Source organism: Pseudopodoces humilis, chromosome 14, assembly GCF_049639895.1.
Source record: "Pseudopodoces humilis isolate 2021_Gansu_Grassland_sample_001 chromosome 14, ASM4963989v1, whole genome shotgun sequence".
In the NCBI taxonomy this organism is placed as follows: Eukaryota; Metazoa; Chordata; class Aves; order Passeriformes; family Paridae; genus Pseudopodoces; species Pseudopodoces humilis.
Genome location: NC_142213.1, coordinates 2,381,211 through 2,449,962, shown reverse-complemented (window position 1 = coordinate 2,449,962; position 68,752 = coordinate 2,381,211). Strand labels below are relative to the sequence as shown.

The window sequence follows — 68,752 nt, the reverse complement described above, 5'->3', positions numbered from 1 at the left end:
CAGTCCCTCGAGCTCACCCTGTAGACACAAAGAGGGTAAAAACCTAAATCCAAAGCCAGCACAGAGCCTGGAGGACCATCTCTCCTGGCTGGTCCCATGAGGATCTCATTAGGGATGAACCAGGATAGCGGGATCTGATTTTCATCCATCCATTAAACCCCACTCAGACCGGGTACCAAAGCTGGACACCACAAATTCCTCTCACCTTCCCAAGCCCTGTCTGTCCAAACCCGGCTGCTGGACATTCCCAAGGGATGCTCCTGGAGGAGAATCAAGCTTGTGGCCCAAACCCTCTGCTGATGATGCTCCAAGGACAATGGGAAGGGATGGGCTGGAGAATGGGATGTGGAAAGAGCAAAAAACATCGTCTGAGAGGAGCCTGGGAGTTTTGTTTTCACACTTCACATTCTCTCCTTTCTTCCCCTTGGAACAAGAATGCTTAAGTAGATGTATTTGGAATGTTTTCTTTCAGGGCAATTGAAGTATTATTCTGATATTAAAGAATTATGGAATTACATGAACATCAATATGAAAGGAGAAAGCTCAGCTTGGTTTCTTTTGCATTCTCCCCTTGATGTAATTTATATAATATAATTTATATAATATAATTTATAATTAAAATAAATATACAGATATATAATATTATAATATAATTATATACTATATAAATACATAAATAAATATAATTCTGTTGGGAAAAGGGCACTTCCTGAGAAGGATTCAATTGCAGCAAAGCCATTTCCTATGGAAAGCTGTTCTGGCTAACTCCAGTGACAGGGATCATGGAATTACATGGATAATGGTCAGTATTATGGCTGGTGGTGAAAACTGGAACACCCGAGGTGTTCATTACTGACTGCCCTCCACGAACTAAAAATCAAACATTTATCCTCATGAAGGTGATGCAATTCTGAGCTGTGTCTCCTTTTATTGTTTTTTGGGAGGTTTTAGTTGGGTTTTTTTTGTCAATGCTCTCCAACCAATGACTCTCTACCCCAAAAAGCCAACATCTTTCTCCACCTTGACCATGTTTTGGATGCCCCTGTGAGGTGACTCCACCGTACCAGAAGTCATTTGGACACTTTATAAACACTGCCAGAATCGCTTGGTTAGCGGCAAAATCCTAAAAAAAAAACAAAAAAAAAACCCAAAAAACCAAGAAAAACTAAAAAAAAAAAAAAAATCCATGCCTTTTAGCCATGGATGTGTGGAAAAACACATTAATCTTGCAGAACACGGCCAGCAGACAGGAGCCAAAAGGTTGCCACAGGGGTGTGGCGAAGGGGAGACATTTCCATGCTATTGCTCAGCAGGTCACAGCAACAGGATGCTGATAACATCCTGCAAACTTCCTCCCTCAGCTGGCCTGGAAAAAAAAATCCCGAAAATGAAGGCCCCGAGGCACATCATGAGCAGCCAACCATTCACAAATCCACCTTCTGCGAATGTCGCGTTCCAGGGCAGGCCGGGGATGCGCGATTTTCTCTGCTTGTGAAGGAGACAACCGGAAAGGAAGGAAAAGAGGGAAAAGAGGGAAAAGAAGGCAGAGATCCGTGGGCAGCAGGACTTTGGGGTGATGGCTCAGGGATCACAGTGCTGGCACAGCCGTTCCTTTTATTGTTCCAGGTGGATTTTAAATGGAGCAGCGCTGGAAAAGAGGTTTTTTAATAGCTGGGTTCCCATTTTTTCCTTGTCCTTTAGAGAGGTTCAGAGTAATGCTCTCAACCACACAGAGACAAACCCAGAGGAAGGCAAAGCAACAGGAGAGGATTTCCTCAAAAGGCAGGGAGAGCAGCAGATTCCCACCCCATCCAACACCCTTAAAACCCATAAAATTAATTCAATTCAAGCTTTGTCAAGGGACGAGCAGGATTTCTGCAGTGCAGTCAGGCTCGTGGCAGGGGGCAGCAAGAAGAAAATTGCTTGCACAGAGCACTGAGGAATATTTTCTTTTTCTCCTCTTTTTGCAAAGGAAAACACAAAGAGAGGCTCAGAAAGAGAAGCGAAACCTGCCTGCAAAGGAAAACGGCTGAGAATAAAAATCTAAAAAAAAAAAGGAAAATCTAAATATATCTCGGTTTGAGCAAAATAATTTCCTCCAACAAGGTCACTAAATTCCAATTCACTCCAGCCTTGACACTGGCTTGGTTCTCAGGGAAGATGGGACAAGGAGCTCTGTGAGATGCCAGGGGCATTCCCAGAGCCCAGGGATGGGGATTTTCCTTCTGAACGAGATCCTCACCCCCCAAATCCTGCACAAGCCATTTCCAATCATTTCTTCTCTGTTTTTAACCCCACAGAAAGGGAGAGGTTCCTGACACAACCTGGTGTGGGGGGAGGAAGAGGATGTGGGACAGCGCTGGTGAGGGGATTTCTGCTCAGAGCAGTGTCACCAGTGCTGAGCCACTGGTTAAACCACAAACCTGAGCTGTGGGGACACCAAACATGCCACAAACACAAGGAAAATGCACTCCCAGCCCTTCATTTCCTCATCCACTTGAAGTGGATGAAAATTGTGGCATTACAGAAGGGTTTGGATTGGAGGGGACCTTCAAACTCATCCCCTGCCATGGCAGGGACACCTTCCACTGTCCCAGGTTGCTCCAAACCCCACCCAGCCTGGCCTTGGACATTTTCAGGGATCCAGGGGCAGCCACAGCTGCTCTGGACAACATTCTCTGGCCTTCCCCGCCCTCCCAGGGAGGAATTCCCACCCAGTATCCCATCTAAACTCAGTTTGAAGCCATTCCCACTCTCTCACACGGGAGCGCAGGGCCCCATCCTCCCCTAAATCCCCAACTTTGGGTCTCTGCCGCTGAACTTCAAACCGCAGGAACGTGATTGCTCCCAAAAAAGGGGAACAGCTGGGGACAGTGTCCCAGTCGTTATCTGCCACCCTAATTAACACCTTTGAGCGGCAGCCAGCCGCAGGCTGGGAAGTCAGATTTGCTCTGAAGTCCGTTCTGTTCCTCGCGGCAGAGCGAGCTTGGCAGCCCCTGCCTCCCACCCCTGCTGCCCTTATCTCCCCCCGGAGCTTTCCTGTTTACATTTCCCATTGGATTCCTGCAATTAATGCTCTGATGGGGCAGGCTGGTTGGGAGCGGTGCTGGCTGTCCCTCTGCACAGCAGCGGTCCCCACACCTGGAGATGCCACCAGAAATTTGGGGTGACACCCCTCCTGATGAGGCTGACGGTGGATTTGCCTAATTTTGCTTCCAGTGGGAAGGAAGGAGCAGCCCAAAACGCAGCCAGAGGGATCTGCCTTAGGATGGATGTGAGTATTTCCTGTGCGTCCCAAAACTCCAGCTCCAGGCAGCCTTGGCACAAGGCAGTGGGCACTGTAAAACCTGGCACAGGGAGACTCCCTGATCCTTTAACCCCTCAGGAGCTGAGGTTAATGCCCAGCATGCAAGTATTTGTACCCCTACATGGCACAAAACTGCTGCTTTTCCCAGAAAATGCTCAAATTCTCCCTCGTTTCCCTCATTTCCCCCCATTTTACCCCGCAGTGAATAGAAATGCTCAAGCACTCGGGCACAACTGCTGGTTTCTGCCCAGTCCCAGGGCGGGGAAGGGAGGATGGAGAAGCATTAAAAACTCAAATACTGTTTTTACACATTTTCTTCCATTCCTATTTCCCAAATATCCCTAATTTCCAACAAAACATCCATTCTCAGCTCTTGATCTAGGAGCAGACCAGGCTCAAAGACCACCAGTCGTCTCCTTGGAGAGAAGAAGAAAAATAAACCTTCCCAGATTTCCCTGTAGCCATCAGGAGAAGACCCCATCGCTCCATCCCGGATTTTAGATCCCAAAAACATCCAATGCCATTCCTTCTGACGCCAGCGGGGGGGGGGAAGCAGAGCCATAAACCCCATCCCTCCCCCTAAATTGGAGCCCTGTGCAGATCCCTATCTGAATCAAAGCCCCCAGCTGCTGGGCAGGGACCCTTTGGTGGAAACAGCCCCCTCGCTGTTATATGGCATCCAGGGGAGCTGTGGCTGTCGCCTTTCCAGAGCCTGGGAATCCCGGGGGATTCAGGGAGCTGCAGCACAGCTGTGCCTGCCCTCATCACACCTAGGGAGAGGGGTGAGAGGTGCCACATAAAAGAGAGGGGTGGGGGCAGATATGGATCTTCAAGGAGGGAAATTTGGCAGGAGAAGTAAAACAAGGAGAAAAAGAGAGGGAGGAGGGGAAAAAAGGGAAAAGGAAGCTTTGAAATCGAAGCCCTGGTTGATGCCACCTCGAGGCTGGGGAGATGAGAAGGGAGGGGTGGGTTGGGAAGGGAAAGCTGCCCCTGGGATGAGGGTGTGGGGTGTTATTAACACCTTTTTGAGGTGCACACACAGAAATCATCACATCAGGCCCAGCAGAGACGGAGGTGCCAGTGCTGGTGACTTCCAGGCAGGTGTCCTTAAGGAAAATCGATTTGGCTCCAGTGCCTGGGAGCTCTTCTGCTGAGCTGATGACCCCAAAGCATCAATATTCATCCTTTATCAACATGTGGCAGGAGCACAACAGAAATAAGCCCAGATCTGGAGGGAGGGGTAGAACGTTTTTATGCTTCAAAATTCAGAAAACAGCAAAACTACACTCTGGGTTCTGCCCACAATATTGACTTTTTTACTACCTGAAATTACAGATATTCCTGCCCTGTACTTTTCTCCAGTCCCCGTTTTTCTAGCAGGTTCAGCTCATTTCTTTTTTTGCCTTCCACACAATAAATCCTGCTCATTCTCTGAGTGCCACCACATTTCTTGCCCGTGGCTGATCCCTCTCCCGGGGCTCCTTTCCAGCTGCCAGGCTCATCCCTGCCATAAACCTGAAAAGAACCTTTTCCTTTGGAAACCCCTCCAGCTGCCAGGGCAGAAGGGCTTGGAAATGACCCCTCTCCCTGCTTCTGCTGCCATGTGTTCCCCAGCTGGAAGTTCTGCCGCCAGCAGCACTGACCCCGACCCGGATCCACGGCACCCAGGGCTGCCCGGGGTCGCTGGTGGTGTGGGAAGGGAATTAACCTTTTTAAGGATGAGTGAGGGAATTGCTGGGTTTGTTTTGCCCTTTCCCTCCAACAAACCTCGCTGAGAGCTCTGCAGCAGCCTGAGCTCCTCTGGCTGGAGAAATCCTGCTCCTTGCTGCTGGGATAATAAATATTTTTCCCTCCACCCACCCGGGTCAAGAACCTCCAGGTCAGGTTGGAGGAGCTGAGGATGCTCCCGGCCCCGGCATTCTTCCCGCACATCCCCCTCGGGAGCTGCTGCCGATTTAGGATGGCATCCAAATCCTTTGGATCCTGGCAGTGCCAGGAGCAGAGGTTGGGCTGTGACAGAGGGCAGAGAGCAGGAGCGGGACATGCTCGGGTGCTGCCCGTGCCCTGCCCGCCGCTCCAGAGGGTGGAGAGCATCCTTTGGTGTGGGAGCTCTGATTTTCCTGCGCTGGTTGCTAAGGGCAGCCCGGAGGAGCTGAGCTGCCGGCGAGCCCCTGAGGATGTGGGGAAATTATCCAGCTCGTTTGATGAAATCCTACCCTGGCTGCCAAAGGAAAAATCCGGCAGCACAACAAATCCTGCCCGGGGGCTCTGGGATTGGATTAAAAACGCAGCAGCCGCTTGACGCAAAGCGCCAGCTCGGGATGAATTCAGGCTGCTGGTTCACAGCTGCCCGCTCATCTGCGTGCTGGCAGATCCCGTGCTGGATCGGGAATTGTTTGTGTCATTCCAACCTCCTGCCTCGGACATCACCGCCTGTCCCCAGGCAGCACCGCAAGGCGAGAAATCGCTTTATTTAACCAGGCACTGTGCGGGGTGAGGGGTGGAACGAGAAGATCCACAAGGACCCTTCCAACCCCAAACCATTCCAGGATTCTGCAGGCGCAGCGCTCCAAGCCTGTGCAGGATCCAGGACTCGCACCTGAGGCTCGCTCCCAGCAGCTGGATATGGGCAGCGCAGCACCGCAGACATCCACAGCGCCCAAAAATGCGCACAGCACCCTTGGGACGTGCTGGAGAGCACCCAGAATGTGCACAGCACCCTTGGGACGTGCTGGAGAGCACCCAGAATGTGCACAGCACCCTTGGGACGTGCTGGAGAGCACCCAGAATGTGCACAATACCCTTGGGGCTCACTGGAGAGCATCCAAAATGTGCACAATACCCTTGGGGCTCACTGGAGAGCACCCAGGGCACTCCCAGCTCCACGCAGCATCCTCCAAAGCTCCGGGGCAGCGCTGGCCCGGCGTGCGGGTGGCTCCGGCTCTCACTAGAGGGAGGCAGTCTCCAAGAGAAGCCACCTGAGGAGCTCTCCGGAGCTTTCCCAGCCGCCTCAAGAGGGACCCGAGGCAGCTTTTGAGGGAGGGCTGCGCTCCTGCTCCTGCCCGAGGCATTTCCCAGAGCTGAACCTCCCCCCCGGGATTGGAGCTGTGCGGTCTCATGGACTTGTCTCATACTCCGGGTTGCCCCTGAATCCCTAAATCTCCCTCAAATCCCTGATCCCTCACATCCTCAAAGGCTGGGATGCACCAGCACCACTCGCCCAGGAAGGTTTCTCTGGGTTTGAATGAACCCAGGCTTGGCAGATGTAGGAAACCCAAGCACAGAAAGTTCTCAAGATCTTGTGAATGCAAGCTCAGGCAGGGCTCAACCTGAGACCTTGGAAAAGGCTTCAGGATCTAAAACCAAAAGCAAGAAATAGAATAGAAAATAAACAGAAAGACATTAAATAGAAAGTCATTAAGCTAGGTTGTAGGAAAGTTTTAAGGTTTTAAAAATATAGAAGTAATTATGAAAGTAATAAGTTTAAACAAGTAGTTTTGTGTGTCGTCAAGGATGCCCGCACTGCGGTGAAGACATATAAAACAAAATAATAATTTATTGGTGTGAAAGCAGAAACATTTCTTTTGTGGCAAAAGTTTATTGGCTAAATAACCATTTAATTTTAATATACTGACCACTGACCAAGAAGATCTGGTGAATGAGGTGAAGGCACACTCACTCCTTTACGAGACTGTGGAAGAAGAATAATAAATCATGCTTTAAATCTCATCTTTGAGATGAGAGTCCCATCTCTCTCACAAAATCCCGATAGGCAGAGTCCTGTCTCCACCTCATTTCCTTCCATTCCTTATTGTGCAGAGAAAAATCCCTGGGAATCAGTCCTGTGTGGATTAAAGCAGGAATTAAAGTGCTTTGGGACCCAGGTCAGGCCAAGCATTGCTCACAGCCGGTTTACACCAGCACAGAAAAGAGCAGTTCCCCTAAATTCATTATAAAATGATAAATCTGTTGCACACAGGTAGTGAATTTGTTAATTGCCAGCCAGAGCAAGCAGGAATGGGGGAATAGGGCTGATAAATCCATCTTCCCACTGCACCAGGACTTCCTGAAGGAAAAAGAGCTACAGAGCTGCTGGGAAGTGGCCTTTTAAAGAAAGCAGGATGGGTAGAAAAGCAGAAAATTGAGGGGTTTGCCTCAATTCCTTCTCCAGATGGGTTTGATTTGGGATGGGTTTTAGCTGGGACATTAAAGTTTGAAAGGTTTTATAAAGAGTTTCATTCATAGACAAACAGGTGTTGTGTTGAGGCATAAAATATACATATGGATGGATATACAAAATCCAAAAATAAAATACAAATGTGACCATTCTCCCCAGGTTTTCAGCAACAAGGAGCAACTTTAAAAACACAATATAATTTCTATGTTAAGATAATCAGAAAATTATTTGCCACGCTGGGCAACTTGTTACACATTTAATGATTTGATGATACTCAGAGGGATGAAGAATAAAAAGTTAGAGACTTGATGCAAAAGCCCTTTTTTTTTTTTTAAGCACTGAGCTTTGCAGCTAAATCCTGAGTGTTTCTGAAGAAAACCAGATATTTAAAAATCAATAGGGGTAAATGGTTCCACTTCCCCTCTTGCCTTAGGGAAAGGAAGAGCCCAGAGAAGGAATAAGTTAAATTTTTAAGGAAGTCTGACAAAAGGTTCGATTTTGAAACTCCAGAGTGCCTTTTCTGGGGTGATTTAGGAGAAAAAGCAGAGTTTCTGCTTTCTCATTAGCACTCAGGGGGACATTTTTGCTGCTCAGCTGCCTCCTCCAGCAGAGACTTGTGCAAAATCCCTCCCAAAGCAGCTTCCCTAAGGAAAGGGCTTCTGGATTTCATCTAATCCAACATCCCTGCAATTATCAGGGACATTTTCAACCTGTTCAGGCTGCTCAAAGCCCTGTAAAACCTGGCCTTGAATGTTTTTAGGGATGGGGCAGCCACCACCACTCTGGGCAATACACACCGGAGTTTTTCCACCCTCTTGGAATAATCTTCCTCCTTTTATCCAATTATTGTTTGCAAAAAGTGCCTGGTCCCACCGATATTCCAGAGGAGCCTGGGGCAGGTATTTCCAGTGGTGCAGCCAGCACAGCTTTTTACCTTCCCCAATTCTGCTCTGCCTTTCTACACACAGAATTTACAGCAGCACAGGCTGTTATATCACTGAAAAAAATCTGATTTTACCCCCACTAAGCCCAGCCCAAAGGGGGTTCATGGGCAGAGTTTGTCAAACCCACACAGGCTGTGTTTGTCCCCAGCTCAGCAGCGCATCCCACAGAAAGAGGAAATGGTTTGGAGGCTGCAAATATTTTTTTTTTTTTTGCAGATGAAGCGAGTGTGAATGAAATGCTGAGCAATAGGGAAGGAGAGTTTTGCACTGGGAGAAAGTTTAGCACTGGTCAAGAGGTTCCCACGGGGGATTTTGTGCAAGAGGGGGATCAGCTGTGCTGCAGGACACGAGGTTTTGTGGAGGAAATGATGCTGCAGTGGTGCCTTGGGGTGCCCAAACAGCTTCAGAGTCAGCAGCTGGAATAACCAGCACTGGGATTTTAACCTCGGAAAGCACCAGGTGATTCCTGCAAGAGGGCAGCTGAGCAGAGGTTTTAGGTTAAGCCCTGTGCCTTGAGAGCAGGATTGAGAAAATTAATTCTTCTTAACGCAGAGCCTTGCCAGAATTGCACCTCAGATGAGGGGATTGGAGCAGAACTGAGTTTTCTGGCTCTGGGCACCCAGCAGCAGCCCCCACGGAGCAGCTGGGTCCTCCCAGGTTTCCAGCCCTGCTCGTTTGGCCGAGTTTGCTTTGGCAGAGGAGGAGGACCCTGAGAAGCAGCAGCCCAAGGGTGGCCCCAGGAAGATGTCCCAGGGCTCTTCCCATCACCTGTGGGATGGGGAAGGGAGCTCATCCCAACTCTCCCCACCACCAACAATTCATCTATCAGCTCACACACGCTTCTCTCCTTGCAGGATTCTGCTTTTCCAGGCAGAAATCTCCCCCAGGGAAGGGAAGAGAGCAGAGCAGGGGGAACACCCCCACCCCCGTGATGGGGGCACCATCAGGGCAAGGGGAGCAGCAATCCCCTCTCCAGCTCCCAGGAGCAGCCACCACTCCACCAGAAGCATTTCTGCACTCCCAGTTACCTCCCTGGAGCTCCAGGGTCAGGGAATTTATGCTCCATTGCGAGTCTTAACAGAAAATCTGCCAGCAGCCATTAACTCTCCTAAGGCTCCCCCAGGCTCAGGCAGAGCAGGAACTGCCTCCTCCAAGCATTTCCAAGGGATGCAGAGCACATTTCCAATGAAATCCAGGGAATTTGCTGCCCTACCAGCTCCAGCAGCTGCTGGAAGCAAAAAGGAACAAGCAGCTGGCTCAGCAAACACCTCCAACCCGCGTAGGTTACAACCTTACAAGGTACACGAGCTGCTCCAACCACTGAGGCGTCAGGAAAAATATAAATAATAATGCTGCAGCAAGAGCATTTCATTTCCTCTGCTCCTAATTAGCTTCATTAACCACAGCAAGGTGCACAGTGCTGAATTTGAAGGGTTTGTGGTTAAATAGGTGTGTGGAGGGAGGTGTCTGCGTAAAGGTGAGCATTGTTCGCTGAGTAAGTCATGGAAATGGGATTTTAAAAGCTGTTTTAGGAGCAGGGCTGTTGCTGTTGTACACAGAATAATTCTGTTAATTGACTGTGATTTCTATAGGTAACAATACAGAAATATAAAATTTTAAAAAAACATCCCTAGGACAGCCACAGCAGAGATTTGTGTTTGCTGAGGGGACTTTGCTGCTTCTATCCCAGGCAGAAAATTCGTGAGGGCCAAAAACGAACCCCAGTTTTGGAGGGACCAGCTGGAAAACCATCAAAGGCCAGGTCCCTGCTGGCTGGGATATCTCTGACCATGTTCTCTGTAGACAAAAACTTACAGCAGACACAGATTGAGAAATTTAAATTTCAAATTTTAGAGATTTAGATTTAGATTTATTGTTTGGTATCACGTCCCAGGCTGAGGAATAAGCCCAGGGGGAAAAAGGAGGTTGGACTTTTCGTCTCCAGAGGTTCTTTAAACCCTAAAATTCTGCAGTTTTACGAAAAGGGGGCCTTGGAGATGTGAGTATAATCCCTGAGGATGGGGTCTGCCAGCCCCTGTCAGGCCATGCCCAAGGTGTATCAGCAAGGTTTCCTCAGAGCTGCTGAGTTTCCCTGCAGCAGCAGCAGCCACTTGCACTTAAAATTAAAAAAAAAATCAATTTTGTGTCCCTCCTGTGCAGCCACATCTCCGTGGCTGGGGAAGAAGTGCCGGCGGGTTTGAGGGTCCCTGATAGAGGGAAAAGCCACGGCTTTTCTGCACTTGGAGGAGGGATTTTGGGGGAGTTTGCGAGGCAGAGGCAACTCGGTGCGAGCAGCCACTGGGTGGCAATCGCCATCCGGCTGCAGCGCCGGGACCCACCGAGCATCCCTCCCCACCGAGCATCCCTCCCCTCCGAGCATCCCTCCCCTCCGAGCATCCCTCCCCTCCGAGCATCCCTCCCCACCGAGCATCCCTCCCCTCCGAGCATCCCTCCCCTCCGAGCATCCCTCCCCTCCGAGCATCCCTCCCCACCGAGCATCCCTCCCCACCGAGCATCCCTCCCCTCCGAGCATCCCTCCCCTCCGCCCCACATGCAAATATGGGAACATCTGGCAGCTAAGATTGGTAAAGATAGCCCTCAGCTAAGCAAATACAGGAACAGGGGTTCAACCAAGCTGCCATGTAGTTAAAGCGTTTTTTTTTTTATAATTATGCTTTTTTTTTTTTTTTTTAATCTCATTTGCCTGTTGTTGTTCACCCTGCTGCGTCTTGCTGGGTTTTATGGGCTGTCAGCCCGTGTGGGGTGGCATGGTGGCGGTGTCACAGAGCCGTGGAATTGGGTTGGAAGGGACTTTAAATCAAATTCCAGTCCTAACTCTGTGCCACAGGCAGGGACATCTCCCCCTAGACCGTGTTGCTCTGAGCCCCTTCCATACTTATCTTCATTCATCCAGGGAAAAAAGTGATCCCTGTCATTTGAATTATCCTTAAAGCTGCTGCTTTGCTCTGCTGGGCTGTTTTGGGCAGGGTTGGTGCCCCTTGCTCCAGGCTGTGCCCAGGACTGGCCTTGCCAACCCCTTGGGGCACTCAGGCAATGCTCAGGAGGCTGCTCTGAAACGCAGCCAAGGCATTTGTGCAATTCCTCCTCGCTCTCTGCAGGCTGCTTTGGGGTTAGGGCTGGAGGACTGGGGAGGGAACCTGTGGTCTGGGAGTCTGGAGCCTGCTTAGGGTGGGAGCTGGAGTGAATTCACTGAGCCCAGGCGTGCAGCCCTGTGTATCCCCTGGCCTCTGCTCACAGCCAGTGCACTGGGACATCAGCACAATTCCCGCCCAGGGAGGAATCCTCAGGACAAGGGGATATCTGAAACACCCAGAGAGCTTCAGCTGTACTTCCAGCAAGTTATGTCACTTACCCTGCAGAACAGCCCGGTTTAAACCCAAGCCCTGGTGATTCAAGCCTAACTCAGCGAGAGGCTAACCACCACACAGACCATTCCTTGGGCTGGCTCTGCCCAGGTCTCCACTGCACCTTCCAGAGCTTCTCCACCAGCAGTGTTCCCCTGAACCACATCTACAGAAAACCTTCAACCACTGACTTCACCCCTGAACCACATTGACAACATCCCTCAACCACCGCCTTCGTCTATCCCTGCCTCACAGAGATGCCTCAACCAGCCCTGGGGCGGTGCAGCCAAGGCTGGGTTTGGAGACCACCAAGACGTTGGGTTGGTGGCCATGGAGGACAGCCCAGGGCAGCCACTCACAGCCACCTCTTCCCCCTGTCCCCAAACCACTGCCCAGCGGGAAGGAGGCGATGGGGCAGCATCACTCAGGTGCCAATGAGTAAGAGGCTGTGGTTCCCCTCCGGTTTTGTGGGGCCAAGCACCAGGCTTGCGATGCTGCGATAGGTCCTGGGAGCCACCGCTGAGGCCAGAGCTGAAGAAATCAGGCAGCGGAGCAGGCAGAGAAATTGCAGCGGGTGGTGGACTGAGGAGAACCAGAGAACTGCTGCTACAGGAGTGCTCAAGGTACGTGGGACTGGGGCAGGAGCAGAGGAATGGGCATGATGGGAGAGGGAGAGGTGGGGTGCTGGTGCTGGACCACTCCAGGGTTGCTGGTGCTTAATCGAAATGGGGAACAGGGGAGACTGGAAGGAAGGGTGGATAGGAGGAGGAATGGGGAGGAAAGTTGAAGAAAGGGATGAACAGAGCAAGACGAGACATCTGTGCAGTCTCCTGCCAGGTGCATCTCTGCGGGCTTGGATGGACTCGCCAAAGGAGCCGACAATGGACTCGATGCTGCCTGGAACATCCAGTGAGGGGGCACCAACTGGAGTTTAGGGAAGGAACCACAGGCTGCCAGCCTCACTTCCTCTGGGACACAGTTAAAACAAACCTCCCCCAGCATGGCAGCCAGGCTGCCTCGTTCCTCAGGTGGTTGGGTTCACCTCTCCTGCTCACTGGTGGCCCCACTGCCACCCTGAGCGCACAAGCAAAGCTCGTGTTTGTCATCGCCTCAGTGACAAGAGCTTGTTTCCAACTCCAAGAACAACATTAACCATAAAACCATCTTGTTCTTATTGGATGAAGGCACCGAGTGAAGGATTTGCATGGGTGTGGCATTCCCAGAAGGGGTGAGGCAAACACCTCTGCCCTCCGTGCTCCTGGACACAAATGCCCTAAATTAGCCGTCACATTTCTCATGCTAAGTGTTAAATAGAAAAATATCTCTATGGCTTACAAGAACTTTGCTGGTCACCAACATCTGCTGGCAAAGTACGGCTGCCAAAATTTCCAGGAAATCTTCTGAGCCTTTTTTGTTGTATTTGCTCAGAGCTGTAAATCAGTGCTAGTGGCACATTTTAGGAGAGTGTCTCAAGAGATTACAGCCCTGGTTTTAAAACCGTGTGAATAATCTAACAAGGGTTGGGTGGAAGGCATGTTCAGGCACGGAGGGACTTTGTTCTGCTGGATTTTCAGACATGGATCTGCAGATGCTTAACCACAACACAATGTTTCTTGGGCTCTCCCAACCCAGAAGATGACAAAGGTCGATTGCAGGTCTGGTTTCTGGCCAACTGGTCCTCCAGTTCCATCTCCAGATGTTACCTCAGGTATCATCAGCTGGTCATGGCTGCAGAGATTGCCTCACAGGAGGTGGGTACAATTCTTTTTCTCAACCAACCTGACCACCAGGTCCTTCCCGTTAACCTCCAGGAGATGTTATCTTAGCTGGTTGTGTCTGCAGAGAGGTTTTATGGGAACCAGGAGCTCTGTGCGGCTGTGCCCATGTGGAAGTGAGGGCCCTCCTGCAGTTTCATGCAGGTGGAACCAAGAACAACGGGAGGCACCAGCACCGAAAGTCCTGTCTTGGTTTCAATGGTGAACCACATGGTTTTGTTGTATTGTTTTTATTCTCAGGCCCAAAAATGACTCCCATCTGGTTATTTCCCCCGAAACCATTGCGAATCGGCACTCAGCCAATCGGAACAGGGCTCCTCGCCTAAAATTCCGTTCTTCCCTTTTATGGTCATAATCTGGTCTCTCCAAAGATAAAAAAAGGTAGGTACGGACCACGCCAAGATGCGGGCGGTTGGTGCCACATGACAGGTTGTCCCGTGACCTGCTCCCATCAGGCCACCGCAGGGCCAGAAAAGAGGAAAAAAACCCAGCGGGCAGAAGGTGATGACGCTTTTGGGCTCAAAAAACAGAGTCCCCCACAGACATCTGAGGTGGTGAGACACAGAGAGCTCTGGGGGCGTGGTGTCAGCCCCCCTGGCCACCCCTGCTAATGAATCCCCACTAACTGGGGCCTAGAAAACAGCACTGGGCACCATGGACGTGGTTCTGGGGAGACTTTCAAGGCTTGGCCCAGAGTTGAGTCCTCGTTGCTCTTGTTGTCCAACTGATATGGGAGGAGAAATCTAACAGAGAGAGCTTGATCCAATGAGGAAAGGGTTCCCCTCCTCCCAGCCATGATGATGGGAACTGACAGACATTGATTTCTGTGCGTGTGTTCACACTTTGATGGCATTTCCAGCCCTCAGCCTCAAAGGTCTTGGCACGCAACACCTCAGGCCCACCTGGATCGATTCGTGATCAAACCCTGATCTGAGATTTGTCTGCAAATTCAGAGTCCTAGCTGAAGACAGCAGAGGTCAAACCACCAAGTGCCAACCCAAACCTTCCCACAATCAGAGGTGTTTGGATCTTCAGGTGTTTTTTGAGCTCTTCCTGGTTCCCAACCGAGTGACTGCACATCAGTCTCTGCCCATCTCATCCTGCACTCGAGAGGAGGCCGATAACCAATGAGCCAGAAAGGAAGCCACTTTCACGCTCTGACCCTGAGCAGCCTCCCTGGGGGCCTTTAGGAGCGCTGGATTCTGACAAGATTTGCAATTATTTGCTCTTTTTGAGCAGATGAGCTACCAGAAGGAGTCATGGAGGATCAGGGACCCCAAACCTCGTCTCTGGCCAGAGAACCCCACCAGATCCTCATCCACCCACCAGTACTCACCACGCAGCTGCCTCCTCCTGCCCTTCAAAAAATGCAGAACATTTCACAAGCACAACCCCTCATCATAATTTGTGACTCTCTTAATTCCATTCTCAGACAGAAAAAGAAACAAATTACTGGAAGAGGCAAAGCACCCTCAGAGCAACTTTTGACTCCTTTCTGAGCCAGTCCTTAATCTGGGGCAGCCCTGTAAGATAAACAGATAAACGCCCTGGAACGTGTTTATTCCCAGCACCCCAATGTATTTCCTCATACTGATCATATTTAAATCCCTTCTTCTGGCATGAGTGCATTTGAGTATTTGGTTACAAGGCGGATTCATCTGCCAAGCAGGAAAAAAAAGATGTGGCATTGCTTAAAGAGGATTTAATAGAAGTCGTGCTGGGCCCAGGCTGAATTTTTGTCACTTAAAAGCTTTGCAACCAAGGCAGGAAATTTGTTATTAATGAGCAGGGGGAGCAGCTCTGAGTTTCACCAGCCCTTCTAGGGCAGCACAGGCACCCCAAAGCCAAAGGAGGAGATCTCGTTTCTCTCATGTGCTGCTTCTGACAGTCCCGTCATGTAAAATTAGAACATGGGAAGTTTCAGGAGCAAATTCTCAAATGTGCTTCAGTTGCAAGAAGTAGAAGAAATTAATACCATGGGGAAAATTTCCTCCCAGGCTGAAACTCTTGCCTTGGTGAATGAAGAGAGAAATGCTCTGCCGAGTCACGGGCACAGAGAGTGGGGAAAGCTGGAGGAGGCCGAATATTTTAATCTACATTTAATCTCCAGAATTCTTGACTCAGACTTCCATGGCTCTTCATACCAAGAGTGCAATTCCTGCTTTGCCAATTCCTGCTCGTTAAAGGGATGCGGTGACAGGAGAGGCAGGAACAGAAGGAGCATTTCTGGGCAGCCAAATCAGCCCCGGGACTCGTCTGCAAAGCCTGGCTAATGTCACTGTATAAATTCATGAGCCCATTCCTCTGGGGAGCCGGGCTTTAGTGCCAAAAGATACTGCAGAATTACAGCAATCAGAAAACAATAAAGAGCTTGGGAAAACGCTGATGAGGGAAACCAGAGAAATTAGGGTAGTTAGAAAGACAAATGAGGAGGAATAAAACCCAGGTATTAAATAATTGGTGGGAGGCGGGAGGTAGATTAAGAGCTGTTTTCATGGCTTGGACCCCGAGCACAAGGAGCCATTAGATGAAAGGAATAGATGGGAAATCAAACCCCCCCAAAGGGCAGCACTTGCACTTGGCAGAGGTAATTAGAGAGGGGAGTTCAGGCTGAAGCCACCATCTGAAGAGGTTCACGTGAGCAGCGACAATTCCGACAATTCCGTGTGCTCTGCCATGAGCAGCAACAAAAGCAGCTCTGAAAGGGCTTTCAGAAACCCAGCCTGGCCCCCTCCCCTCTCGCTCTTTTCCTTTCAACATCTGCAGGGAAGCAGCTGCTGGACCACAAGACTGAAGCAAGAGCCTGATGAAGTCTTGACATTGGCCAAGAGAGACCTCAGCCACACCAGGGACTGCTGACACCCACGGGAGTCTTCCCCCACAGCCTTCAGCCACTCAGCCCAGGAGATATTTCAGATCAAGCCCAATATTCATCCCCATAGATGACTTGAACACGGCAGATTTCTGGGAATCCAGCACTGGGACAGCTCGTTAATGTTTAACTCCAGATTAGGGGCTTGCTGGGGAGGCAATATTCCCCTGAGCCCTGATAAGAGATAGCACATCCTACTCCAGGAGTTAAATAATCAGGGGTTAAATAATCAGGGGTTAAATAACACACCAGAACTGATGGAGTTTATGGCCTGACTTGCTCACACTTTGCCCCATATTGATATAATCCTATAAACCAAAGCATATCCAAGAAGAAGAGTGAGAGTCCCTTATTGCAGCAGTGGTTAACAGGACCAGAGGGAAGCACAGGTGATTATTCACCCTTCTAGGGTGAGTTGTACAATACTTTGTAATATTTTTTTTTCCCTGTAAATCTCCAGCTCCCAGAGTCCTGTCATTACATGAGAATATCACTCTTCCTTTTTTTGAGAAACAAGAACTGCCAAGGCTCCCTCAATGGAGGGACAAGACACAAACGGGTATTTTTTGCAAAGATTGTGCCTTTTAACCCAAATTTTCTGGGTTCTCTCGAGGCTGACTTGTGGCACTATGGAACATCTTGATTTTTTTTTTGCGTAATTCCAGACCTTGGCAAAAGCACAGTGAATGGTGGCCAGCAAGATAAAATAACAGGGGTGATTAATGCTGCCCCTTTAATTCTGCCAAACTTTATAAACAGCTTGACCTCAGCAGGCACGAGTTCAAAAGTGAAAATAAAAGCCAGGACAAAGGTCACTTGTTCCATGCTGGAAGGGGCAGAATTTGCTTGGCTTTCACAAATACTCTCCCAGAAGTTTTATGAATGACTTGTCCGATCTCTTGGTGACTCTCACATCCCCGAGCAGCCTCCAGCAGCTGGGACCAATCCAGATCCAGCACTCAGGGCTCCCAAAGTGGGACACACAGGTCAGGGGCTCCCCCATCCCTGCACCAAGGGTTGAAAATGTGGTTTCCTCTCCATTTCACTGCAAAACTTCCAGGTGAACCGGGATTTCTAAGGGAAGAATGGAACGGCAGCAATCTCTGCATTTCCAGCCTCTCTACCTCTCCAAACATCAGGAGGTGACATTTGAAGGAGAACAGCTCAAACACTGAGGACCTTGACATTCAAAGCTGCATTGCAGATGTCCTTCTCTAAATAGTATTTTTAGTTCAGGACCAGCAGCTCCGTCTGTTTCTTCCTCCTTCCTTATAAGTTAAATAAAACCAAAATTCCTGGAATCTCAGCTCCTCATTCATTTAAGTGAGCTACGGTTTTAAAATCCCATCACGTTTGGAGTTTTCTCCTTCTGGTCCCATCAGTTTGCATTAATACTAAAGGCCAATTTTCCAGCAACCACAAGTACCTGGAATTTAGGATCTCATTTTCTCCTCTGTTATTCCCCCTCTCTCCAATCAGCAAAACACTTTCCTTTAGATGAGAAGAAAATGTCACACCGTGCAGGGCTTTTATCACATCCTGGGGGCCAAAGGACAGCTGAAACGTTTTTTTTTTTTTTTTACATGGGGTGATGCTTTTTTAAGTTCATAACCCATGGTAAAAATCACAAACATCTGTGGGTGTGCCTGATGATATCCCAGCATCTGCCCAATCTCCTGGAAGTGCCACCAGGTCTGCCTTGGAGGCTGGCATTTTGTGGCATGTGCCAGGTCTGGAGTGGGGCCACCTCACAAGTTTTTACCTTCATCTTCTGTTTTTTCTGGGTATTTTTCTGTTCTCTGGAAGGTTTCAGGCAGAAATAATGTTTCCCCAAGATAAAAATAGGCTTTCAAATGTGTAATTATTTTCAGGGTGCCTGCAGAGAGAGAGAGCTGCTGCGAAAGCCATGGTGCACCAGGGACACATCCTTCCCCTGCTGGTTTGGGCCAGCAGGTGGAAACACCAATAAATCAAAGGAAAAAGGAAAAATTGATGGAATGGGGCCCAAAAAACTCATTCCCCCTGGTGTAGCTATGCATACAAGATGCTGGAAGCCTGCTTGACTTTGAACTGAATTTTTTCAGGTGCCTGAGCATCCTTTGACAGGAAACACAGACACTCCTCACAATTCCCAGCCCTGCTGCTCTTCAGCGGGGTTTGACGTGCTTTCCGTCAGGCTGGCTCACCCCTCCCGTGGCACCACCACCCCGGCAAAGCCACCCAGCAGGCAGAGGCCGAGCAGAGCCGTTTGAGCCCTTGCAAAGGCTCTTCAGGCCTGGCTGGGGTTGTGTTTCCTTTCCTGGGAGGGCGGTGGAGGCCATGCCAAGAGCTCACAACTGGAGTTGCACAACCCCAGGCCAGCGCCGGCTCCCAACCGTCAGCGCTCGGAGGCAGCAGCGGCGGCGGGAGGGGAGGGCGTGCAAAGCCGATGCCTTTTGTGGCCCCCACAGGCTCTTTTTATACTTTAGAGAAGTTGGGTTCATCCCTAAGTTCCTCTCCCACAGATTGTTCCTGTTGTTGTCGCTGCTCCGACCTCGCAGATCATGCGGCTCGGGGTGACCTGGGCGCAGCCAAGCCGGTGGCTGGGAGCTCCTGGTGCCTGCCCAGTGACACTGGGGACAGTGGGGACACTGGGAACAGAGGCCCCTGTGGCCCCACAGCCGCGTGCTTTTGCCTCTTCACCATCTCCTCACCCTCGGTCCATCCCTTTAGGGAACTCACTCCCGCTTTGACTTCCTAAATATGAAGCTCTCTTTGTTCCTCTACCACCTCTACCTTGGTAGCTGTGCCAGGGAGAAACTCTGGCTTCCAGCGCCCCAAAAAGCTGTGCCCAAGCAGAGAGAAGGGGTTTCATTTCTGGGGAGCATCCCTTGAACACGCCTGGCAGGAAGGTGTGGCTGAAGGTGAAGCTTTCCCTCCCGCTGCTGGGTGTCTTTCAGATGTTATCTGCTGCATCGTTCAAATTCCCGGTTGTTTGGGTAAAATAAATCCTGATTTATTTGTGGGATCGGGTTTACTTGAGGACTCAGCCAGGAAACTGAGCTGCAGCCCTGCTTTGCTGCACACCTGGGCATGGCCACCTGGCCAAAGTCACCCCTCTTGGTCCCGGGGATTGCAGGGTGGCTGCAGGGGACACCAAGGTGGCAGCGGAAGGGACAGCACTCACGGGATAAACTGAGTTCAAAGGGACACACAAGGATCAGCGAGCCCAGCTCCTGACTCTGCACAGGACAACCCCAGGAACCACACCAGGTTCTTGAGAGCTTTTTCCAAAGCCATGTCCTTGCTCCCAGGGAACCGGGCAGGCAGGGAGAGCTGTAAAACCCACAGCAAGGACAGTGGGAGCTTGGCTGTGAAACAGGTGATTAACAGGTGATTAACAGGTGATTAACAGGTGATTAGGCAGCCGATGAGGCAGTTCTTTGGGGTGGCTCTGGGGCAGCAATTCCCCCCAGCGCTCCACTTGGAGCTGCAGGGCTTGGATGGGCGCTCCGGGGCCTTTTCCAAGGTTTCCAGTGCTGGCAGCCAGCGATGAATCCCATTCCCTTTGCCTCCCACCAGCTCCCAGGAGCACCGAGTGGATTTTAGCACAAAAATGTATTTTTCCGGGCTAAAAAACCCCCAAAGAGCAGAGCAGACACTTGGCCGTGGAGTGTCCCGCCCAAATCCGTGCCCTGCAAACCAGCAGGTGCAAACCAGCCCATCCCACTGAATATTTGAAATTTTCCACGCCAGTGACCACTTCCTGCGTTAACTGGACCGATTGACAGCACAACTCCAGCTGGGGGGAGCAGTCGGCGAGTCAAAAGATCAAACTTGGTTATTGGATAAGAGTAGGATGAACAATAATGGTGAGACTCTGACCGTGCCGTTACGTTTATGGCTGGAGCACGTGGGCAAGGGGATCAAGGTGTGCAGGGAGGAGGAACAGAGCCAAACCAGCCCCAAACCACGCGAAAAACCACAGTGAGGGGTGGGGGGGTGGGTTTTTTTGGCCATCTCCCAGCCTCTAATTGAGCTATGGGAGGTGGTGATGGAGATCTGCTCCTGGGGTTGCAGAAGGCACCAGAAGCTCCAGCTGGGATTGTCACTGATGTCACAGCAGGGTTGGTAAAGCTGTGGGAATTTATGGAAGCAAAAGGAAAATAATGGAAAAGTTGTGAAATCAGAAGTTTCAGGGTTTGCAGGAAGGGGCAGGGAGGTGGTTCCCTGTGGAATGGCCTCTCCACTGAGCCCCTGAGGCTTTCCATCCTCTGAGCTGCAGAAAACACATTCCAAAGGCCCTGTGGAGCTGCTTCCCAGGCTGCCAGAACCCTCCCTCGCTGGGATTTTCTCTGCTTTCTCCACATTTTCCCTCAGCAACACACGTTGTGCCCATCTGGTTTTTGCAGGACCTTCTGGGGCGAAAGAGCAGTGAGGATTTGGAGAAGTGATTTCCCACAAAATCAGAGAGAAGGGCTCTCTAAGGCAGGGCTGGACCCAGCCATGGGAGCTCAGCCTGTGGAGGGATGGAGGAGAAAGGCTTCGTCATTCCCTCTTTCCCAACTTTTGAGGAGTTGGAGCCGCATTCCTGCCTTCACATTCCTGGGATGCACATCCCTGGCAGAGACATGGGATCTCCCAGGAGAGGATTCCCCATCACCATCCCCATCACCCCCTGAGGGTGCAAAACGGGGCTGGATCTGCAGAACAGAGGCACCATCTCCAATAACTGGGGTTGACGTCAAATTCCAGGTTCCTCCATCACTCAGGACCATGGAAAATCGCACCTGCTCATGGATTTACATTTTTTGTTATTTTTTCCCCTCTAACAACAGCCTGTGGTTTTCCCAGTGACTCAACACAGGCTCTCAGCAGCTCTACCAGGCTCGTGCCAGACTCTGCTCTCAGTCAATCAGCCCTAATTAACACTGACTCTAATGGTTCTCCACGGCTGTGGATTCTTCCTGTTCAGACAGAATATTCCCACTGTTCACTTCCCAGGCTGTGCTTGTTATTTCTAGCAAGATCTTTCCCCCCGCCCCCACCATGAAGGGGGAAATCCAGAAGGATTTGAAGCTCCTAATTTCTGAGATTTGCTTAGAAGTCAGGTTTTTCATGCTGTTCTATTTATTACAAACAGAAAAACACATTTTTTTTTCCAAGCAAACACCAAGAATAAGCAGCCAAAAAAGAAACCAACACCCTGAACAAGTCCCTGTGAACTCAGCCCTGTGTTTTAGCAACACTGGAATTGGGATATTTGCATTTTGCAAAGTTTGTTAGCAGCAAAATAATTCCCAGGCTCCCTGTAAGACCCTCAGTACAAACATTCCCACTTTCAGTGATGCCAAGGGTTGCTTTGGGGGTGGAATTTAAAGTAATCCACGCAGGGAAATGTTTTTAACCCCTGGAAGCACCAAGGAAATATTCCATACATACAGAAGGAGGGAGGCAGCACCAGGGAATGTGGGATTCATTGCAGACATCAAGGAATGCACGAGGAGTTGTCCATAAACCTCGATGGTCCATATAAATAGAGGGAAAACCCTCTGGATTTGTTATTGATGAGCTTAATCTTGTCTGGAGGAGCGGCTGGTGTCTGTGGAAGGTTTATGGGTTACAGGGGGGATGATTTAACCATTATCACAGCCTGGAGAGGGGCAGTGGATAATTTCTGGAATGGTTTGAATTGGAATTGGGCAAGAACACCTTCCCAATCCATCTGTGATTCCCACAGGTTTGTTGGGAGCAGCACAGCGTTCCACCCACCCTGCTGGAGTGAGTCCAGAGGCACCAGGGTGATCAGAGGGATGCAGCAGCTCTGCCCTGAGGAAAGGATGGGAGAATTGGGATTGCTCAGCCTGGAAAAGAGAAGATTCAGGGTGATTTTCCTGTGGCCTGAAGGGAGCCCACAGGAAAGATGGAGAGAGACTTTGGGCAAGAGCTGCAGTGACAGCAAAGGGGGCAGGGTTAGAGGGGATACTGGGAAGGAATTCTTCCCTGGGAGGGTGGGCAGGCCCTGGCACAGGTGCCCAGAGCAGCTCTGGCTGTCCCTGGATCCCTGGAAGTGCCCAAGGCCAGGCTGGACAGGGCTTGGAGCAGCCTGGGATAGGGGAAGGTGTCCCTGCCATGGCAGGGGTGGGATGAGATGAGATTTAAGATCCATCCCAAACCAATCCATGATTTATGATCCCACTCCCAGTGCTGCTCTGGCCATGTCTCCTCCCCTCCTCACCCTCAGGCCACCCTCCCTGGCCAAAAGCCACCCCAGAGCCAACCCCAGTGGCGTTTCAGTGGCACTCGGTGCCAAACAACCCCCCCTCCCCAGCCTGAGCAGCCCTCGCCCGCGTCCCGGCCGGGAAAGCGGTCGGAAAATGAAAATGAAGTTTCCCTTAGCAGCAGAAACGCTGGGGTGAGCTTTGATTATTTTGGGTGGCAGCTCCAGCCAAGCAGAACCAGGACTGGGCTGTCCCCACCTTCGAGCCGGGCTCTCACCCCTCTCTAGCGTGGTTCCTGCCAGCACCCAGCCCTGCCTGGGGAGCTTTTCTTCCTCATCCTCGGCTGGGGAGCATGAAGGAGGTGCCCAAACCCCACCAGCATCGTGCCCTGACTCCCCTCAGCACCCCCAGGAAGAGCAAGGGGAGATCAGTGCAAGACATAGCCAGAAAAAGTCATTATTTCCTTATAAATTAACAAATAAATACATATAAATGAATAAATGATGTACATATTTTAAATCGATAAATTCTATATGTATAAAATAATAAATAATATATATTATAAATAGATTATATATGTGTATAAATTAATTTGTTAATTTATTATTACATATTATTTATGTATAAACATATAAATTAATAAATAAAATGCAAAATAAATATGGAGTTTATAAGCTCTATAATTTCAGCTCAAATCTGGGTGGTTTTTTCCCCCCCCACTGTGGTTTCTCACACACAAGGAGCCTTTTCTTGGGAAAGCCATGGCTCAGGGGGGGATTTTGGAGGGTGGGTGACCTGTCCCGAGCTGTCCCCACAAAGGGGTGGGATAGGGAAATGCTCCTGAGATGCTGCACCCAAAGGCTGAGCCCGTTTTTGAAATATTTTTAATTTTCTTTTCAGTTTTGCACTACCTTGCGGCTTCATGGGAACGCGTGGGAGTCTTTGGGCACGGAGCATTTTCATTAAGGAACAAGAATCCTGTTTTTTTTTTTTTTCACAGCCCTTCCTCATCACCCAAACCCAAAGGGAAGAAAGAAGATTATTACCCAGGAGACAACGAAAGTGAGGCCTTCCTAAAATCTGGGCTTTGCAGCTCGTGGCTCCTTGCAAAAGCTGCAAAGAGCAGGGACAAACCCCTGGATGAGGATGGGATGAGGCTGTGATGCTCCAATCCCAGAGCCTGGCACAGTTCTGCTGCCCTGAGCAGCATCTCCAGCTCTGTTTGGGTCCAAAAATGAGATTTTGGGGCTGGGAAAAGCCCCACAATCTCTGTAAGCATCCCTCTCATGTTTCCTAATTGCCTTTCTGCAGGGGTTATTATTGAGTAATGCCTATTTGGTTGAAAAATTGCACCATAAACAGCCAACAGGGAAGGAAATAAATAATTGCTAATAAATGTCAAAATGGATTAGCAAAGCAGAAAGGCGAAGAAAGAGCCAGTTTTTACTTCTTTCTCTTTCTCTGTTTTTTTTTTTTTTGCTGTTGTTTTTTTTTTGGTTTTTTGGTTTTGTTTTTCGGGCTTGGAACACAACTCCTTGCAAAGATTGGCTTTAATGAAAACTATTGCAGCGCTTTGCAGGGGAGTTAATGCTTTGTCATTTCCTCAGAGTGGGTTAAAATCTGCCTGAGTCCCCCACTGTCTGCAGCCAGCCTGGAAAAAGAGCTTTTCCTTCTGTAAAACGAGGAAAAGGCATAAAAAAATTGATGGGTTTCTCTGGAGCACACCAGGAGATTGGAATACTGGATGCAAACTCAAGTGTTGAGAAAATTGGGAAATTTGGCAGGTTTAGTGACCCTCCAGGGTTTGATATTTCATAAGATGATGTGCATATCGCTGATATTTAGCAAAAAATCAGCTTCCAGGTCCATTCAGAAGTGGGGGAAATAGGATTGAAAGCCTTAAATAAAGTGTGAAACCAGATATAAATTAGGAAGAAGTGAAATAACAAAGATGAAAATGCTGTTCCTTCCCAGCCAGGAGGTGTTTGAGAGTTCTCTGTGCAGCCCCTTCCTGGAAGGACACACCAGGTTTGCTTTGGCCACCACAAACCTGTGATTTAAAGACTCATTAACATCCCTGCAGAGCTGTGCTTGCCAGGCTGGCTGCTGGGAGCTGTAAAAGTGACTTATGGAGAAGGGAAAAACAGGAAAAATAAGGAGAAACCCCAACTCAGCTCTGCCCTTGGACAAGCAGCACCGTCCCAGGGTGTCTCCCTTCGCCAGGCAGGGCTGGTTCCTCTGATTGCTGCAACGATCTCAGGTTTTAAATCTCAAAAAGCTGATTTTTTAAAACCAGAACGCAGTGAAACAGCCCCATTTTGAGCCACTTCAGCACAAATCCTTGGCAATTCTTTTTGCCTTTTCATTTTCTCCTCTTTCTGTGAGAAACTCGTATTTCCCTGCTGGTGTACTGCAGAAATAAAAACCTCAAGAGCGCAGAGGATGCTGAAATGAATGGCCAGCCCCTCTGTTATTCCTCGTGGCTCCCCTAACTCCTGCCAGCTCAACTTGTGGTTGAGATTACAGCGATAAATCACAAGCTTCTCTTTGAAATAACAGCTCTGATTTCAGCCAGGGTGAGGAAGGAGAAGGAGGAGGACCCGGAGCGTTGTGCAAGGTGCGGGACGGGGTTGGGATGGATTCCCCTGGGCTTGCTGGGGAATGGAGGGGTCCCAAATAGAGCCACACACAATTCCAGGCGTGTCCTCAGCTCGTGGGTCATGGATGGAAATATCTGAGAGGGATTTTCACGCTCCAGCTGCTGTCCCTGTGTAAGGATGGAGGGTTTGGGCGTCCTCTTGGGCAGGATGGGGCTCAGCTGGAGTGTGCAGCTACACTGGGATGCTGGGCTGGACCCTCTGGAGGAGGCAAAGGTGCCAAACCTGCAGATTCCTCCCAAAAAACTAAAATCTGTGGATACAGCACAGCTTTAGCACCTTTGGGCCCCGGAGTGCAGCTCCCTGGAAGGGTGGTGACCCCACAAAGCAAACACAGGCCGTGCCCCAAGGTGATGGGGACACCCCACTAAACCCATGCCCAAGAGGGCTCCCCGATGTCTCCTGCTGAGCCCTCCCCAAGCAGAAATAACCCCGAAGATACCCTCAGCTTTTCAGTTAACCCAGGCAGAGTTTCACCTCATGCTTTGGGATCCTCAGAAACTTGCACCACACCCTATTTTTAGCCTGTCCTCTCAGCCCCAGCTGCTCGCTGGGAGACCCTCGCAGGACTCCTGTGGCCGGGCGTTATTTTGGGGTGTTTTTAGCTGTGTCCATCTGTGATGGGCCAGGCTGGGCCAAGGAAAGTGTGGTTTGAGCATCTGTGAGCGAGACAGGCCGGGCAGGAGGAGCAGAAACGGCTCCAAGGGCTTTTTGGCCGTGGCCAGCAGCAAATGTGGAAGTGGCTCCTCGGTCCTGGCGTCAGGGAGGGTTAAATAAAGAAAAGGGTCGCTGTGACCGGTGGGTTTTGGTGCAGCTGAGCCCGACCTCAGCAGCAGGAGGGGAAAGATGGAGCAGCTCCGTGCTCAAACCCATCAGTGCTCCTAACGGGGCAGAGAGGGAGGATAAGAGGATTCTCCTCTTCTGTGTCACCCCTGTATCTCCTCCTGCAGCTCCTGGCTCTGCCACAGGAACCTCAGCATCGCTGTTGCACTGCCCAAGCCCTGGTGCAATCCTGGGTGCTGGAGCTCTCCTCAATTTTGCTCTCCTGAGGGGCAAATTCACAACTCTCCAGAACCCACGGCCTCAGCGCTTCCCTTTTCTCAGAATAAAGGGTGATGTTTCTCCAAAAAACAACAAAAACATTCAAAAAAAACCCACCACCCCCCAAAAAAACAACGCTGGAACTTTTACTTTCCTTGTGCCTTTTGCTAAATTTCAGGTGGGATTTGGGAAGTTGCTGCAGGTTTGGCAGCTTTCGACTTCGTGTTTTCACTTTTTTAAGTCTGCTGCGGTGACAGAGATCTGCCTGCCTCTCTCACACTACCTTTGCCTGGAAATACCCATTGGTACATGGAAAATAACAAAAAAAACATCTCCAGAGGAGGCTCTGGTTTCTCTGATGGTCGCACCGGGGTCCCTGAGGACTGGTGGCACCAGGAGCCCGTGGGTTGGTGGCAGGCAGCTCTGATGCTGCTGGGGACTTCTCCAGAGGTGGTGGCCAAGGTCAGTGGTGGTGACTCCAGGTGTGGACATGGAGTGGCCACCTGACCTTGCTGATCATGGAAACTTGGAATGGTTTGGAATGGTTTAAAGATGATCTCGTTCCAACCCCTGACATGGGCAGGGTCACCTTCCACTATCCAAGGTGGCTCCAAACCCTGTCCAACCTGGCTTTAGACACTTCCAGGATTCCAGTCCTGGATATTAACCCCTCACCACCCAGCCTCTGTGGGGACATTGAGCCACCCAGGATTTCAGCCTCAGCCAGGCAGTGTAGGTTGGATCCCAGCACCACCTTCACCATCATCCACACAGGGGAGGCCCATCAGCTCCTGAGTGGAGTCTCCATCCCAAAACTGGTCACCCAGAGCTGTCCCATTCCAGCCCCACCATCTCAGCTGGCCATTTCCACCTGGACATCACTCCAGGCCATGGCATGGAACATCCAAGCCTGCCCTGATCCCACCTCACACTCCAGAGCTGGACTTTGGTCCACACCACGCCGGCCGCCCTTCCCTTCGCCCTCTCCGGCACCCTTCCCAACCGAAGCTTGTCTTCAAAGCACACGGCTCAGGATTTATAAATAAAAGAAATAAATAAGGCCTTTTTATGTTCAAATTTAGCCTGGGGCAGACAATGTGTCCGCGCAGCGAAAGACTCGGTTTCCTGTCTGTTTGTCGGGGCTCCTTAGAAGCTTCCTCTGCATAACAAACCCGGCCGGAGGGCGGAAAGGGTAAGGACCGAGCTGAAATGTGAACAGTGGGATTGCACAACACCCCTGGCCTCCAGGCTCTGAGATCCAGCTGGATCTGGGGGCTGAGGGCCCAGTGTCCTTTGTGCACCCACCTGTCCCGGGTGGCTGAAGATGCCCGGGCAGCATCGGCAGCGGAGCGCGCTGGGGGAGGCGCACGCCCCGGCCCAAAATAGTCCTTGGGATCCACAAAATGAGTCATTTGATTTCTCGACCAAAAATATCTCCCTGCTCAGCACATGGGGCTGAAAGGAAAAGCCGGATGCTGTCTGCGCCGGGCGCTGCTCGGCGATGCCGCAGCCGGTGCCGGCGGATCCTCAGCCTGGAGGACTTTTGGGAGGCTGATCCCTGCTGGGAGTGTGGGAAGAGCAGAGCCAGAGCTGAGAATGATGATGCAGCGTTGTTCTTGTGGTATTTCTGGCCTAGCCAGAAGTGGGAAGTATCAGAAATCTCATGAGGCGCGACTCGGCCTTGTGAGATTTCCAGCTCTTTTGCAAACCCCCTGAGGCCTGGATTCATCTCTGACCTGGTTTGCTCTCTCTTTTTGTTGTTTATTCCTGTAAAACACCCTTTTGCCCTAAAGGGATGCTCAGTTCTGTCTTCCACCTCGTGTAGATACAAGGATGTGGAAGGAGTACCAGGATTAATGTCCCGTTCCACCCCACAACCTCCTGCACCAAAAACAGTGGGGAGAAAAGGGACAAGGAGTCCATCAGTAACAGCAGGAAAAAGGAAATAAAGCAGGAAAAATCGATTTCTCTCATTCTCCCATATTGGCATACTCAGTATGGCAGAACAAACCCTCCTGCCCAGCCCTGCAGCTTGTCTGACACAGCCTTTATTGTTTAAGGAAAGTTTGGGATGCCAAAAAAAGCTCCTTCATTAAGGACTCTATTAAACATGTCCCTCTCCACCTGAATGTCCCCAAGCTCAGCTCCTGCATCCCTGCCCAGCAAGCTGGGGCTTCAGGGACATTGGATCCTGCAGCATTCCAGGGTCAGACCGAGGGAATCCATTTCCCAGCATGGCTGGAACTCCAGCTCCCTTCCACAAAGCACTTTGATTTCCTTCAGCTCCGAAGATGAACACTTGGACAAGATACCTTGGGGAACATTTCTTGGAGAATTTTGTTTGCTCCAAGCCCCATCCAACACCTCCAAGAATGGAGCAAACCTCTTGGGGGGAGCAAATATGACAATAAAATCATTTAGGTCAGAAAAGATCTCTAAGATCATCAAGTCCAAACGTTTAAAGATCCAAGGCCACCATGAATGGAGGTGACAAAGGAGAGGCTCAACCCCATTACAAGACACCAGCAAATGCATCCGCAAGGAAAAGAGGTTTGGTAGCTCTCAGGGCTTTTCCCCCTTCAAGATCTTGCTCCAGCCCTGAGAGATACAAAACCAAGGGGGGGGTTTAAGGCCAAGGCTGGCGCTGACAGGAAAGCAGCTCACGCCCCGCTTCTCACCCACCGAGATGTAAATGAGCCCCGAGGCCACTCCTGCACCCACTCCGACACTCATCACTTTTCCTGCCAGAATTTCTGCGAGGAAATTCTGATTTTTAAAGCAGGGGCACCCCCAGGCTCAGCGTCCCATGATGGGAAACCCAGGAGCTGAGACCTCGTTAAGAGCAGAGTGCTGCAGATTAATTAATTCTCAGCAGAGGTCAAAATCTGAACTCAAGACGTGTTTTGTCTCAAGGAATGGATCTCATCCTGGCTCATCCCAGCAGGAAAAGTCCTACTTGACTATTCAGGAAGCTTCAGTAGAATAAAATAAATATTTAGTGAATTTTGTTTTACTCTGCACATGGGTTTTGTGCACTGCAGCTTGTGGGTTTAATTTATTTTCTACTTGCTTTTGAAAATTTGGTCTCAGGCCAGAATTCCTCTTAAATTCCAGATTCAGGAGGAGGCTGTAGCACAAGCACACAATAAATAGCTGGAAAAGGAGAGGGCTTCCAGGACGGGGAGGATTTTTTTCAGCTTGTTTCAGTGAAACTCCAGGTTTTGCCTGTACAAAACTGAGAGCAGCTCTCAGTGCTGGGGGAAAGGAGTTGGGGAACTTTTTTTGCAGCTCTGTGAATATTCAGAGCTTAAGCAGTTACCCTTTGTAGGCAGTGGAGCTACCTCAGAACCAGATGAGGTGATTACACCTGAAAACTCCGAAGCTGAAGCATGCGATGGAAAGATGCTGGTTTGGGGAGAATTGGCTGTCCCAAACCCAGCCTGAAAAAAGCTGATTGAATGTACAGGACAGCAGCTCTGACTCTGCCAGCCTCCAGTGGTGACCCAAAAAACCCTGATAAAATAGCTGAGACAGCAGAAAAGTGGGGAACGGGAGAGATATGATCAACTCACCACTATTTCTTACCTCAAGAAAAAACAGAGGTGTGCTAAAGTCAGCTCAGATTGGGGTCACAGGTCCATGGGCCACCTCAGGCACGATTCCTGGAACGCTGGGGTTACCACATCGTGCCCAACTGACAGCTCAGGCTGGAGGTGAACCTTTACAGCACGCAAATAAAAGGGAAAACAAACGTTACCGTTTATTCCCATCCTCCTATTTTAAGATCTGGCCCTGCCCTGAAGTCAGATTCTGTCTCTGGCAGCGCCTCAGCATCCATCAGTGATGGCCACACAAATCCAGAGTGAATTATTAAATTCACCGGGCTCGTTTCCAGCCTCACCTCTCCCGATGGCCTTGCGGGGTTGATAAGGAGCAGGATGTCTCAAGGTCTGGCTAGTGATGAATCAGCTCCTCCTGAACAGCTCCTGGTTGTTTGGAGATGAATGAATTCACCGTGGAGCAAGTTGAGAGCCAGCCCCAGGGTGTTCAGCCTTTGGAAAATGAAACTTCATGGACAGGCAAAGATTTTCCTGCACCTGGGGTTGTTGTTCCTGTACAAAAATGCTCCAGAGGCTCCGGGCATTGTTTATGGCCTTCCTTTCATTTCTCACTTCAGAAAGAGGCTGCTACAAACTCCACCAGTTTCATAAAAATTGTGGTGAAATCCCCAGTTTTCCACTGTTGTGCTTTAAGTGTTTAAACTCTTCAAGATGTGGTTCTCCTGGATCCCTGGAAGTGCCCAAGGCCAGGTTGGACGGGGCTTGGAGCAGCCTGGGACAGTGGAAGGTGTCCCTGCCCTGACAGGGGCTCAATTGGATGAGCTTTAAAATGCATTCCAACCCAAACTTTTCTGGGATTCTGTGAAGAACCCAAATTAGGAGAGAGGACCAGAAATTACACAGTGAACCCAATTCCTGCAGCAGCTCGAAAAGATGATGTCACTTTACCAGAAATACGGAATAATTTCTCAACAAGGCAAAACCGAGGCCAGGTTTTGCTTTCACATCGAGACCTCTGCAGTTTCAAACTCACAGCAGGAAAAGTTCCAGGCCAGGCAAAATAATTTGGGATGCAAGGGATTATTTAAAATACTTAAAATTAAATAAAAATAATCAATAATAATGAAATTAAAAAATAATAAACTAGATGGCTTAAAGGCCATCCAAATGTGATGGGTTCAGGCCAACCAGCCTGGCCTGCTACAAAAAATCCTCCCTGGTACTCAAAACCCTCCTGCAATGACATCTCCTGGCTTCATGACTCATCCTTACAGCAAGAAGCTTCACTCAGAAAATCTGATGGGGGAGAATTGAGAAATTGTGCTTTTCCTAAACACTCCAAATCATTGCCTTCCTTGAAAATTAATTTTCCCTGAGCCATCTCTGCTCTGTATTCCATCAGAGGGCACAGCCCTCAGCCTGAGAAGATGGGAAAGGACATTCCAGGGGATCCCAATCCTGAGGGCTTGCACTGATCCTGCCCTGCTGGAGCTCGATGTTTCTCCTGGGGGAGTTGCACCCCATGACTCTGAGTGCCTGGCCCAGCAAAGCTGTAAAACCCCTGGGTTTCTCACAACCCACAGCAAGGTTAAAATTACCCCAGAATTTCCAGACTCTTGTAGAGAGTGAGAGTTTCCCACATCCACCCCGAGGATGGGCACAGGGGGGATTTTTTCCCCACCATTCAGCCTGGTGCTGGTCTCCTGCCTGATCTCAGCCCCACAAAAGGAGAGCCAGCACCGTCACTGGCTGTGGGCAGGAAAGAGGAATCGAGCAGACACCGGGCGCCAGAGATGCTCCCCAGGACAAACCCAGGAGACTCCCCCTCTTCCAGGAGAGACTGGTGCTGTGTGCTGCCCAACGGGGTGGAACCCCTCTCTCCTTTCTGATCCCATCCCCGCATAATCCAGCTCTTGGCCATCACCCCACAGGGGCCGGTCCCCACAGCCACGAGTGGATTAAGGGAATTAAAGGTGTCCATGGAGAAGGGCTGTGCTGGGGGTTCTGCAGCCACAACCCATGGTCCAGGCTTCCCTCAGCCACTGGTTTTGGGGCTCAGCTCAGCCACGCTTGCTCCTTCCCCTCCCAGGGACCTGTTGGATGATGTTGTGTAGGACCATGGCTGGACATCAGGCAGGGCAGATGTTCACCCTTCTCCATCATCCCGAGCTGCATCAGCAATGAACCTCCCTCCAACCATCACCATCTCTCCCTTTCCCCCCGCTTTTCCACCTCCTGCTCGGTGGGAAACACCACAGACCACCTTCCCCACCTTCCCCACCTTCCCAACCACGAGTCTCCTTCCTCCAGGCTCTCCTTGTCCTTGCTGCTGACACCACAAGTGAACATTTCCCACCAGTTTTTCCTTCCTTGCCTTGAATGCAAGCAAATGGTCCCTTCCCTTCTCCACCTGAAGACAGAGCTGAGAGGCTCTTTTCATCTGTCCTTGGATCAGATCTCCTCCAGACCTCAGCGTCTGCTCTAGGAAGGGCTGGAGCTCACATTGGTCATGAGCATTTAGGAGCACACATAGAAAACTTGGGTTGAAGCAGCAAAGCAAATCAGCAAATTTGAAATATTCGGTATTTTTACAAAAGAGGTGTCCAGACCCTCCTCCAAAACAAAACCAGACTATTTCTGGGGCAGAGGTGTAAAAACATTTCCCAAAACGATCCCTCCTGCTATTTTCTAGCCGTGATCCCTGTGAAAACCAACCTGCCTTTCGCACCCTGCAGACCTGTCCATGAGCCAGATTTATCTCAGGGAGAAGTGGTTACTTCTTAAATACAGAACAGAAAGACACAGGCAGGGAATCACTTGTTTCAAACCACTGCTGCTTCCACATCCCTCAGTCCTCCCTCTGAAGCCCAACAGAAGAAAAAGCAGGAACCGTGGGACACTGGAAACTGCTATTATTGAAATTAATTGCTCCAAAGACTAAAAATCTCGTTATTCTTTTGGGGTTTTGAGCAGCCTGGTCCCATGGAAGGTATTCCAGCCTTTAAGGAGAGGTTGGAATGAGATGAGCTTTAAGGTCCTTTCCAACCCAAATCCTTCCACGTTTCTGTGATTTGCATTTCTCTGAAAAACACCCAGCACAGAGTAAGGAGGTTTTACATAACCCACGTGAATTCTCCCAGCAAGAGCTGGAGCAGCTCTCCTGAACACCCAACTACATTCACACATTGGGGTGAAAAAGAAGGAAAAGGAATATTTCTCCAGCTTGGAGTATTTTTTTTAACCATCACATTAAAAAGACCTCCCTGTGCAATGACCTGAAATACCCTTTTGCGTCTTCCCATTTCCATTTTAGAGCTGACACCAACTTCTTCTGAGGGAGAGCAGCAGAGGCCCAGGTTACCTGGTGGCTCTGGGTCACCCAGACAAAAAGCTCTGACTGATTTTTATGGCTCCTGGGTGCATCCGGCTGTTTCGTTATTACAAACAAATCACCGGCAATAAAAACATGTCAGAGCAGGACACGGCCCCTAAGCACGAGGAGACTGAGGGGGAAGGGAGGGGATTTCAGCCTGGACTCGGTTTCAGGCTTGGTCTCACAGCAAAGCCAAAGTTCTGAACAAATATCGCAGTGTTTCTCCTCGTCCCTGTGTTCTCTTTGCTGCTGTGGCTTGGGTGGAGCCCGTTCCCATGAGCTGGTGCCTGCTGTTCAGGCAGAGACCTGCTGAGGGAGAGGACATCCCTCAAAGGCTGATTCTGCAAATGAAGTGGCTGTGGCCGTTTCTGGGGTTTGGGATCTCCTTTCCTCTGCACGAGACCTTCCTGCAGCCAAGCCCAGCTTGAGGAATTCCTGCAGCTTCAGCCTCCTCACCCTCAGCTCTTCCCACCAGCTCCTCTTCCTCCTTCTGATGGAGCTGAGATGCTCAGAGCTGAGGAGATGCCTTTGGCCCATCCTTGTGTTCCCTCCACAGGTCTGACCTCATGGTTTGGCCTTTGAACCAAGTCCCACCGTCCACCCAAACCAAAAGACAACTGAAAAGTGTCGCATGAAACCATGTCAAAAAAACCAGCCACAAAATGGGGCAGGGCCCTTGAGATCCACCAAAGCCAACTCTGGATGGAAACCTGCCAGGTTTCCATCACAAATCATCATCCTTTGGCCATAAAACCACCCAAGGGGGTATAAATCCCTTTGGAAAAGGAGGCAGGAGCCTCCATGCAGCTTTCCTGCCTCCCCAGGGGGGAAGAGGAATCCTGCTGCCAGAGCCGTGTGGAGGGGCTGCTCCCAAGTTACAACACAGGAAGAGCCCGGAGAAGCTCGCTCTGGACAGGCTGCTGTGCTGAAACGGGGGCATTGAGCAATCAAACCAGTTGGAGAGGCTGGTGTCTAGAAATAAAAAGTGACTGTTTGTTTTCTAACGCCTCGAGAGGCGCCAGGGGGGCCGGTGCCAAGCGGGGGCAGGTTGGAGGAAGCAGCTGGAGCTGGTGGGTCCTGGATTCCCGAGCAGTTCAACTGTGAGCTGGGACCTGCCACTGACTTGTGGTTGCAGAGCACTGGATGGAGATGCCTGCAGAGCTTTTCCTCTTTCTCCAGGCTGAGTCGGGGTAAATCTCAGGATTCAGCTGGAGCAAACCTCGCCCTCCTCCTCCCCAGCCCATCAAACTTGTTCTTCACGCAGATTTGGCACTAGGTAGCTCCTCACACTGGGTTTCAGGCATGTGGGAGGGGTGGGTAGACACTTGTTGTCCTCATGGACACCAAATCCTTCTCCTGAAGCCACCTCCAGTGGCATTTTTGGCATTTGGTGAGGGGCGTGTCCTGAGAAACTCCAGAAACACGTGATGCACGAGATTAATACAACCCAGGATATAAACCAGCTAATTTTCTCCCAAAGAAAATGCTTCCCAGAGGTCCAACTGCCTTCCAGCCAAAAATCTCAGGAGAAAAGTTGGCTTTGAGCCCAAATCACAGCCCTGAGTCAGTGAACAAAACATCGAGGGGTTGCAGCATTGATCACATCCCTTGAAGCACCCGGAAATCAAGATGTTCCCGTGGCCACCATGGAGTAGATGTCTTTAGGTTGGAAAATCTTCAAAAATTCCCCTAAATTTCCTGCCCTGGTCCACCCTTCTCTGGCAGATGTCAGGAGGATTTGGTAAGAACACGGCTCCTCCCCAAATATTTTAGAGGGAAGCCTGTGTGTCCTGCAAGTTAAGGTTTCCTTCATGGAAACCAAGCTCCACTCTCCTTCCCATGTGGAACCTTCTGCTCCTGAAGGCTGGAGTTCAGCCTGGGCAACTCCCAGGAATTCCTTTCCCATTCCCACAGGCCTTCCTGGGAAGCAAGCGGATATCTTGACATCAAGCAGGAGTTTGATGGTGCTGCTGCTCTGACTCCAGTTGTGGGAAACCACCAAAAAAAGCAGCAAGAATTTTGGGGAGGGCAGTCTGAGCTTCTCATTTATGCTCCCCTACACTGCTACACCAGAAGGGTCATTCAGTGGAGGGGATGCAGGGGATAAATCACCCCCAGGGTTTGGGAACAGAGTCCTCAGCCAAAAACTTGGGCCACTTTTGTGACTCTGTGCCAGCAGAGAAGCCACTGACAGAGAGGAGCCGACACTGGCACTGAGGTTTCACTTCAGGGAGGTGACAGAGAGGAACCCAAATGAACAGAAACCAACAAAAGTATTTGAGTCACCAGTGGCCCAAAACCACCGAGACAGGGCACAGCTGCACCAGCAGCTCCCTGGAGCTGCCCAGGGCCGGGCAAGGTGCAGGGATGGGTGTCAGGGATGCAGGCACTGCCTTCTGGATTGGGGCACTTCCAGATCCCACCAGAGAGAGGTGGCAGTGCCATTCCTGCCTGGCTTGCAGGAAAAGTGAGATTCCTTCTGGAATTTCACAAAAGCCACGGTGACTCTGGGCCAGAGCACCCCTGTGTGAAATGAATTAATTTACCTTGAAATCTGTTCTGGAGCTTCAGCCTCAAAAGCTTCCTCGTGATGGATTGAAGGATGGGGAAATCCAGTTTAGGTCTAAACTCAGGCCAAATCCAGGCATTAAACCTAAGCCCAAGACTTCTGCAAGCCCTTACTGAGCTTAAACAGGACCCCTGCCCACCCCGTTACTCTTCTTGTATCCCACTGGCTCCTTCCCAGTTCCTCCTCACCCACCAGGTATTTCCTCTTGGAATCTCTTTGGGATGGTTAAGGTCCCAAACCAAGCTCTGAGACACGCTGACAACATTAAAAATAACCAGTGCAATAAAAGGCACCTCAGCTCCCCACAGCTCTTCCGCGGTCTGGGGTGGAAATTGAAAGAGCTCTGGGTGGGAGCAGGTGGCTCCAGGCGAGCACAAGGTGGTGGTTTCTGAGGAAGGACTTGGCCCTGCACACGTGGGGAAACCACGAGTGGGGTTTTTGGTGTCCCAGGCTCCAGCCCATCCCGTGTTTCACGTGTTGTTCCAGCACAGCCCACAGCGGGTACCTCGCTCCCACCTCCACCCTGCCAGGCCCCACAGGAGGGGAGGCTCCTCACCTTCTGAGGGAGCAGCGAGGGCTGGAGCAGGATGAAAGGCCCTGGGATCCTCAGGAAGAGCAGAGAAGGGCTGAGCAGTGCTCACAGTGCACCTACAGGTGCCATCCCCACCTCAGTGGTGCAGCATCCCGTAGGAGCTTACAGGAGCTGGGGTCTCCTTTGCCTTTAGGATCCTGGTGCATCCTAAAAAACCTGGGTGTGCAGGCAGCTCTTCTCACAAGCACCAAATCCAGGTGCAGAGGATGTGCACAAGGGCACAGGCACGACCAGGAGCATCCCACCTACAGGGTTGGGGCAAGGATGGAGGGATTCCCTTAATCCTCACGTTTGATCACAAAGTTCAAGCTGGTTCTCCCATTTCAGGGCATCACCCTAGACCAGACCCCTGAGAAATCTGGATGGAGAGGTGTCCTGGTTTCTGCTGGGGCACAGTTCATTTTCTTCTCAGTGGGAGTGAGCAATTTTATTGTGCATGACTCGCTTCCCTTCGCTTTCATTGCTCTTTCCTTCTCATTACAATTACTCTATTTTATATTTTTATAATTGGAATCCCTGAACGGTTTGCTTTGGAAGGGGCCTTAAAACTCATCCCATTCCACCCCCTGTCATGGGCAGGGACACCTTCCACTACCCCAGATTGTTATAAGCACCATCAAACCTTGCCTTGAGTATTTCCAGGGATGGGGCAGCCACAGCTTCCCCAGGCAACCTGTGCCAAAGCCTCCCCACCCTCACAGGGAAGAATTTCTTCCCAAAGTAAAGAATTTCTTCCAAAAAATCAAACTGTTCTCAATCCAGAAGGTTTTTCTTTCCAATTCCCCTCCCCCTGAAGGGGTAACGGGGAACGAGGGTCAGCTGGGATTACACCACGAGAGGACAGTGGGGAAACGCTCCCATTTCCCACGGGAAAAGGGAAAGAGGAAGTTTTTGGACACAGCCATAAAAAACTGCCTCCACCCTATGACCCTGGAGCATCAGACCCAGCTCAGTGCTGTGGCAGATGAGCAGGGACACATCTTCCTCCTCCCTGGAATGAAGGCTCTCCGAGTGATCCATTTCCCTCCCTCCATTGCATTATATCACAGGATTTTGACTCATTTCTTTCCTGCCTGGAGATGAATCCAGGAAGTTCTGGAAGAGGAAGGAGGTGACACAGGCTTAACACAGACCTCACCACAGGTACAACCAAATTAGGGGCAAGTCAGAGGTCCCAGACTCACCCCACCAGCTCCGAGACCCCACTCATTGCACCCAAAAACCACATTGCAAGAGAAATACAAAACATAGCACTTTAATTGCAGACAGATATAAAAAATTACAAAAAAAAAAAATTAATAAACCTCAGGCATACAATAAATAGGCAGCTTTGGTGGCACGCACACATGTGCAGTCCTGCTTTGGGAGGCACCAGCAGCTCCCCAGAGCTGGGGCCACACACAGAGGCTGTGAAAATGAGGATTTACACATGGATGACACTGCCTGGACACGCTTGGGAGAGCCCCACACGTGTGTTTGGGAGGGTGAAGCCAAGCTATTCACACTATGCTGCAATTTTGAAAAATTAAAATTCTATATATTTATATAAACTCTGGCTCTGGTCAGGAAAAATTAAGATTCCTAAGTTTTCATATTCAATATTTACATATAGAATCTCTGCGTCGATTCCCAAATTTCAATCCACTTTGACATGAAAGAGAAACACATAGATCTCACAGCAAAAATAAAGATTTCATTAAAAATAAAGAATTTAAGGAGTTCTCTTTGGGAGGCACACCCTGCCTTCCATCAGCAGGACTCTTTGAAGGGGGAAAGCTGATTCCTGGATATAATTTCCAAAATTTGAGCATTCTAAGGCTTTTCCAAGAGTCACCTCCTATCAAATTGCTGCTCTCAGCAAGGTCTGAGTTGCAGATTGTTGGGGCAGGTGGTTACAGCAGTTGATTTTTGGTTCTGCTTGACTGGCCATTAACAAAGGCAACACAAAGCAAAGCCAGCCCTGACCTTCCTGCACGGCTTGGATGCCCCCTTGTCCCCCCAGCCAGGAGCTATAGACAGTCCTGGGACTAGAAAAGTCACTTTTATCATAAATTGTTTGCAGGACAAACACTGAACACCCAACCTATTTGCTCATGGCAATTTTCACCACTGGAAACAGCAAAGAACAAAACCCAACTTTCAAAAAAAAAAACCAAAATAAAATAAAATCCAAAAAAACAAAGGGATTTTTAGGCACTCATGGGACTAATGTGGGTCTGGATAAGCCCAGACTAGCAGGCTGTGAGGGGAGCAGGGCTCAGACTGCAATCTGCTGGTTCTCGCGGAAGAGCGGCCGCGTCGCGCAGACGTCCTGGAAGATGCGGTAGCCCTGCTCGTGCTGGGGCTCCTCAGCCATGGGGAGCATGGGGCTGGAGCTGCAGCTCTTCCCAGCCTCGTCCACCACCTGCCTCAGGTACAGCTGCTCCACCTGGGACAGAAGAAGGAGGTCAGGAATTGATGAAGGTCCTCTTTGGACGTCTCCTGCTGCTCCATCCAGTGGAGATGGGGTGGGGGACACGGAGCAGAGCACAGGTGGCCAAGTCCTGCCAGGACAGCAGCTCTGAGTCCACAAGCACCTCCAGGAATAAAGGAGCAGCCCCAGGAGCTCCTGCCAGCAGGGATATTGAGGTGCAAGGACAGGCTGGGGGATGTCCCAGCACATCCAGAGTGACCCACTGGGGCAGACACCCAAGACAGCAAGAGGTGACAAGGTCAGAAGTTGTGCAGGAGGCACAGGACCGGTCTCTGATCTTGTAAAATCCTCACAGGACCTCACAGACCTGCTGGGTCTCTGCTTGCTCAGGAGGGGATGCCACACGCTCCCTGTGCCCTCCCTGTCACGTCCCTGCTGCTACAGCCTGGTTGGCCCAAGAGGCTCCAGGACCCCCTGTCCTGAGCCTTTTCAATCCTAGAACTGCTGCAGCTTCTCCAAGGAGAAGTTTCTGACCAGAGCCATGAGGACTGACCCCACATCCCACCCTCTCCTTCACCCTCCTAAGGTTTCCCAACCCCACTGCTGCCAATCACGGCTGTCGGCCACATCACTGACAGATCTTACACCTAAAATCACTCCAGGGATTCACTTCCCCATTTCCCACTGGAAAAGGCAGAAGTCCCAGTGCCAACACAGGATCAGGAGGAAAAGTAAAGATTTCCCTGCCATCCACAGAGCTTGTGACATTAGGGAGTTTCATTTGCAAACCCAGCTCCAGGAATTTGATCAGCAGCAGCCCAAGCACCTCTCAGGAGGCTGTGGACAAGCACCACACTTCCACCCCCAATCCAGGCACCCAAATGCCCTGTGGCTGCAAGGGCTGGAGCTCTGCTGGCAGAATTCCCACCTTGTCCAGGTCCCTTTTTCTCCCAGCCCCCCGTACCTGGACAAGGATGAGTTTACACCTCAGTGGCACCGCGTCTGGGAACTCCTCCCCGAAGCACAGCATGACTCTGCTGTCTGGGAAGCGCCCCTGGTTGTTGTAGTACTGCTGCAGCTCTGCAAGGACACAGGAAAACTTGGAATTTGCCCTCCAGAGGCTGCCAGCCTTTGTTACACATCCCCAGGATCAAACACCCCACAAGGAAGCTGTGGGCTCCAATTCAACTTTGGAATTTGCCACATGACCCAGAACACCACATTATTCCTTCCTAGGTCTGGTAGTGCCACCTGCTCATCCAGAGCCCTTGGGAACCCAGCAGTGATGGCTTCAAAGTGGTGCAAGGAAAAAGGGTTCCACCCTTTCAACCCCACACAAGAGGCTCTCACACTGGGTTCAAGCTCCAGAAACCCCTCATGCACTGTCCCCAAGGCTTTGGGATCCCAGAACTGGATTCTCAGAATTTTGGATTCCCAGAATTGCCTCAGCTTTTCCAGGAAGTTTCTGGCCAGAGCCATAGGGACTATCCCTGTTATCCCATCCGCTCCCGAAGGTTTCCCAACCCCAAACTGCTGCCATCCAGGGCTGTCCACCACATCTGCTGGCTGATCCTCTCCAATCAACCAATGCAGGGATTTATTTCCCCCAGGAAAGAGCAGAAGCCCCAACACCAAAAAGCAGGAGGCTGCTACAAACCTCGGAAGAACAAGTTGGTGTCAAAGATCTTCACCACCCCATCCCGGTCCAGTTTGTTGGGCCTGTCCTTGTAGGCCATGGTGTTGCCGCTCCAGAAGACCCTGCCCTGGCACAGCCTCTTGATGAAGATGCCCTGCTTGTTGCTGTGCAGGAGGACACCCCTCTCCAGGTGCCCAAAGAGCTTCCTGGTGATCTGCTTCTGGCGGTCGTTCTGGATGGCGTCGGCCGAGGGGAACCGGACGTGCTCCAGGGCATCGGGGGCGTAGAGCTTCTCCCCGTGACCCGAGGGCTGGCCCAGGCTGATCCTGCAGCCCTCGGAGCACGAGGTGCTGACGTGGCCCACCAGCCTCCCGCTGTAGTAGAAGCTGATCACCATCTGGGAATAACCTGGGAGGTGACAGACGGGCACGTCTCATCAGGAAAGGACAAACCTGCTCCTCTCACTGCCGTGCGCAAATCCCAAATTTCCTGGGAGTGACTCTGTCTTGGTGGAGGGACATCTTCCCCAGCATGGTCCAGGGCTGACCAGCAAGTGAGAGCTCCCAGTATTACAGGATCATGGAATGGTTGGGGTTGGAAGGGACCTCTGGAGATCACCCAGCTCAAGCCCCCTGCCCAGGCAGGGTCACCTGGAGCAGGTGACACAGGAACAAGCCCAGGTGGGGTTGGGATGTCTCCAGAGGGGGAAATTCCACAATTCCCTGGGCAGCTGTTCCTACACTCTGACAACCCCCATGGGAAGTTCTTCCTCGTGTTAAGGTGGAACTTCTGGTGGTTTAGTTTATGGCCATGAAATAAATGAACCTCTTCCTCCTGCCTTTGCTCCCCACTCCCCCCAGGGTATGGGGGGATCCCCCCCATTCCAAAGGCTGATCCCAGCATCCCAAGCAACTTTTCTCTGCCCCCTCACCACCAGGCAGGATTCATCCCAGCATGGAAAAGTGGATAATCAGGAGGCTGCAGCACCTCCTAAAGCCAAATCAAAGCCTCCCTCAAGGTGGGGGACAGAGTCAGAGCCACCTCCTGCCACCACAGAGAGAGAGGGGCAGCTGCTGGCCAGGTGAGGTGCCTTACCTGAGTGATACTGCTCGTAGCTGGAGTATCCGTTCATCAGGGGCAATGCTGTGGGCACAGAGAGCCAAGCTGAGCCTGCATTCCCAGCTCCCAAATCCCCCAGTTCCCCCCACCAGCCCACTCACTTTCTGTCCCAAATTTCCCAGCTCCCACACAGGAAATGCCAGCAAAAGCTCCCAGCTGGATTCCTCTATTCTTCTTAATAAGGAAGATAAAATAAACCGCTCCCCGTTCCGTATCTCCACACAGGCAGATTTTTCCTGCCCCAAAAATCTCCCAAATACCACACAAGCTGTTGGCTACTTACCAGGGCTGGGCTGCTGCACCCACCAGTCAGGTATTGGGGGGTTCCTGCAGGTCTCCTGGGGGGGTGAGGGGCTCCTCTTGATGATCCCCAGGTATTCATCCACGCAGGAGGGCTGTGGGACAGCAGACACCAGCATCAGAGCAGGTATGATGCCTCCAGCAAGGCACTTGAAGCGCTCGGGGAGAGTCCAAATGGCAATGCCAACCAATTTTTGGAGGTTAGAAAGATCAAGCGTGGCATTGGCCAGGTTGAACATTTGAGTAAGACCCTCAGGAGCCACCGAGGGGAAGCAGCCAGGTGTGACAAGGGGCACAGAGCTGTGCCAGGCTCCATCCCCAGCTGGATGCTCACGGAACGCAGAAGCCAACATCAGAACCGTGTCCTGGCACTGGCTCACCCGAACGAGCTGCACAGCCAGCACTGCGGCTTTGCAGATGGAATTTTGGGCAGGCAGAGCTCTAGCAGACAGCTTGAGCCAGCCACTCCACCTGCAGCCAAGGTGAGGCCTCACCTCTTTGATGAGGTCATCGATGGCAGAGGAGCTGCAGTCCATCTCCGTGACTTCATTCAGGCTGCTCCCGCTGGCAATCCCTGCTTTGCCTGCAAGGAGAGGTGGGGCTGCAGTGAGGACACACATACTTGCCAAGCACAGCTCATCTCGAAGGGTTTTAGAAACCTTTCACCCAGTGAAAGTTATGAAACCGAGAACTACAGCACAGCCATGTCACAGCACCTTGGAGAGGCTCACAGCCTCTCCAGAGTTGCTTTTTGGGGCCAAAAATCACTTTACAGCTCATTGCCCCCTTGAACAGGGACCAGCAGCAAGAAAAATCAAAAGCCTGGCTGGTGGCAGAGACAGAGCTGGAGCAGAGGAGAGGATTTGGGGGTTTTTTGAGCACCCCAGAGACTGGGGCTGGGGCTGCTGCTTCTCCTTTTCCCACCAGCCACCCCAGTGCAGCGGTGCTGCTGGTGGGAACCTGCAGTGCCATTTGCATAGTGGCAGCCCAGCCCCTGTGTGAACGGGCTGGAGGGGACAGAGAGGCTAAAGGCAGATTTCCTGACTGCAAAATCATTCTTTTTTTGCAAGTTTTTAAGTTAAAAAAAAAGGACAGAGCACACAGGCTCCTCTAACCACAACTAGAGTTATAGTTAGTGTGACTGGAGCCACACCAGACATCAGAGCAGCTCTCTGCAAAATTATTGCTCCTCCAGCAAGAAAAGGGATTTATTGCAACTCCCCACCATCCTCACAGGGCAGGGGTTGGGAGGAGAAAAAAGGTTGAAGCTCATGTCCCTCCCCCGGGCAGGGAAGGTGGAATTTGCCCCTACAACATCCTTAGGGGATGGGAGCTTCCACGAGGCTGCAGCTGTCCCCTGTTTTCTCAGGGTTTAAGGGATTAAAAAACACAAGCCTGGCCTTTCTCCTCCCGTCCCTGCCACCCCAGGGGACACCTGCAAAGCAGGACAAGCAAAGAGCCAGAGCACAGAGCAGGGGCTGGCCAGAAAGCCCTGATCAGGTGCAGGGCTGCGGGCACAGGATGGAGCCACAGCAGGGCTCAGTCCTTTCCTGGGGAACTCACACTTCTGCTCCTCCTCTGGCACGATCCTATAAACCTTGTAGGGCTCAGAGATGTCCAGCTGGGACCTGTCTGTCACCTCCTCAAAGTCAGGGCTCTTGTTCAGAGCACAGCGAAGCCGCGTCTTCCACGTGGCCGGCTCCGCTTTGTCACCTTCCTTGAACTTGCCTTTGAAAACAGCCCAGGCCTAAAGCAAAGAATGAAATAAAAAACCTATGAAAATCCTCCCTGTGAGCTCTACAAAGCCTCTCAAGGAGGAAGAGCTGGGCTTGGGGAGAGCATTTTGCATCTTGCACCCTCTCAGGCATCTCCTAGACTGCGGCCGCCTGCACAGCCACCACACCTGGGGGATTTTTGGGGGTGCAGAGCAGCACTACCTGCCTCAGAAATGCAAAGGAAGTCTTTTAAAAGCCAGGTTTTCAAAAAAGCACAGGTCAAAATCATCGTGTGTGGGTTCACTTCTGCACCTACGAGCTGCTGGGAACACGAGGAACCGCTGCTCAATTAAAAATCAAAATAAATCTCGTTTTCCAGCTCCTGACTAACAAATTAATGAATAAATAAATAAACTGCTTACTCTAAGATCAGAATATAATTTGTGCTTTTGGTAGGAGAACATATTTTACCCCCAAAGGAAGAATGAAAATCATTACTTTTGAAATATACATATTGATTTATTTTATAGATATTTCTATATTTTCAGAGAGCTGAATTCAAGGTTATCCTCATAACTCAGTGCTCCCAAACCAGTGGTTACTGAAATTAAACTCCTTCACCAGTACAGGTACTTGGAAGTGAGGTCAGAGGGAAGGGAATTCCTGGGAAAGACCTGAGTATTTTGTTCCAGGATGGAATTTTCCCATTTTTTCCAAACCTAGAAACCCCCCTTTCAGTGAAATTCTTCCTTCCCACCTGCAAAGTCTTTTCAGGTTGTTTTTTTATATATATAAATCCAGCATTTTATCAAGGGAAGCTGATGAGAAGTTTAGAGCAGGTCAAAAGCTGCTTCTCATGTCACACCTGGATTCAAACATGCTGAAAACAAACCCAAAACAGGTCCTAACTTCTGATAAAAAAGGAATAAATCATCCCAAAAAAAACCAGAGACAGCATGGCCACATCCCACCAGGGGACAAAGCCAGCACCACACAGGAACCACTGAGAAAAGGCACCAACCACCTGTCCCTACCTTGAAAATAGAAGCATCCACCTCCTGGTTGTAGTCCTGCTTCCCGGCGTGCTTCCAGGGGATGCGGAACATGGATTTCTGCTCGTTCTCCCAGATGAGCCCCGGGTAGAGCTCGCTGTCGATCTGCTCGATCAGCCACTGCCGCAGCCGCCTGCCGCCGTTCCGGTCACACATCCTGCGGGGCCGGAGGGGTCCAAGCCCTGTCAGCTCTCCCAGCTCCATCCCAGCACAGCTGGGCCAGCAGGGATTGGGCTGCTTTGCCCCGTGCTCAGCTGGCCATGGCACCACCTGCAGCTTTTGGAAGCGCCACGTGCCAAAGTTTGCCCGTGGAATGAGATGATCTTCAAGGTCCCTTCCAACCCAAACCCTTCTGGGATCCCTCAATCCTGTAATTCTAGGATTAAAATATCCCCCACCCCACCCCTTGTTTCTTTTAAAATGAAGCAAAAAAACCCAACAAAATCAAGGCAATTTCCTTCTGAGTTACTACAAATTCTTCCTCCAGCTCTACCAAAGTTCCGCTCCCAGAAGCGGCTGACTCAGTGCTCTGCTTATTCCTATTTTGCTGCAGGATAAATCACAGAGGAAGCAGATGGATGGGGATTAAAGCCCCCAGCTGTGCTGTCACCTGAGCAAGTGACACTTGCCCGTCCTGGGGTTCCAGAGCTGCTCTTGGCACAAGGATTTGTCCCGGAGGGGGGCAGCAGCTCCTCTCACCAGGCACTATTGAGGGAGCAGATGCCAGCCCCAAACTGCATCCCAAATCCTCACAGGGATAAGGAACACACAACCGCTGGAAGCAAAGTGCCAGGCTCGACCCTCCCTGCCACCTCCACGGCATGACAGCAGCTGGGCCTGGCAGAAGTGACCAGCAGCCCCTGAATCAACTTTCCAGGCATTTGGGGCTCTAAATTTTACTGGGCTGCCTCTCCCTCTTTCGTTTGTAATTTACTGCCCTACTGGAAGATTTCTGGGGAGGAAACAAGGATGCTCCCAGCACAGCCTAAGAGGCTGTGCTCCCTGCTTTGCCATGGGCTCCCACCAGCTCAGTGTCACCAAATTCCATGTCCCCTCACTGACCAGCAGGACACAGAGATGGCTCTGGCCATTCAGAGCACAGCCCCTGTTTTTTAGGGGTGGTGGGCAGCCAAAACATCACGGAGGGCACGGCTCTGGATGCCCCAAAAGATGCCACAGCTCGTCCCTGGAGGAACGGGGACACACGCAGCCTCTCTGGGGGCTCCAGCACCCAACCTGAGCGATGCCAAAAGGGAAGAACCGGAGAAATCCCGCAGAAACGGGACACTCCTAAATCACCCCGTCTTCTAGAAAGCTTCTTCCCATCAGCGCCGGATCTCCATCTCCCTCCCCGAGAGGGACTCGCCCACTCGGGACAAGGTCAAGGAGCGCTCTCCCTCCCCCGGGCTGGCAGCGGCAGCCCCGCACCGACACCCGCGGCTCCAACACGCCCGTGCCGGGCTCTGCGAGCCGCGGCGAGCTCGGTCCGTGCGCAGGGCACCACGAGATGGGGACTCCCCGCATCCCTGCCAACCCCCTGCCCTTCTCCGCAGCCCTGCGGGGAACCGGGGCAGCGCTCGGGACCTGCCCCTGCCTTTCCGCCGCTCGGGGCCGGTGCCTTCCCGGTGTCCTCACAGAGGATGCCGCTACAGGACGCTGTCCCGCGGCACGTCCTTGGGACAGGGGATGCCGGTGCCGGTTCCTGCCCTGCCACGGGGGATGCCGGTATCTGTCCCTCACCGGGTCCCGGTCCTCCCACGGGGGATGCCGGCGCCGGTATCTGTCCCACGGCAGATCCCTGCCCACCCACGGGGGATGTCGGTACTTGTCCCGGTCCCGGTCCTCCCACGGGGGATGCCGGTACCTGTTTCCCGGCCGCTCCCGGTGCGGATCCCGTTTCCGCGCTCCCGTTCCCGGTGCCGCGCCCGCGGTTCCCCTGCGCTCATCTTATATACCAGAGCGATAATGAGGCCACGCCCACTGACACTCCTCCTCCACGCTCCACCAATCAGCGGCGCCTCCCCTTCCCGCCCTACCCAATGAGGAGGCGGGGCCGTGAGGGGCCGACCAATGAGGGGCGTCGCGGCGGGGCGCGCGCCGCAGTTTCTCTTAAAGCGAGGCTTTCCTCGAAATCAGCTGACCGGGAGGGGGCGCGGCCTGGGCGAGGGGGCGGGGCCTGAGCGAGGGGCGTGGCCTGTGCGAGGGGGCGTGGTTTACCCGCCCCTGTCCCGGGTCTGGCCCGGGTCCGTTCGGTCCCGTCGTTCCCGGTCCCAAATGAATCCGTTCCCAATTCCAAGCCAGCTTCCCCAGTCCCCGAGCCCAGACGCAGACTGGTCCGTTTCCAGCCCCAGATCAGACCATCCCCAGCCTCAGACCAGTATCCCCAGTCCCAGATCAATCCATCCTCAGCCCATGGTCAGTGTATCCCCCAATAAATCTCCCCAGTTCCACACCAGTCTCCCCAGTCCCAGACTGGTCACTCTCCAGTCCCAGGTCATTCTATCCCCAATCCCAAATCAGCCTTCCCAGTCCCAGACCAGTGTCCCCAGCCCCAGCTCAGTCCATTCCCACTCCCAGGCCACTTTCTCCAGTCCCAGACTGGTCCATCCCCAGTCCCAGTTTAGTCCACCCCCAGGCAGTTCCCAGCTCCTTTCTGCATCAACCCCAGTCCCAAATCACTCCCTCCTTCCCTGCCCCAGCAGTTCCCCCTGTTCCCTGTTTGGATTTGGTGTCCTGACTGTGCCCCAGCCCAGCCAAACCCAGCCAGGGCCACCAGAGCATAAAGGACCATCTGCAGCCTGACTTCAGCGGGGGTTTTTTTGGGATTACCAGATTACACACACATTTCTTGGAAGAAAACCATAATTACTCCCACGTGGGTAATACAGAGAAATGGGAAATGTATGGAGCTGCACAGATGGTTTAATAAAAATAACGCTCTGAGGTGCACAACCTTTCCTGTCATTCCTAATAAAGAATGGCTGGAATGGTCCTTGTTTTTAAACACCCCACTGATCCTCACTGGATCCCCCCCAGGAGATTTGGGGTGAGCCAAAAACATCTTCTGCAGTCAGATAGTCAGGAGGATTCATTTTCTTTTTTGAACAAAAATACAATTTTAAGCATTGCAGGGACTTTGCATCACCACCTCCCCCTGCTAGACAGAGACCCTCCTGTAAAAAGCTCTTTATTTTGTTAAAATTCTGGAAAAGTTGCGATATTTTAAAGGGTCTGCACACAACTAGACTCTCCATCTTCTCTGGAGACCAAAGACCTGGCGATTCATTGCAATGGAGCATCATTCCCAGCTTCATTTTGGCTCTGCATCTTCACAGACAGCCTGAAAAGGTAAATCCAAATTCCCTGGGATGAGGAGGCTCCCCGTGGGGAGGATAAAAACATTAAACCTGTTAAAATGGGAGTTCAGGCACTTGAAATAGGCTGGGAGATGTCCCACAGCTGCTCCCCGTGCCAGAGGCACCAGGCTGTCGGGAAAGCTGATGTGGGACAGCAGAACCAAGCACAAGCTGCTCTTGGCAATGTCCAAAAAGGGGAAATCAGCCCAGTTTTACCTGTTCAGGGTTTCCCTAAAGCCACCTCAGGTCTCACTGATAGAGGCCAGAGTGGAAAAATGGGGATATTCACCCAGGATCCCCCTCAAATCCAGGGGAATTTGGGTTAGGAGGAGCTTTTTGGACGGAGTTGTCGCTGTGATGTCAGGCACGGAGGGTGCTGCTGCTCCGGGGAAGCATTCCCCGTGATTCCCCAAATCAGGGGGATTTTCCCAGGTTTTGCTTTGGTGCTTGTGGGAATGTTTGAAGGCTGGGATGGCCGGGAGGGGCAGGGCTAGCCGGGCTGTGGAGGTTAGCACACCTCCTGCAAATCTAATCTCTGCTTATCACCCATCTCCAATGACTTCCTATTAACTCCCACTTTCTTCTCTTTTCTCTTCCTGCGTGCAAGTTCCATTTTTTCTGCTTCCTGAAATGAAAACAGAGGCTTTAAATCCAATATTGATCCCGTTTGCTCAGCCTCCCTTCAGCCCACTCCATCAACAGCTTCAATCTCATTAATTGCTTTCCCATTACTTCCATGTGGAACAAGAGCCACAGGGACCCTTTTCTCCATCTAAAAAAAAATGGGGGAAACACCCTTTTTTCACCCCCCCTGGAATTCTATACATGGAATATTTAAAACTTTTCATTTTGCTGGTGGTTTTCATCAAGAAAAAGGGAAGCAGGGTGGTCATTTCAGTCCATCTCTGCATTCCCACCAGGAACACCACAAATCAAGTCCAGGCACCCTCATCATTTTAATCACTCTCTTCTTTATTAGGAGCTGGGCGAGTCACCCCCGGTGCTGTCACACGATGAGTACCCAGAAATCTTCATCAAGAGAATTCCTAGAAATGTTTTAATCCCTTTTTTCTTAGAAGGAATTGCAGAACAGACATTTTTGAGTGGACAAACAGGGTATTTATAGCAAAAGGCCGAGATGGCACGGAAGGGTTGAAGGTTTCCATGGGGAAGGTCCAATCCATGGGATGGGACCCTCCTTGTAAGGCTGATGGGGGGGGATTCCTGCCAAAGAAAGCTCTGGAAAAGCACAATCCGAGGTTGGGATGAAAAACTGGACATGGCCATGGGGTTTAGGTATTAAAAAGGCTTTTGGAGAGGGACAGAGTTAAATTGGTCCATGAGTTGAGTGAATCCAACCAAGCTTTTGGCTTCTTTGGCAAGCAGGGACATTCAGATGGGGCTCAGGGAAAACCCAAACCCACTCTGGCTCCAGGGATGGGGGCAGTGGGACAGGCAGCCTTTGGCACTGCTGGATTTCCCCCCTCCCTGGGGTTGGGATAAGGAAAATGCCAGATATTCACCTGCCAAGGACAGGCTGGAGTGGGAAGCTCCATGCACAGCCCCAAAACACCTCCAGCCCCCTCTCACCATCCCACTGGGTGCCAGCCGAGGCTGAGCAGCACCCCCACATCCCGGGATTCATCCCTCCTTCCCCAGGGAAGCAGAGGACAAGGTGGCCTCTCTCCATCTCATCCCACCTTGGATTTCCAAGGTCTGCACCACCTTTCCCGTGCCCTGCCAGCCCAGATATTGTCATGAGGAGAGAGGGACGGGGCCGGCTGCTGCTCTGAGGGTGGAAAAGTGGCTGTAATCCATTGGGAGCGGGGAAATGGGACGGAGCAGGACACTGGCACCCATTCAGTGGAGCTGGCAGCTGCCAGGGGGGGCTGTGAGTCCTGTCCCCCTGCAGCCCACGCTGCTGCTGGTGGATTTCTGCCCTAGACATGAATCCCTGGAGGTGCCTGGCAAAGGGAGAACGGAGTTTTCCAAGCCCCAGGGCCAACGCCTGCCCGGGAACAGCTGCTTATCTGCTCATCCATCTGCTGGCACCACCGGTGCCACCTGCGTGGCAGGGAGGAGGGAAGGTGGGAGCTGGGGATCAGAGCCAGGAGCGATTCCTGCTCCACAGCTGCTGCCGGCCCAGCAAGCGCTGCAGCTCCTCCTGGTCCTGGAAGGGGTTCCTGCCGTATTCCCGGCGGATCCAGGCGCGGTACTGCCAGGAGAAAGCCAGGAGAGGTTGTCAGGGTGGCCTGAGAAGCTGAGAGAACGCAGAGAGAGAGCAGGGCTGCGACAGCTCCAGGGGAAAGCAGCGAGCAGAGCAATTCCTGCTGCATCCCCAGCATGCAGGAAGGTCCCAATCCCACAGGAGCTCACACCCAGCACACCACAGATGCACTGGATCCCCCCATCACAGCATTCCCCATATGCCCAGCCCGGGACAGAGCTGGCAGCACCCTCAGCTTCCCACGCTGGCTGCAGCTGGGACAGCAGCTTTATTTATTTCTCCTTGCCAAGAAGCTGCTGCTGTTCCTCGTGTGCCTGAATTCCCGTAAGGAATGCTTCCCAAAGCTTTGTTTCCCCACAGGCAGCACAAGGCTGAGTCAGTCCTTGCGAGGTGGGGCAGGTTTGTTGTCAGAGCACCTCGCTCACCACCGGTTGTGGGGAACCTCTCATCCCAACTATCCCAGTTATTCCAGAGGCAGGAGCATCCTGGTGGCCAGGAGCCAGCTGGCAGCAGAGTGAGTCCTGGAAGCAAGGGATGATCCAGAGAAACTGTTCCTGTTACTGTGGGGATGAGGAAACAGCCAGACAGCCCCAAATTGCAGCACAGAGGAGCGAGGGCAGGAAGGGACAGCTCTGCTGGGATTCACCATTCCGGCTGCCCGGGGCTCGCAGGGAACAGCCAGGGCTCTGCCACCTCCCTGAGGAGCTGGGAACCAGCTGCTCCAACAAGGAATTACTGGGATGAGTGGTAGGAGCACCCCCAGCAACACCAAACACCTCGAGGAAAGGATGGAGGGCACCTGTGAGTGCAAAGGGTGCGGAGAGTTGCCGAGCATTGGAGCCCTGGGATGGGGTAGCACAGGGACAGGGATGAGATGGATGGGATGCTCTCCAGGGGGAAAGGAAGCAGCTCTCATGAGCTGCCCAGCCTTGGCACTGCCAGGGTGAAGTGCCCTTGCTGTGGATTTGGTCTCCTGAATGGGCAGGAGCCACCCAGTTCCTAGAAAAAGTTTGGCATGCAGGACAGCAGGATTGGCAGCTCAGCACTGTTCTTCCAGCACTGGATGAACCACAAGGGAAAAAAAGTTCTAGACTGGCCCTGGTGGTATCCCCCTCTCCTGCAGCCAGGGAAAATCAGCTGGAGCAGGGGGGATTTCTGCTGGGAATGTCTGGATTTCCCAAATGCACTCCCTCCAACAGCAGGACTCACCACGGCTGTTACACCACTGCCACCTGCAAGCAGGGAGATCCCAGCTCAGGGTGGTCCTGAGAGCCAGAGCATTCCCTGCTGGAACACAGCCCCTCCCTGGGAAGTGAGACCCAAAGGGTTTGGGACAGGATTTGGGGCAAGATCCATGCCAGGATCTCATGGGAGGGAACATCTCCTTTATGCAAACCATCCAGAGGGATGAAGCTCCATGGGAAGGGCAGCCTGGCACCCACCAAGGCTCAGCACCCACCCAGGCTGGGAGGAAGGAGTGGGTGGGAGATGGGGGAAGCTGCCAGGCATTTCCCCTTAAAGCCAGAGCAAGAAGTGGTTCCAGCCCATTTCCTCCAGTGCTGACCACCAACCCACTGCCCTCCTCCTCCTCCTCCTCCTCCTCCTCCTCCTCCTCCTCCTCCTCCTCCTCCTCCTCCTCCTCCTCCTCCTCCTCCTCCTCCTCCTCCTCCTCCTCCTCCTCCTCCCTCCCAGGCCAGGAGCACCCAGCCCATCCGGGATGGCAGCAGGGGGTAAAAGGCAGCCTGGCCATGGTGTGACATTCTGTCCCCAGAAATCCCATCTGTGCCCTCTGCCACATCCACACTGTCCCATCTGTGCCTGCTGACTTCCCTTTCTGACCTTACCCATCATCCTGCTGCTGCTCTTGGTCCCTTCCTTCCTTCTTTATCCCTCCAGCCCAGAGAAGCCCCATTTGCCAGCTTGAAACCACAGCTGCACGCTCCAGCAGTGAGGCTGGAGCATCTTCCCCATTCCTTCCTCCCATCTGAGCTCCCTGAGACGAAGGAAACTGAGGCACCACAGCTCCAAGAGATCCCCAGAAGGTCTGACCTGTTCCTCGCAGGTTTTAGCCACCAAGAATTGAGGCTTTTCCCCCTGAGCTTTCCACCCACGAGGGCCATTCCCTGCCCAGGGCTGACATCACAGGGAACAAGGGCGGGAGTTCCAAGGAAAAGGCAGCTCTTGCTAAATCCCACAGGAAAACACATCCAAGTGCCTCCACCCTTGGCTGTGCCTTGGGTGTTTCAGGGAAAGGGTTACAAAGCCACTGGCAGGACTGTGAGGTGATGGAAAAGCAGCTTCGAAGGGAAAGGGAGGAAATCGTGGTGTCCATTGAGCCCAGTCTGGATTTTGGGAGCAGGAGGAATAACTGGGATGGAGGGAGGACACGACAAACCTCACATCAGGCTCTGTGCGGTGGCCAGAGCGTGGGAAGGGCTGGAGGGCCCAGCCAGGGGAAGCCCCGCAGGGAATCTCCAGCACCGCGGGTGTTTTGTAATCCCTTGGAGCATTTTCCACCCTCCTGCACGGGTGTTTGTGCCAGCTGCTGCTAACGGGGCACAGCCACACCCCTGTGTGACAGCGGCCGGGGAAGGGAACTCGGGGCTGGGGAAGGGGCTGGCCTTTGGGCCGGTGTCGTGTGCTGTCCCTGCTCCCTCCTGCGAGCAGAGGAATCCCTTCCCAGGGCTGGTCCCAGCCGCAGGGAACACAGGGTCTTGTTTGCCACCGTGGATTTGGGGCTCTGCTTCCAGCGGTGGCACAGAATTTGGGGGTGGCACGAGCTGTGACATCCCTCGTACACATCTTGTCCAGGGTTAGCCTTTCCTTGCAGAGCTGTCTGTGTCCCATGGGAAGTTTGGGAGCCCAGGGATGGGTGAAGGAGCACGGTCCAGAGTGGGAGGCTGGAGGCAGCTGGAGAGCCAGGTGGGAGCTGTGCTTTTAAAAGCCTTTTTTTGCTTTTTAAGGTCTTTGCCTTCGCCTTTCAAGGCCTCTCCCTCTGCTTTCGAAGGCTTTCCAGGTCAAAAGTGCAGCTCTGATCTCTGCACTAAGTGCTCTCCCAGCTGCTGGAATCCAGCTCGGCTCTGCTCCATCCTCCCTGCCCTGCACGGGATGGGAACCCATCCAGCTCTCCCGAAACCTGCTGCTCCACCTCATTCTGGGGAGGAAACGGGACATTTCCCCACACACACTTGCTCCTGTCACCTGTCTCTGAGAGCAGAGGGAGCCCTGGCAGACCCAAGCGTGCCCAGACATCCCAAAACTCCTCAGGAGAGCCTTCCTCCCTCTCCACCCCTCCTCTCCGTGCTGCATTCCCGGGAACTGGCCCAGCTCCTTCCTGAGCTTCCCAAGGGACAAACTGCTCTCCCATCCCTCCCGCTGTGTCCTAACTCGAGAAAACAAGTTCAGGGTTTTCAAGTTCAGGGTTTTCAAGTTCAGGGTTTTCAAGTTCAGGGTTTTCAAGTTTAGGGTTTTCAAGTTTAGGGTTTTCAAGTTTAGGGTTTTCAAGAGCTTTTTTAAATGCGCTCACATAACACCGAGGCGCTTCCTCTTTTTTAATTTTCTTTTTGGTTTTTTTTTTGCACGCAAACCCCCAAATCCCCAGGTAATAAATGCCATTCCCAAAACCCAGCTGGGGCAGAGAGCTGCACTCAAAGGAGTTTCTCCTGCTTGAAAACCCCTCCAAAATTATCCGAGGGCACCTTACCTCCTGGAGCAGCGTCCTCTCGTATTCCTGCAGCTGCTGCTGGAACCCGGGGTTGGGGCTGACGTAGGAGCGCACGGCCTTGGTGGCAGCCAGGCAGCTCTCCCAGCCCAGCTCTGTCACTGTCATCAGGTAGGCCACCAGGATGGTGGAGCTGCGGGACACCCCGGCCAGGCTGGGATGGCAGGAGGAGCCGCGTCAGGGAGAGCATCCCGCAGGAATCACCCAAGGGATGCAGATTCCCTGGCTGGGCTGTGAGCAGGATGGGTTGGGAGGGGGTAAGGAGCTCTCTCGGCGCTGCTGTCACACTCCCTGTCACCTCCTCAAGCCTGTCCCACATCTTGGGCACTCAGGTGGTCAGTGCAAGGTGATTTCCCATCCCTGGGAAATTACCTGTTCCTTGAAACTGATGAAATCTTCCCCAAAATGATTGTTTCTCTGTCTCTTCCCCTTCCTTCATCCCACCCCGTCTCAAAAGCAAAGCTTCCCCTTAAATGAGCACCTGGATATTGGAAATGTGGGGTTTCCAGGTGAGTTTTGACTCAGTTTTTGCAGAGGAAGGTTGGCATCAATTCCTTGATATTTGGACCAGGGTTGCTCATCCCAGCCCAAGGCAAAGAGGGGAAGGACAGGAAATCTCCAAAAGGTGAGAATTGTTATTTAGCTTCCCAAAAAAAACCCAATGGATCCAAAAGTGAAGACCTTCCCACGGCCCTCCTTGCTGTTCTGTGCCTCCTCCTCTCCTTCCTCCCCCTCCCCAGTGGTGCTCAACACCAAGGACACTTTTTGGGAGCCCATCCCCAGCTCCCAGAGGACGGGTGGGGCGTGAGGGGGTCACAGCAGCTCTCACCAGTGCACCAGGCAGCCTCCCCCTGCGAGCCGGCACTCGTGGATGAACTGGATGCACTCCTTAAAATGCTGCAGCCTGCAGGGAGAGAGGCAGGTGAGGAGGGAAGGGCTGGCCACCCCTGCACCAGGACACCCTGCAAACAGCAGCACCGGCGCTCCCAAGGCTTTCCCACCAGCCTGGGGCCACCAGCGTGGGGTGGGAGCAGAGATCCTTCCTGTGCCAGGGGAAGGAAATGACCCGGGAGACATCCCAGAGGTTTTCCTGCTTCCTGAGGGATGGAGGAATGAGGGTGATGCCATCAGAGAAAGCAGCTCAGCCCCAGGGGCACAGCCTGCAGGGAAGGGTGTCACCCTGTGCCCAGGGGACACAAACTCTCCCAGTTATCCTGCCTCACCCCTCCTTCCCAACAGTGCCAAAAACACCTGCCTCCCTCCAGAGAGAGGGAGAGGAGCCAGCAGGGAGGGAGAGGGAGGAGGAGACATCTTGCCCCTACCCACGGGAAGGCACAGAGAGGTGTGCACAGCACAGGCACGTCCATGGATTGCTGCCTGCATTCCCAAAAGCACAGCCAGGAGCTGCTGGCAAAGCAGAGGGAGCACATTCCCCCAAACCAGAGCATTTCACGGCAAAACGGGGCAGGTGGGAACCTTCCTGCTGGAGACCTGGAAAACAGGATAACTGATCCCATGTGTACTGAGTGGACAGAGCTGGGTGTTCATGGCAGGCTCTGGTGAGACAAATCCCTGCAGCTCATCCCTGGATGGGATTCTAGAAGCTGTTGTAACGCTGAGATCCCACGCTGAGACAGATTTTCCTCTCTTTCCAATGAAACCTGACCATCCCTACCCTCCCCCTCAGCCACACCGAGCCCTGGGGCAGTTTTGAGGCAGAAAATTTGCTTCTGGTCACTTTTGCTGCTGTTGGCCTCCCGGCCACCCAGCCCTGGGTTTTCCAGGAGAAGAGGGTTCCTTTGGCAGCATCTCTGCTCCGGCGCCGGACTTCCTCTGCTCCTCGTGACGGGGTGGGTGTGAGCCCACGCAGCCTTCCTGATTTCTCAGAAGCCAAGGCATGACCTCCCGCAGTTATTCCCACTCTGTTCCTTGCCAAGAGAGCTGGTTTCCCTCTGGGAACTCTCCAGAACCTCCTCCATCCCTGCCAGCCCATGGAAGAGGCTGCTCTTCACCCTGTCTTGGGAGCGCTGGGCTCGGCATCTTCTAAGGAGCCAAAAAAAGATGAATTTATTCAGGAATAGCTGAGGGTTCTGCTTCCCAGTAAAATGAGAGATGAGGGAGTCTCTGACATCGTGATCAGGCTAAAAGTACTGAGCCTCTCATTCCTGGAAGGAGATGTCAGCCCAAGGATCCTCCAGCAAATGGAGCATCACCGTTTGGGAGGATTTTCCCTGCCCAAAGCTCATCCCAGGGGATTTCCCTGCTTGTCCTGCCGATCTTCACAGAGCACACAACATCCCCCAGGGCCTGCAGGTGCTGCCCACACAGCTCCAGACCCTCCAGATCCCCGTGCTCCCCTTCAGCCCCTCGGCAGGACCAGCAGGAATGTTCTTTGCTTGCAAGGACGCAATGCTCGTGCCTCCAGCCTGCATCCCTGTCCCAACCCACCCCAAAGGAATTTGGCTCCCCCATCCATCCTCACCCACTCCAAGGGTGGCTTTTTTTCCAGAGGGAAAGCTCTGCCTGTGCTTTTCCAGCCTCAAAGCGTGGGATCAGGGAGTGGAATTGCAGTGCTGAGAGCCGCCGAGCTCCCGAATCACAAGCAGGACACAAAGTTCACCAGGATTGTGAAATCCAAGGCGTAAACTGACAAGCAGAAAATAGTTTCTTGAATAACTCTTCCTTCCTGCAGGCAGCCTTATCTTCATTTTTTTTTTCCCCCCTGTTATTTTTTTTTTCCCTTTCGTAGACATGCCAAAAACGCAAAGAAATGAGCGAAGGGAAAAAAAAAAAAAAAAAAAACCAACCAAAAATCCCAGTTCTTGCTGAGGCAGGGTTTTCTTGTAAAGCTTCTCTTTCCGCTCAGCGGGAGCATGAGCAAGCAGAATTCCACCCCCGGGCACGGCTGCTCCCAAGGATGCTGGAAAAAACAGCACCTCCACAGGCAGAGCCCTGGAAATTAGGTTTTGATGCTTTTTAGGGTTTGATTGGAGGGAAGAATCCCGTGGATTTGCCAATTTGCTGGTGCAAATGGATGATTTATGGGTGCCCGTCACCCAAAGCAGCAGCATCCCACAAAATCCTGGGAATTCCTCCCAGCTCCTCTCAGCAGCTTCATCTCCAAAACAGCATTCCAAGACTTATGAACATCTGTGCGTTATATGGTGAAAAAAAATTTGTATTTTCATAGATTTCTCTTTAAAAAAATGCCTGGAAGACTGACACAAATCATCTTTGTAACACTCCAATTTTCAATCCTTCTCAGTGGAATAATTCTGAAACTTGATGAAAAATTACATTTCCTGACTGCAAATACACATTAAAAATAGATTTTAAGCCCTAAAATGTTATTTAACACAGAAAAATGAACCCCAGCTTCTGGGAAGCTCAGGGATTATGTGAAATTTCACAGCATGAATGGACTAAACCTTCATCCTGCAGAACCTGAGCTTTTATTGACCAACAGCTGCCAACAGGAAAAAGGATGGGAAATCACTTACAGGTTTTGACTGGATGAATCTGAGGCCGAGATACACAGATAGGTCATGTCCTGCAATACAAAATAAAATTGTCATGAAATACCTCCAAGAACTGCAAGATCTTCCATTTCTCTCTTATTTTTTTTCCTTTCTCAGTTAACCTTGAGGAGAGAAGAAAGCTGAAAACCACTTTGGGGTTTGCTGCACTGCAATGGATGGATGCATCCATCCCACCCCGAGGAAAGCGATTTCCTCTCAATCCCACAGGACAGGCCAGGCTGTGGGGACAACTAAAATATTCAGGAGTCCCCAAAACAGAGCCAGGGAGCACCAAACTCCACCAGGAAGACGTGCACTGACAAAGCCACTCTCATCAATGAGTTATTTCCTCCCTGTCCTTTTAATACCCCATAAATCATCTGCTGCCTGCTGGCCTAGGTCAGATTACTTTCCTCTCCTTAAGACATCGCTTCCTCGATCCTCCCTGTTTGGAGCTAAATTTAGATCCTTTTTATCTGGGGGTTGGGTTTTGTTTTTTAATCCTTTCTTAGCAAAACAAGGGGGAAATCCTGCAGCCAGAGTGCCAGAGATTGCCCCATCTCCATCAGGTCACTCCTGGCTCAGGCAGCCCAACCCCCTGGTCCAGAAGGAAAAGTGGATTATTGAAGGAAGGAAGGGGCAGAGCAGGATGGGCACAGGATAATTCTGTGCTGGAACGACCCAGGTTGGAAGGATGAGCACGGACAGGCTTTCCATGCATCTCCTCATCCACAGCTCCATGCCTGGTGCCACCCCAACATCTCCCCACACTGGGAAGAGCCACCACGCCAAAATCCATCGTGGAGAGGCCAAAACGACCTCAACCCAGCACAAACCCCGACCCACAGCTCCCAGCCCCACACGAACACAGCGCTCACCCCGGGGTCCGTGTCCCCATCCCGAGGCCCATGTCCCCTTCCCGGGGTCCGTGTCCCCATCCTGGGGCTGCTGGGGTTTGCGGTCAGCGCCTCGGGGCCGTGATTGACACATTGCTCAACCCCCACCCGTGCCTTTCCACTTCCTCTTCACGCGGCTTTGCTCCGTGTTGTAAGTGCTCCGTGTGCTTTGCTCCCCGTTGTAAGCGCTCCATGCATTTTGCTCCCTGTTGTAAGCACTCCATGAGCTTTGTTCCCCGTTGTAAGTGCTCCGTGCACTTTGCTCCCTGTTGTAAGCGCTCCATGTGCTTTGTTCCCCGTTGTAAGTGCTCCGTGCGCTTTGCTCCCTGTTGTAAGCGCTCCATGCATTTTGCTCCATATTGTAAGCACTCCATGTCTTTTTGCCCCACATTGTAAGTGTTCCGTGTGCTTTTCTCCCCATTGTAAGTGCTCCTGTGCTTTGCTCCCTGTTGTAAGCAGTCCATGCATTTTGCTCCACATTGTAAGCGCTCTGTGCACTTTCCTCTCCATTGTAAGCGCTCCGTGCACTTTGCTCCCTGTTGTAAGCGCTCCGTGCGCTTTGCTCAGTGTTGTAAGCACTCCACGCGCTTTGCTCCCTGTTGTAAGCGCTCCGTGTGCTTTGCTCAGTGTTGTAAGCACTCCATGTGCTTTGCTCTCTGTTGTAAGCGCTCCATGCGCTTTGCTCCCTGTTGTAAGCACTCCATGCGCTTTGCTCCCTGTTGTAAGCACTCCACGTGCTTTGCTCTCTGTCTGGCTGAGCCCGACCCCGCTCCCAAGCCGTTTATCGTTCCCCGTGCCTCAGTCCTGCTCCTGTTACTCAGCGCCTCCACAGGGCTCCAGCTGGGCTTTTCTTGGGGCTCCCTCCCCGTGGTGGCCCAAAAAAGGATGAGGGGTCCTGGGGTTCCCGTTCCCTTTCTGCAGCACCCCAGCATTGGGGTGGAGCACCCCCAGCACGAGAAGGATGTGGAGCTGCTGGAGAGAGTCCAGAAGAGCCAGGGAAATGCTCCAAAAGCTGGAGCCAGGCTGGGAGAGCTGGAGGTGTTCACTTGGGGAAGAGAAGGATCCAGGGAGAGCTCAGAGCCCCCTCCAGGGCCTAAAGGGGCTCCAGGAGAGCTGGAGAGGGACTGGGGACAAGGGATGGAGGGACAGGACACAGGGAATGGCTTCCCACTGCCAGAGGGCAGGGGCAGATGGGATATTGGGAAGGAATTGTTCCCTGTTGGGGTGTGCAGGCCCTGGCACAGGTGACCAGAGAAGCTGTGGCTGCCCCTGGATCCCTGGAAGTGCCCAAGGCCAGGCTGGACAGGGCTTGGAGCAGCCTGGGATGGTGGAAGATGTCCCTGCTCCCATCAGGCATCCACATCCCGGGAGCCGAACCTGCAGCAGCTCCTGGCACACTGAACCATCCGGGCAGGATTTGTGCCCGGGCCACCCTGTCCGACAGCTCTGGCATCATCCAGGGGCGGCTCCCTCCTGCCTCAGTTTCCCCCCCGAGGATCCCGCAGCGCTGCGGGGCTCGGCGGGGCCGGGGTAGCGGGGACACCGAGCAGGCAGAGCCAGCTCCGGGAGCGGGTCCCGCTGTGTCCCCTCCCCGCCGGGGCTCCATTCGCGGGGCGCCGCCGCCCTCTCGTGGGGACCCCCCGGCAGCACCGGGCACCCGCCGGGCCCGGCCCCGCAGCGCTGCGGGTCCCGCCTGCCCCCCAAAAACCACCGAGCGATGCCCTGAACACCCCGCTGCCCCCTCCCCAAATATCCGCCGCTGAGCCCCTTTGGGCAGCACCGCCTGGTGCCCATCGGTGCAGGTCGGTGTCACTCGGTGCAGGTCGGTGTCAATCGGTGCAGGTCGGTGTCACTCGGTGCAGGTCGGTGTCACTCGGTGCAGGTCGGTGTCGATCGGTGCAAGGTGTTGTACATCCAGCATTGCTGCTCCCCAGGCCAGGAGAAGCTCCTGGGTGTCCCTTCCCAGCTCCTGCTGCCCTGGGTGGTCCCCAGGCCCCCCACCCAGGCACGCACCTCCAGCACGGGCTTGGCGTGGTTGTGGACGGACAGGATGTGGGTCACTCCCTTCCTCAGCAGGTTCTCGTGGTCCTCAGAGTCTGGAAACGGGAGCCATGTGGGAATTACCTGCCCTGCTGGCCACCCACACCCATCACCCCCACCCCCCGACCCCATTCCAGCCCTTCCCGCTGCCTCTCATCCCACACGGTGCAGGGAAGGGGATTGGACACCTCCTTCCAAGAAAAATCCCCCTTGGATGTGCTGGGTACTCAGCAGGTTCCTAAAGCCGTCCCCAAAATCAGAAATTACCCTGGTAACTCAGAAAAGGCTGCTGTGTCCTTGCTGCTGAGGAGGTTTCCAAACATGCCATGAATTTCCTGGTGTTCCAGCATGGCTGGAGACCACAGCTCCCACATCCCTTTCCTGGGCTAGACTGGGATCACTGGCAATTGGGGTGGGGATTTGGGGCAGCTCTGGAGCTCTGGAAGAAGCTGAAATTCCCGGTTGGGAGTACATGGAGCTGCCAAGGAGAGGAATCCTCCAGCCCTGCCAGCTGCCCAAGGATCCCCCAGCACCACGGAGGGGCAGGGAAGGACACTTACCTCGAATATTCCCGAGGTAGAGGCCGGTGACAATCTGGGAGGTGACAAAAAGGAGAACTCAGATGGCACCGGGAGCAAGGTACATCTGATGTGGTGGGAATGAGCTCCAGGTCTGGTTCCAACAGGACCAGGACACTTGGCACCAAACTCCCCATGCCATGCTAAACCAAGCACCCAAATCCATGGATCATCTTCATAAAGAGCCAGGAAAGGCTGAGCCCAAACCCCTCAGGAGGGCAGAGCTCTGAAAAACTCAGCACAGAAATGGGAGGAGTTTGGATGTGATCCTCTGGAGTTTCAAAGGTTGCATCTGCCAGCTGGGGATGGATGGACACTATTTATAGCAGGATTTATGCTTATTGCCATTTAGAGATGTCAAGGCTGAAAATTCAGTCTCCAACTCGCTGCTGCAGGGTTATGAAGGAGAAAAGGGACAGCTCAGGGTGTTTAAGGGGTGTAAAAACCAGCCAGAGCATTTCCAGAGGCACAGAAAGACAGAGCTGAGCATCAGCTGGACTTGCTGGTGCCCATCTGGCAGAAGAGCCCTGGTTTGAGGAGTTTTGGGGTTTTCAACAGCACTATGTCACATCCAGCTGAACCCCAGCCCATTCCTGGGAGCAAACACCTGCATTCAGCACAAACTGTGAGGGGGAATGCAGAGCCCTGCATCTTATGGTGTCCAGAATTTGATCCTACAGATGTGTCTGCACCAATCCAGCCCTTGGCAACAACAGCCTGGGCTCCCCAAAAGGGTTTGATGGCACTGGGGGCTGTAAAAGCCACTTTGTCTGTCAGGCTGAGTTCACAGGGAGTGAATCCTCGGTGTTAAACCACGTCAGAGCCATGCAGAAGGAGTCTGTCATATCTGATCTCTCTGTTGTTGTCCCAGAGTCTAATTTTAAACTGGAGGACTCGCATTCCAAGTGGTTATTTAAGGACACCAACAGAAATTGATCTCCTCCTCCAGCCCTGGAGGAAAAGGCAGCGCTGAAACCACACTTCCCCCACTGCTGGGGCACACCTCGAGGGTGGAAAGGGGGGAATTTCCCTTCAGGGACCCCTGTTATCCCTGAGGATGAAAATGCCAAGGTTTTACCACCCCAGGGAGGAGTATTTAATGCCAGCTGACACTTTTCTGACACCTGCAGACAACGAGCTCTTCACCTCAGATATAAATCTTGGATTTAAATCCCTGTTTGTTTTCTTAATTCTCTTGGAGTGCTTGGAATTCCAAAGGGGTGTGGGAAAGGGGGAGGTGCAGATAGCTGTATTTAGGGAGCTGGGAAGTGCATCCATGGACTGCAGAAGAGGAGAATGTGCTGGCCACCATCCCACTGCCCCCTGTACCTTGCTCATTCCACTCCCCATGGATTTTCTCTCCCCAGGATCAGGATTCAGGCGGTTTCTCCAAGGCTACCTGCAAATAAACACGCGAAATTCCCAGGGAGCATGGTGAGATCTGACCCCCTCCAACAGCAGGAGGAAGGGAAAGACGTCAGGAGGGGAGCAAGCAGAGCCCTGGCAAACTCAGCTCACCTGCAGGCAGCTCCAGCCGGTCCCGCTGCTGCTCTGGAGGGAAAGGGAGCAGAGAGTGGCTGGTGCCGGGAAGGGGAGGATGAAATAAAGATCTGGGATCATGGCAAGGCTCAGGTTTCTCTCCTGGCCTCCCTGGGGTTCCACAGCCTTTGGGAAGGACAGTCCCAGGAAGAACAACTCCCTTATCTCAGCAGCACTCAAACTCCAGCATCTGCTTCAAATTTTCCAGGCACAAACCTCTGGCAGTTCCGTGTCCCTCACCCAGGTCGGTGCCACCAGGCTGCCAGAGGCAGGAGCTGTGCAAAAAACTGGGAAAAGCAGAATTCCAGCCATCCCCAGCCTGGGATTGTCACCCTCATCCTTCTCCATACCCCAGAGATAAATCTATCACTGATTTTCAGGGATTTTTCAGGTGTAGGAAGGGGAGCTTGTTGCTTAATTCCCACCTGATTACCTGACCTTAAAAATCTTCCCAAATTTCTGAGTGGAAGGGACAGGGAGCCAGCAAGTGCCTGAGACCCCACCACAGCTCCTAAACCACAACATCAAGTTTCCTGATGGTTTCCTGTCCCATCAGGAAAAGAGCAAACTGAAGTCCAGGCTTGGTTTAGTTTTTTCAGAGGGGCAGGGATCAGAGGGACCAAAGATCTCGGGAATAAAAATCATGGATGATTGATGTGGGCACACAAGGAGCTCCATCATAATTAAGAAAATTCCTTCATGGATCAGCTCTGCTCACAGAGACACTGGGAAAAACAGGGATTAAGAGTTGTTCCAGGCATGGCCTGGAACAAAAACCTGCAGAGTCCAGGAGACACCAGCTCAGCTGGAGGGAGAAATTTGGCATCAGCTTTCTTAGCCCTGAAAACATTTAAGCCAGGAAGCAAATCTTGTTCAGGAACCCAATGTCCCACCCCAACAAACCCACCCAGAGACCAGCAACAGGCACCTCTCAAGTTAACCAGACATTTATTAGCATTTCTGGAGGTGGAGAGGGTGTTCCAGTACAACAAGCAACGAGGTCACACACAGGTGATGGAATCATTTCATATTCAAGCAGAGCAGGTTCCACTGAGTTGCTTTATTTCTTCCATTCGTTCTTGTCAAAATCCCACTGGGCTGAGATGCCCTCCACGGGGTTAACCCTCATGTCCAACATCCTCTTGGTCTGAGCAGACAGCCACTCCTCGGAGAAGGTGTGCGGGATGGGGCCATACACTGCAGGATGGGAAGGGAATGATGGAATTATGTCCTCATGCCACGCTGGCATGTTGGGAATTTTGGGCTAAGTTTCACTAATAAAGGGGTTTTTTTTCCCCCTGAAGTCATCCCACTGGAGCAGGTTACCCAGCTGTGGGTGCTCCATCCCTGGAAGTGTCCAAGGCCAGGTTGGATGGGGCTTGGAGAAACCTGGGGTAGTGGGAAGTGTCCCTGTCCATGGATGGAGGCAAAATGGGATAATCTTCAAGATCCCTTCCAACCCAAACCAGCCTGTGGTTCTGTGATCTGCTCAAAGCTCCACTCCCTGCATCCAGTTCCTGCAGCATCCAGCTCAGGCCACACTCCCACATGGATTCTCCAGTGGTTTCCTTCATCACCAAGGTAACAGCTTCCTGCTTTCCTATTTTTGGGAGCCTCAAGGCAGGGAGCAGCTCCTTTAACTGCTGCTCTGCCTCTCGGCAGCTGGAGGCTCCCTGGAGGTCGGATCCTTAGCTGGGAAAGCAGCCAAACGTGGCAGAAACCCAAATGTTCGCTACCAAGGCAGCAAAAGAGGTGAAGCTCTGGGATCAGGAATCTCACCACTCATTCCCTTCCATTTCCTGTCCTCCCAAAGCTCCACTCCCTTTCTGTGAGTCAGCTTCTTGAATATCTCTGCTATTTCCCCACAAGTTACAACTCCAGGATGGAGTCTGCTGGGACTAACAGACAGCTCCTGTTCTGGCTGTTCCATAAACCATCCTGACCCCACAGAATTCCCATCAGGCATCTCCTGATCCCACTCTCCATGGAAGAATTACTTACTGAAGTGCTTCTGCCAGATAAGGATGATTCCAGTGAAACCAAGGAAGAACAAAACTCCCCCCAGGATGGTTTTCCACTCGTTTGTCCCTTTGTTCATCTCTGCGTAGGTCTCATTGAATTTAATCCGATACACTGGAGGGAAAAAAAAAAGTATCAAATCCTCTCTTTTAATTTTTCCTGGTATTTTCAGGTGACCAGGAACTCTGCAGAGGGAGGTGAACAAAGCCTGAGGCTGCCCAAGGGGGGACAGATGTTAAATTAGGTTTGGCACACACCAAAGCCAATCAGGTCTTTCACATCAATTTTAGTCTCCGTTTCACAGATTATCCTGAAGTTGGGCAAAAGTTACAGTATAGTCCTGAAGGAAGGAAAACTGGGAGTTCTCCTTCCTCCCCTCCAATTCCCAGTGTGGTTACTGACCCCAAAGCTTCCTAGCACAAGTAATTCCATCAGGAATGTTTTGAGCACAAAAGGCTTCTCAGCTGCCACTGAAATCCACAGGAACTTAAAATCCAAAGCAACAGAAAATATGGAGCACTCAGGAACATCTGAGCAATTCCTCAAAAAGTTTTAAACCTTTCCCAGACCAGGTTTTCCCTTCATACCATGAGAGAAGTTAGAGAAGATGAGGCAGATTTATTTGCAAGTCAAAACACCCACGGGAAACTTCCATTAGCTGGAGTTTGGTTCATGCCAAGGTCAATGGTTATTAACATTCAAATCCACGTTTGTGTTTGGGGCTCACTTCACTCAGCTGGACTAACAATGGCACCTTGTTGTACTGAAGAGATTTTTTTCCTGGCTGGTTGAAAGCAGATGGGAATCAAGAAATAAATCTAATTATTATTATTTGGTTTCTGGAAGAGGAAGGAATGGCTGAATGTGACCTCAGATATGGAACAGAAGCCACAGCAGGGGCATTTCATGTTCTGTAACAGCACCAAAGACCTTGGCAATAAAAATAACGGAGCACACAAGGAGCTCCATCATAATTAAGAAAATTCCTTCATGGATCAGATCTGCTCACAGACACTGGGAAAAACAGGGATTACGAGCTGTTCCAAGCATGGCCTGGAACAAAAGGCTTTTGACAAGGTACAGAACAAGGGAATGGCTTTGAGCTCAGTGGGTTTAGATGGGACATTGGGAAGAAATTCCTCCCTGTGAGGGTGGGCAGGCCCTGGCACAGGTGCCCAGAGAAGCTGTGGCTGCCCCTGGATCCCTGGAAGTGCCCAAGGCCAGCTTGGATGGAGCTCGGAGCAGCCTGGGACAGTGGAATGAGATGACTTTCAAACTCCCTTCCCACCCAACCCATTCCACCCCACCAAACACGGAAATTGCGCTGTTGCTGCCTGGGAGGTCCCTCAGAGCCCCCAAAACCTACATTCCACTTTCTCATCCAAGGACAGGGCGCTCCACGATGCCTTCTCCTTCTCCTTGAGCGCCTGCTGCTGCGCAGAGAGGTCCCTCACGAAGGCCACCTCGGGCAGGGGGACATCCCGCCGGTCCACGTAGGCTGGCAGGGTGTAATCCTCAGCCTTGACCACGCCTGCTGAAGGGACACGGGGACACAGATCAAGGGCCTGCACAAACAGCTCTGACCACTCACACCACAAGAGCCAACAGTGCAGAAGTGCAGGAATCCAGGGTGTGGAAGGGTTTAGAATAAATGCTGGTCTAACAGCAGAAAAATGGAATTACAGAATGATTTGGGGTGGACTGGGAAGGATCTTAAGGCTCATCCCAATTCCACTCCCTGCCACTATCCCAGCACTCCAAGCCCGCTCCAGCCTGGCCTTGGGCACTTCCAGGGCTCCAGGGGCTGCTGAGGGAGCTCAGCCTGGAGAAAAGGAGGCTCAGGGGGAATTTCTGGCTCTGCACAGCTCCCTGCCAGGAGGGGACAGCCGGGGGGAACAAGGACAGGAGGAGAGGGAACGGCCTCAGGCTGGGCCAGGGGAGGCTCAGGGTGGACAGCAGCAGGAATTTCCCCATGGAAAGGGGGATCAGGAATTGGAAGTGCCCAGGGAGGGTTGGAGTGCCCATCCCTGGAGGTGTCCATGGAATGACTGAAGCACTCAGAGCTCCGGGCCGGGGACAAGGTGGGGATCGGTCACAGATGGGACTCGATGGAGCTCTTCTCCCACCTGAATGATCCCATGACTGTGATTCCTGCTACCTCTCCAAGCTCTCTCCATCCCAGTGCTCCTCTCACCCACACCTCACCCAGAGCAGCTTTTTTTGCTCCAAAGCCCTGTTTTATTCCCTCCCTGCCCCCCAGCAGCCAGGACCCACCGTGTCCATGTGCCCTGAGGCACAGGGAGGTGGAGATGGATCTCCTCCCGACCAGGCTGAAAGCTCTGGAAGCCAGCATCCTGCAGGGGCAGGCAGCAACAGTCAGTGCCCAAGGTAAAATAACGTTTTACACGAGTTTATATTGTGAAAAAAATAAAAATACAGCCTAAAGATTTCCTGCTCCATCTCCAAAGGGCAGCACATCACTCCACGCTGAAAAGGATATTTAGTAGGACATTCTCCCAGTACGCTGACTTGGATGAGCCTTTCTCTCCCTGTTTTTAATTCCTGCACTCGAAGCAAAGGACATTCCCTTATTTAAATCACTCTTCCAGAACGCTGTAATTCCAAAATAAACCATTCCTGGGCGGATTCCAGGAGCCTCAAGCGAGCCCAGCCCAAGCACATCCCACAGCCAGTGCAGGGACCCCTCAGCAGGGAGCGGTCCCGGGAGATCCCAGGGAAGGGCGGGATCCCAGACAGGTAATTCCCACCCACACGGGATTCCTGTCCCTCCGGTGACCTCACCTCAGCCCAAAGCCGCCCAAGCTCCCGCAAGGACCCGCTATCTGCCCCTGGCTCTGCCCTCCCTAACTGTCCCCTCAGTCCCGGCCGACATGTCGCGACACCGGTGACAGAACCCCGCACGGACAGGCTGAAACCCGCGGGAGGGGTCGCAGCGCTCCCCACTCACAGCCCTCCCCGCCATCCCCCAACCCGGGAGCGGATAGGGATGGCGGGGGGGGCTCCGTTCTCCCTCCCAGCCCGTTCCCAGCCCGTTCCCGGGCTCCTCCCGGCCCGTCCCGGCCCCACGACCTGGCGACCGTCCTCTACGGCAGGCGGCAGCGGAAGGAGGCGCGGGCGGAAGCGCGGGGCACGCCGGGAGCGCGGGGCAGCGAGCGGCCCGGGCCGGAGCGGCCCCGCGCGGGGGCTGACGGGATGCGGGCGGACCGCGCCTGGAGGATTATCCCGGATTCCCAAAATCCCGGCGTGTCTGAGGGTGGCAAAGAGCTCCAAGGTCATCGATGGTGTTAGAGATACAGATTATATTGTTGGCTTTCCGCAAATACTAAAATGAATGTTATGTGTATAAGAACGGAAAATTTTGTTGTATTAGTATAGTTTTATTTCTCTTATTGATGAAACTTAGAAATAGTATAATACATATATGTTAGGCTATGGCATAGTATTAAAATAAAAACTGCTTTTGTCTGTATAACCCAAAGACTGAGGAAAAAAAAAAATAGCTAGAGAACTCCTGCATTTATAAACTCTTTTATCCAGATGAAGACAGCAGTGACCAGAGGTCTGGGGGAGGAATTTATTGCATTTCTGGTATCAGGGAATGTAAATCTCGATGGCGCCAAGAGGATTGATCTATTGGGAAGGGGGCAAGAGAAAACTAAACAGAAGAACACCAAAGATCCAAATAAGAATGTATGAATATGTATGAGAATTTATGGATATGTAGTAGGGTTCTGTTTTTAAAGGACAATCCTTTGTTAGTGAGGTGTGTTCTCTTGGCTGAATGCAGAGACACCCGGCCGTATCTGTATACTTTACTTTATTTTTTTCTCCTAATTGTCTTTTTTTTATTAAACTTTTGAATTCTATAAAAATTATGTGAACCTCGTTTTTCACAGTGGTCATTTGTGCCCAATCCCCACCTTGTCCCCGGCCCGGAGCTCTGAGTGCCACATCCAGGAATTCCTGGGACACCTCCAGGGATGGGCACTCCAACCCTCCCTGGGCACTTCCAATTCCTGATTCCCCTTTCCATGGGGAAATTCCTGCTGCTGTCCACCCTGAGCCTCCCCTGGCCCAGCCTGAGGCCGTTCCCTCTCCTCCTGTCCCTGCTCCCCCCGGCTGTCCCCTCCTGGCAGGGAGCTGTGCAGAGCCAGAAATTCCCCCTGAGCC

The 68,752-nt window shown here is 52.1% G+C and overlaps 3 protein-coding genes across 7 annotated transcripts; all 3 read right to left on the bottom strand.

Moving 5' to 3' along the window:
* Positions 1–37,691: 37,691 nt before the first annotated feature.
* On the bottom strand, positions 37,692–46,578 carry IRF8 (interferon regulatory factor 8). Of its 2 annotated transcripts, none has more exons than XM_014257114.2 (9): positions 46,532–46,578; positions 44,650–44,943; positions 43,464–43,647; positions 42,395–42,483; positions 41,884–41,995; positions 41,577–41,624; positions 40,503–40,889; positions 39,810–39,925; positions 37,692–38,860 (listed from the first exon to the last, which is right to left on the bottom strand). In XM_014257114.2, exons 2-9 carry the CDS (start codon positions 44,869–44,871, stop codon positions 38,690–38,692), a joined length of 1,329 nt encoding a protein of 442 aa, XP_014112589.1. In that variant the 5' UTR covers positions 44,872–44,943; positions 46,532–46,578; the 3' UTR covers positions 37,692–38,689. The 2 variants fall into 2 exon arrangements, with proteins under 2 accessions (XP_014112589.1, XP_005528217.1); XM_005528160.3 differs by having other exon boundaries at positions 44,650–44,824.
* Positions 46,579–47,825: 1,247 nt separating this feature from the next.
* LOC102110915 (dual specificity protein phosphatase 22-A-like) lies at positions 47,826–62,560 on the bottom strand. Of its 3 annotated transcripts, XM_088062415.1 has the most exons (9): positions 62,522–62,560; positions 62,333–62,402; positions 60,986–61,019; positions 60,399–60,481; positions 57,472–57,521; positions 54,801–54,875; positions 53,954–54,125; positions 48,541–48,648; positions 47,826–48,007 (listed from the first exon to the last, which is right to left on the bottom strand). In XM_088062415.1, exons 2-9 carry the CDS (start codon positions 62,351–62,353, stop codon positions 47,978–47,980), a joined length of 573 nt encoding a protein of 190 aa, XP_087918541.1. In that variant the 5' UTR covers positions 62,354–62,402; positions 62,522–62,560; the 3' UTR covers positions 47,826–47,977. The 3 variants fall into 3 exon arrangements, with proteins under 3 accessions (XP_087918541.1, XP_087918542.1, XP_005528279.1); XM_005528222.3 differs by lacking the exons at positions 47,826–48,007; positions 48,541–48,648 and adding an exon at positions 48,975–50,238; XM_088062416.1 differs by lacking the exons at positions 60,399–60,481; positions 60,986–61,019; positions 62,333–62,402; positions 62,522–62,560 and adding an exon at positions 58,368–58,523.
* A 913-nt stretch (positions 62,561–63,473) lies between these two features.
* On the bottom strand, positions 63,474–67,742 carry COX4I1 (cytochrome c oxidase subunit 4I1). Of its 2 annotated transcripts, none has more exons than XM_005528158.3 (5): positions 67,652–67,742; positions 66,836–66,915; positions 65,928–66,095; positions 64,544–64,675; positions 63,474–63,739 (listed from the first exon to the last, which is right to left on the bottom strand). In XM_005528158.3, exons 2-5 carry the CDS (start codon positions 66,912–66,914, stop codon positions 63,603–63,605), a joined length of 516 nt encoding a protein of 171 aa, XP_005528215.1. In that variant the 5' UTR covers position 66,915; positions 67,652–67,742; the 3' UTR covers positions 63,474–63,602. The 2 variants fall into 2 exon arrangements, with proteins under 2 accessions (XP_005528215.1, XP_087918572.1); XM_088062446.1 differs by having other exon boundaries at positions 65,928–66,092.
* Positions 67,743–68,752: the final 1,010 nt, after the last annotated feature.

Coding starts and splice junctions, on each gene's coding strand:
- IRF8 (XM_014257114.2), bottom strand. CDS start 44,871: ATGGAGCTGGGAGAGCTGACAGGGCTTGGACCCCTCCGGCCCCGCAGG. Junction 43,648..44,649: donor TGGATGCTTCTATTTTCAAG/GTAGGGACAGGT, acceptor TCTTTGCTTTAG/GCCTGGGCTGTTTTCAAAGG. Junction 40,890..41,576: donor CTACGAGCAGTATCACTCAG/GTAAGGCACCTC, acceptor GTCACCTCCCAG/GTTATTCCCAGATGGTGATC.
- LOC102110915 (XM_088062415.1), bottom strand. CDS start 62,353: ATGGGGAGTGGAATGAGCAAG. Junction 54,876..57,471: donor GATTCATCCAGTCAAAACCT/GTAAGTGATTTC, acceptor CTCTCCCTGCAG/GCTGCAGCATTTTAAGGAGT. Junction 54,126..54,800: donor GGAGGCTGCCTGGTGCACTG/GTGAGAGCTGCT, acceptor CTGCCATCCCAG/CCTGGCCGGGGTGTCCCGCA.
- COX4I1 (XM_005528158.3), bottom strand. CDS start 66,914: ATGCTGGCTTCCAGAGCTTTCAGCCTGGTCGGGAGGAGATCCATCTCC. Junction 66,096..66,835: donor CCTCAGGGCACATGGACACG/GTGGGTCCTGGC, acceptor GTGTCCCTTCAG/CAGGCGTGGTCAAGGCTGAG. Junction 63,740..64,543: donor TATCTGGCAGAAGCACTTCA/GTAAGTAATTCT, acceptor CCCATCCTGCAG/TGTATGGCCCCATCCCGCAC.